The sequence below is a fragment of the Aedes albopictus genome, chromosome 2 (genome assembly GCF_035046485.1).
Source record: "Aedes albopictus strain Foshan chromosome 2, AalbF5, whole genome shotgun sequence".
Classification (NCBI taxonomy): Eukaryota; Metazoa; Arthropoda; class Insecta; order Diptera; family Culicidae; genus Aedes; species Aedes albopictus.
In genome coordinates this window covers 61,528,021-61,600,109 of record NC_085137.1, presented here as the reverse complement: position 1 = coordinate 61,600,109, position 72,089 = coordinate 61,528,021, and the positions used below count along the sequence as shown (strand labels likewise).

The 72,089-nt window shown below is 41.3% G+C and overlaps 1 protein-coding gene across 1 annotated transcript; it reads left to right on the top strand.

Annotated features, from left to right (window-relative positions):
• The first annotated feature begins 59,207 nt into the window (after positions 1-59,207).
• LOC134286058 (uncharacterized) lies at positions 59,208-64,450 on the top strand. The gene is made up of 2 exons (XM_062847623.1): positions 59,208-59,552; positions 59,723-64,450. Exons 1-2 carry the CDS (start codon positions 59,208-59,210, stop codon positions 64,448-64,450), a joined length of 5,073 nt encoding a protein of 1,690 aa, XP_062703607.1.
• Positions 64,451-72,089: the final 7,639 nt, after the last annotated feature.

The following is a 72,089-nucleotide window of genomic DNA, read 5'->3' as shown; positions in this document are numbered from 1 at the left end:
CATTCGACCTTTTGTCCATTCGACCTTTTGTCCATTCGACCTTTTGTCCATTCGACCTTTTGTCCATTCGACCTTTTGTCCATTCGACCTTTTGTCCATTCGACCTTTTGTCCATTCGACCTTTTGTCCATTCGACCTTTTGTCCATTCGACCTTTTGTCCATTCGACCTTTTGTCCATTCGACCTTTTGTCCATTCGACCTTTTGTCCATTCGACCTTTTGTCCATTCGACCTTTTGTCCATTCGACCTTTTGTCCATTCGACCTTTTGTCCATTCGACCTTTTGTCCATTCGACCTTTTGTCCATTCGACCTTTTGTCCATTCGACCTTTTGTCCATTCGACCTTTTGTCCATTCGACCTTTTGTACATTCGACCTTTTGTCCATTCGACCTTTTGTCCATTCGACCTTTTGTCCATTCGACCTTTTGTCCATTCGACCTTTTGTCTTTTCGACCTTTAGTCCATTCGACCTTTTGTCCTTCGACCTTTTGTCCATTCGACCTTTTGTTCATTCGACCTTTTGTCCATTTGACCTTTTGTCCATTCGACCTTTAGTCCATTCGACCTTTTGTCCATTCGACCTTTTGTCCATTCAACCTTTTGTCCATTCGACCTTTTGTCCATTCGACCTTTTGTCCATTCGACCTTTTGTCCATTCGACCTTTTGTCCATTCGACCTTTTGTCCATTCGACCTTTTGTCCATTCGACCTTTTGTCCATTCGACCTTTTGTCCATTCGACCTTTTGTCCATTCGACCTTTTGTCCATTCGACCTTTTGTCCATTCGACCTTTTGTCCATTCGACCTTTTGTCCATTCGACCTTTTGTCCATTCGACCTTTTGTCCATTCGACCTTTTGTCCATTCAACCTTTTGTCCATTCGACCTTTTGTCCATTCGACCTTTTGTCCATTCGACCTTTTGTCCATTCGACCTTTTGTCCATTCGACCTTTTGTCCATTCGACCTTTTGTCCATTCGACCTTTTGTCCATTCGACCTTTTGTCCATTCGACCTTTTGTCCATTCGACCTTTTGTCCATTCGACCTTTTGTCCATTCGACCTTTTGTCCATTCGACCTTTTGTCCATTCGACCTTTTGTCCATTCGACCTTTTGTCCATTCGACCTTTTGTCCATTCGACCTTTTGTCCATTCGACCTTTTGTCCATTCGACCTTTTGTCCATTCGACCTTTTGTCCATTCGACCTTTTGTCCATTCGACCTTTTGTCCATTCGACCTTTTGTCCATTCGACCTTTTGTCCATTCGACCTTTTGTCCATTCGACCTTTTGTCCATTCGACCTTTTGTCCATTCGACCTTTTGTCCATTCGACCTTTTGTCCATTCGACCTTTTGTCCATTCGACCTTTTGTCCATTCGACCTTTTGTCCATTCGACCTTTTGTCCATTCGACCTTTTGTCCATTCGACCTTTTGTCCATTCGACCTTTTGTCCTTCGACCTTTTGTCCTTCGACCATTTGTCCTTCGACCTTCTGTCCTAAAGCCATCCTAAATAAGGCTTTTAATGATTTTAGAAATAATAAAAACATCATTTGAACAATTCTCAGTGTAATGCTTAAACCAATCATCCGATATAGTTAGTTCAACCCTGAAGTTGAGGGTCAAGTTAAGCATAAACATTCTTGAATCCACCATGAGAATAAGTGAGCTGTCAAATCATCAACCATAAATATTGTTGATGTAAACATAATATGGTTGAATGAACTATATTTCTTGCTCTAATCAAATATTCAATTCTGTTTAATTCAAGCTTCCATTATTCTTCTACCTATTATATTATGCGTGATGCAATTTCAAAAAAAGATTATATAAAAGTCAGTGCACAAATATGCTTGTTTGGGACCGTGATATGACATAACTTTATATTTTTCTCCGTGTTTGCCGAAGACGAAATTATTCTATCTGCATTAACATGTCTAAAGGGTCTAACTCGTTTTGTAAACAAACATTGTTTCTGTCGCTGTAGGGCTCATCTCGATCCACCCACGCATCTGGGGGCCGTTATCAGAAAGATCAATCTTCGCTCTTTCTGATAACGGCCCCCAGATGCGTGGGTGGATCGAGATGAGCCCTACAGCGACAGAAACAATGTTTGTTTACAAAACGAGTTAGACCCTTTAGACATGTTGATGCAGCTATGTAGTCTGATTCTCGAGATACAGAGGTTTTGAATTTTTAGAACTCACTAGCGCCACCTAGCGGATAAACCTAGAACCAACAATTTCACTAACGGGTATGCCTTGATATTCTGATCAACTTTGCCGAAGACGGAATTCGTGCATATTTTCTGGTTCTCGGGTTAAATTTCATGGAAGATTTTCTGAAAGTGTTCTCTGAAAAAATGTAGACGAATTTCTGTAGAATAATTCTGAATACATGGACAAATGCATCTGCAAAGATCCCTACTAAAAAAAATTGAGATATTTTGAATGAAACTTTTGAATAAATTCATCGAACAATCTGTAAAGAAGTTATTGGGATAATCCTCAGAAGAAATGTCAGATCAATTACTGGGGTAATACAAGGAGGAAATCCTGCCGGAATCGCTGGACGTAATTCACAGGCAATCTCCATAGTATGCATGATTGTTAATTCTGCCGAGACTCCTCCAGGGATTTCTCTTAGAGTTTATGTAGGGATTTTCTCAATGATTTCTCCATGGATTTCTTCAGGGATTATTCAGGACGTCCTTTTTCTTCTTCTTGGCACTTTAAACATAAACATCCACTTGTTTATGAGGACTTCCACAGTATTGATCTGAGAGGCTTTTTTTCATTATTTTTCCACAGTTTCTAAATTCCTTCTTTATTCCTTCTTAGAGTTCATTTATTTTTTAATTACCTCAGGAATTCTCTCTGAAATGTTTCGCTCAGGAATTTTCTAGAGATTCGTTCAGGACCTTCTCCAGATATTTTTGACTGGATTTCTTCTGATCTTAATTTTGTTTTCAAGGATTCCCCAGGTATTCATTCAGGGATTGTTTCAAGAATTTATTCATTCTTCCTAGGATAGTTTGGGATATTTTCAAGAGCAATATCTAGATTTTTCTCAGCATTCCTGCAGAGGGATTCTTCCTGGGATTTCTTCAATGATTTTTTCCGGAAACGTTCATTTTTTTTTTCAGGAAAGATTATTTTTTAGATTCCTCCATGGATTTAATGTATCCCTCTCTTGAGAATTCTTAAGAGATTTTCTCGGGAATCGATCAGGCATGTTTATCAGGATTCCTCCATGGATCAATTCTTGTGAGAGATGAATCACCCTCGGGCTGAAAATCTCTTTAACAAACACACATTGAATATAGATCGCCATCGCGAAACAACCTTACAAATAGTATCATCCTAATATCTAGAATATTGGCCCAAACTAATTGAACTGTGAGTAATTTCATGCAAACAATTACTGTAGTTTACTTAAAGCCTAATCGGTGAAATTCATAGAATCTTTAGGGCAAATACATGCAAAACTGTCTGTCAACCAGAAGTAGCAAGTATGAGAAGAGTCACCGGAATTGTAAGAATAGTTTAATTATTTTTTTTATCTGTATTAACGAGATTTTTAGCCCTAGGCTAGTTCATCTCGGGACCCACGCTGTACTTCCCTTCCAAAGGAAGAACTCACATTTTGTGAGTTTTTCGGGAGTGGGATTCGATCCCAGGTCCTCAGCATAATAGTCAAGTGTTCTAACCATCACACCAGGTCCGCTCCACAGAATAGTTTATCATCTAAGTGATTAATTTGGTATTATTTTTTGTATTTCTAGCTTTAGAGAATCGTTCAATAAAGGAAGAACTGCTAAAAGAACCGTGATTTTCTCTGGGCTACTTCGACGTGACAACAAGCTAAGATATAACTTTTTTCTCGATCACAGATCTCTTTGCGCTCTTCGACAAAGTTTTTTCTGCACATTTTAGGCTGTATTTTAATGACAATTGAAAACAAGAACAATAGGTAGTGAGTACACTTTACGGCAAACCCAGCATTCAGTAGGTGGCTAAAGCCAGAAGGATACGGTGGGCAGGGCATGTTTCAAGAATGCCGGACAACAACCCTGCAAAGCTGGTGTTTGCAACTGATCCGGTTGGCACAAGAAGGCGTGGAGCGCAGAGAGCACGATGGGCGTGACCTGGCGAGCATTGGGCGCAACCGAGGATCGAGAGCGCCAGCCACAAACCGAGTATTGTGGCGTACTATTGTTGATCTTGCCCTAATGATGTTGAACAAATAAATGTATGTATGTAGGTAGTGAGTAAAGTGAGACGTCTGTTTGTATGTGGATTTAATTTGTCAAGATTTTGTTCTCTCACACATTTTTATCGCTTGCATTGATTTTATTTACTTTCGTAGTTCTGGCGAAGCATCAAACGCTAGTTGTGCAACCCTACTGGTAGTCTCTAATGTGGTATGAGCCTATTTTCTAGTTAACCGTTCCTCAGATTATTAAAAAAGCCGAGATGTGATGTGTCGCATGGTACATTTGATTACTTTCGATGCGGTACCGGAACAGATTCCGGAGCACTACCGGGTCTCCCAAGTATAGTCTGAGACTATGTTATTGCTATCGTTCATATGATTACCTAAAAACACGATTTGATTTATCATGGGGATAGATCACTTTTACATTCAATCACTTCCAGTGGGACACTCAGAACCGGTTTCGAAACACTACCAGTTGATGATGATTAACCTGGGCTTGTTAGGGGAATATCTGTAAATAAAAAGAAAATCGGGTTAAGTACGGTTCCTTTGAATTCCACTAAGAATTTGCATCCTTTGACAGATACGTATTTCGACCTCAACTGTAAGGTCGTCTTCAGTGTCTTGTACTTGACTCGACTGAGTCGACAGTCGAGTCACGTACAAGACACTGAAGACTAGTATGGGACACGCTTGTATGGAAAAAATAGATCCTCGCTCCAGTCGACTTTTTCGATCCCATTTAGGTCCCCTATGAACTGTACAAAATTTCAGCGCAATCGGTGAAACTATAATTTAGCGCAAGCGGCTCAAAGTTTTCATAGGATTTTCTATGGGAAAAGTTATACTTTCAAACAAAAATCCCAGAGGTCACCCCTTGTCTCCTTAATTCAAATCGATCAACGTTTCTTGTAGAAAAATCATTTATGAAACTTTCCTTCGAAGACCGCAAAACAATTGGATGCTTGTGGAAAAATATATTGATTTATTACTGATTAGTGATCCAACGAACGGCTTTTTGTTTTGTTTTATCAGCAGCACTGTAGCTGCTGCCTTGGCTGCTGCTGTTTCGGGGGGTGGTGATGCCACCCGCCACCCCATGCAGCAACGGCAGCAGCAGTGCTGCTGATAAAACAAAACAAAAAGCCGTTCGTTGGATCACTAATCGGTAATAAATCAATAACTTTTTCCACAAGCATCCAATTGTTTTGCGGTCTTCGAAGGAAAGTTTCATAAATGATTTTTCTACAAGAAACGTTAATCGATTTGAATTAAGGAGACAAGGGGCGACCTCTGGGATTTTTTGTTTGAAAGTGTAACTTTTCCCATAGTAAATCCTATGTAAACTTTGAACCGCTTGCGCTAAATTATAGTTTCACCGATTGCGCTGAAATTTTGTACAGTTCATATGGGAACTAAGTGGGATCGAAAAAGTCAACTGGAGCGAGAATTTGATGTTTGTCCCATACTACTGAAGACGTTCTTACAGCTGAGGTCGAAATACGTATCTGTCAAAGGATGCAAATTCTTAGTGGAAGTCAAAGGAACCGTACTTAACCCGATTTTCTTTTTATTCACTACCAGTTGTCTGAAATAAGCTATGTTCTTACGAATCGATCATCATGTTAACAAAAAAAAAACTGCTATTTGATGTACTGTCAAACACCGCGTTTTCATCACTCTTTAGTACGACACTTTTTAATTCGTACCCGGCTCATTCGACATTTGTCGAATTAAAAAATGATCAAATGTCACAGTGTAATACTCTGTAAATACGAATTATCCAATCCCGAGCAGAAGAGAATAACAACAGCATAACAAAATGCGTTATTTTGGCAAAAAAAACTGCATAATGGAATTAGTAATTTTCATGTTATTAACATAACATATTGAGTTATAAACTTGTCTGTCATAAGCGGCAAAATAACAAGTCACATAACAAAAATTTGTTCCTGAAAAATCAGTTTAATAACATGTTTTGTTAGTGGCAATAACAACTTAATAACAGTGAATTTGGGAAATATTTCAATAACAAATTTTGATATTAAAGAGTTATTGATAACATTCCGAAAGCAAAATTAGGGTAAAAACTAACTTTTTTTTACTCATTTTTGGGTAATTATTTTAAGTGTGTTATTCTATTTTTAGAAAAAAATGGGTCACATAAAAAAAAATTCGAATTCATTATAAAAACTTACAAACATGGACGGGATTTGAACCTCCAATCCTGCTATCGTAAATTTTCAGTCGCCTTTACCAATGAGGCTATCTACGTATTGCCAGTTTCCCCATTCCCCCATTTCATGTTTGCCAGTCGCAGGACAAAAATAGACAGAGATTTGAATGCAAGATCAAACAATGAACCTCTCTCTCTTACCAACAGCGCTATCGCGGTGCGCAGACATGGGTTCATTCAAATATTACGTAACGCTAAGGGGGGAGGGAGGGGGTCCAGCGCTGCGTTACGCTTCATACAAAATTTCAAAATTTTCCATACAAAAGTTGTTACGTGGGGGAGGGAGGGGGTCTAAAATTGACAAATTTTGCGTTACGTAATATTTGAATGAACCCCATGTGCACTGTAACACTAATAACAGTGGTGGCGTTCGCATGGCCCGTCGTCGGCTGTTTCGGAACAAAGAGAACGACGAAAAAGTTGCTAGTCGACTATTTATGATTGAGCTTCGTCATGGGGTGCATTTCGACAAAGATTCTTTCCAGACGGAGATGATTTTTTTTTTGTTTTGTTCGCGTTGTGAGAACGGCGAACGTACCTACGTGAGCGAAGGTAAAAGGTAATTATATCATATGCCGATATGATTACTTCTGCAGATGCTGTTTAGTTTTATTCTGTTTTAGATTATTTTTAGTAATGAAAAATGATATTTATGACATAATGTCAAACAATACATGATCGAATAATAATAGATCGAAAGAAAAAAGTTATAATAGACAAATGAAATCATCAATTGAGCAGAATTGTCTGTATAGTTGACATTTTTATTGATTAGAATTATTTAGTAGGTACCATATTTGCTATCTCCACTCTCACTTACATTCATTACTTCGTATTACATAGTCTGTTCGGTACTTTTTGACGTTATAATAAGAGGTTAGAATAGCAGTACTGTTAAAATGACATATAAATTCAACTAAGTTTACTATATGTTGAGATTAAAAAAAACTCATTTGCAGATGTATCACTTTTGAAGCTATAAGAATTGGGAATCGTAGAAAAGTGATAGGAATTTGGCACCGTAACGGGACTGGGATATTGAAAGAAGGAAATTAATACAAAGATAAACATATCAATAGCTATGATGCTATATTTACCCAAAACTCAAATTATAGCAATGAATAAAATAAAAAATACGGAAGAGTCTGATGAAATTTCTAGAAGTTGCAATGCCTTTATTTTTTACTTCATAATATGAAACAGCAGACAATAAAATAAAGAAGGTAAACAATGTAATGGTTGTATCTGCGATTAATTTTCTCCGATTTTGACAATATTGATCTCATTTGATCCAGATTAATTTTGTCCATCAAAAACAAATCCGACTGAACCGATCTGGTCATCGTGAGTTAAGAAAAAACCCGAATTGCCATACACGTGGAATTTTCCATAGACCAGCTGCAATTGGCTTCTTTAGTGGTGTTGAGATAATTCCATATTCACAATCTACATGCCAAACTGAGCCGAAATCCAAATTTTCATGAACTTTGGTGCCCGGGAACCTATTTAAAAATCGATTTAAAGTTTGTATGGGATCGATTTGTCGAATCACCCCTCGTCACATTTCGTACTGGGCGGAGCTGTCAAGCAGTTGCCCAGCTGTCAAAAGGTGATTTCAAAAAATCTTTTTGTAATTGAATTTAGGTATCAAAATAAAGTTTTAAAAATCTGAAAAAAATCATACTGGCTTAAAAAAACGTGCTCTTTCGAATAAAATCAAAAAATCAATATATTATTCTTAATTTAAAAACCCAATTGGTGATTGGTACAAATCAAGTACCTTACCAAGAAAAAAAATGTTAAATTTAAATTTATACGTTCAATATGTAGTCCGTCCAAAGTCTTACACCGTACATCAAACCGTTTTTAATTAGATTTTGTTTTAGATTTTATAGAGGCATTTTAAAATCTTCTCCTGTGTGGTAGGGATAGGATTTTTCAAAACACCATCGTTCTTCTTCTTCTTCATGCACCATCAAATCACCAATAGCATATCTGCCCAGCCTAGGCCAAAAGTATTGACTTCAAAGTAATCATTACGAAGCATAAATGTCAATTTCTTGATTTTGCTTTGGCTGACCAAGCCAAGGTTGACCGTAGCATTTCCATAATTCAAATCTCAATTTGTTCATCGAGCACATGTTCTGTTGTGCTGCACGTGGATGTCAAAGCGTTTTCAACAGTGTAATTACGAAGCATGTTTCACGAGAGACCATATCTTTTCAATACGCTAACTCCAACAACGCCGATATTAGAACAGAGGAGCTGAGAAGCAAAGGGGTGTAAGTTACAAAAACCCACTTGCGAGTAAATGAGCTTTGAAGTTTTTCATCCCATTCAAAATGTATGGAGTTTCAATATCAACCCAATTTTCTCTGATTTACTGTAATTTTTCTAATCATCATAGAAATAATCTTTATAAAGTTCCTGTGAGCTTGAAATCTGAAGATTTTTTGATATGTTCAGCTCAAACTCGACAAAACGGTCACTTACACCTCTTTGCATCTGGGCCCCTCAATAAGGATATGTTCCAGAAAATTTGTACTTTTGGGAATACTGCGTAACCCAATCGTTCTATTCGCATAACCAATCAATAAAAAAAAGATTTCTTATTCAAACGAGTCGAAGTTCACTTAAATCGATTCAAAGTTGAAAAAATATGAGTACTTTTCAGTTTTGAGGGTAGCCGGATACACGCTTCCGGCATTCTACGCAATGAAAAACAAGCAAAACTGCAGCCCCTCAACAGCAATTGAATGTTTTTTTTTTTTTAATTTTTCAATTACATAGAATAAAGCTGTATCCTTATAAACATTTTCTGATCTTTTACCTGCTATCCATCGACCTTTTGCTCTACAAGCAATGAAAAAAACGAATACTTAATCAAATTTCTCATTTTTTGTAATATAGCTAAAAATTAAAATTATTTCATATTCTGATATAATTATGTTATTTTTGCAACTGATTATTTTGTTCAGTTGCAAAAATAACAAAGTTTTAACAGAGTTTGTTCTGATTTATTTGTAACAAAACTAGTTACAAAAGATTATAATATATTTTGTTATAATTTAGTTTGAAAAAGTTTGAAACAGTCCATGTCATAACAAAATTATGACATAATTTGTTAGTTATATCACATTAAGATACAATTATGATATATTCTTGTTATGTTCATCTAGTCGGGTATGGCCTCCACTTTAGCATCCTATTCTACATCATATATGACTTCGGGATGGCTGAGAATTCTATATATTTAGACCAACATGTGAGAATGCGAACTTCAGTTTCTCTCTTCCCTAATAGGTGTATTTTCAACTATTCATGTACCTATCTTTCAAATAGGTAGATCCGACTTCATCCTCTGGAACGATAGGGAAAACATGTGAAATACAAAATATTTCTGAAAAATCCCATTCAAAACCATCTACAATTTTGGATTCAGCTGTCTATATTAGCTTTGTTCAAACAAGTTTACTCCATAAGTTTGACATTTTTATCATTGAAATTCACATGTCAAAGGCGGAATCTGGAACCTCCCTTTGAAAACCTTAAAAACCTTCAATATCGTCTGCTATGTTCTCGTTCAGATGTATGCAGGGTACTGCGCCACTTGGGCAGTGGCTGGTATTTTGGGTACTTTTTAGCTACAACTCAGTCAATTTCAGAAATTTAGCAAAACCTCGCGCCGCCCAGCAGGGACTTTGTTTTGTACACATTACAGCACCTCCATGTCACGTAATATACCACACCTCTTATCAAATGTGATACCGTAAGCGTACTATACTTTGCGCTCCTAGGGCCTAACTTTGCGCACTTTTCAAAAAATCGTTAAACAGTTTTTCTGGTGCATTATGCAAACTTTTTCTCACGGAATACTAGCTAGTGATATGGGGCATGCACTTTGTCTCAGTTTGGATGTAATGATAAATGGAAGAGGAAGACAAATTGATGAGTGAATATGCAGTTGCTTTCCCTCAAATGCTGTAAATAACGTTGTAGAATGACGTAGGTTTTGTTTCAAAATTTGTTTTAGTTTAGATAGCAATACCATAAAGTATGTGTGCACTCTCAATAATACAATAATAACCAAACTTGTTCCACAACAGAATGTAATATTGAAATGTTATTAATGGGCTGCATACCAATTGCTTGGTCATAACAAAATAAGATTGTCCAACAAAACATGTTATGGAAACGTAATGCCTTGATAATTCAATAATAACAAAACAAGATATAAAAACAGGTTTTGTGATTTCGTAGTTATTAATTTGATATTCCCCTCTGCTCGGGATATTGTGCTCCTCGTGCAGCTGTTATTTCCGGAAGTTCGAATTTGGTGCTTTCCGACACCTAATCCATTCGGTGATCAACCGCAGTGAACTTTGGAAACCAACAATCGTAAAATTAACAAGCTATTATTCGTACCACCACAGTACTTGTAGGATTTTATTCAAAAATAAATCCTACAATCTAAACGAAAACTAAAATAGAGTTAGTTTCTCGAATTAAAAGTTTACCCAGGTAATTTAACTGAAATCATTGTCGAATTAGCGTGGTTTAATGGTATCACAAGCATGGGTTTGGTTCAATTTCACATTATATCACTTTCAGTTCACGATGTGGTTGTCCCTGATGTGGTCTTAGACTAGTTCCATGCAAATTGTTAATCAGTTTTCCTGAAAAGAATTAATGTGTCGCATGCATGGATGTGGTTCATTTGTGCATTTTGCCAGTTCCGGCGAGACACTCGAAACTGGTTCCGGAACACTATCGGTAGTCTTAAATGGGGCCTGAGGCTATTATCTAACTGATTGTTCTAGTTCTGGTTCTTCGTGTTATCGAAGAAGCCGTTATTTAATATGCTGCGTGCATGCATTTAGTTCCGTTCTACATTAGACCACTTCCGGCGGGACATCTGGAAGCGGTGTTGGCACACTATTGGTTTTCCAAAGTATGGTCTATGATTTTTTTTTCTTGTTAACTGTTCATCAGGTTACCTAAAAAGTCAATCAATGTGTCGCATTTGTGGGCTTGGTTCTCCTTTATATATGACCAGTTCCGATGGCGCACCCGTAATTGGTTGCGGAAAACAACCGGTTGTACCAAATATGGCCGGAAACTTTTTTTTGCCAAATCAAGGTACCTAAAAATCCGCGATTTGATATGTCACATGCATGGGTTTGGTTCACTTTTATATTTGGCCATTTCCGGCGGGACAACCGGAACCAGTGTCGGATCACTACCGGTTCAGATATGTTCTGAGAATATTTTCCTGCTTACTGTTCATCAGGATATCAAAAAAGCCACTATTTGATATGTCGCAAGTACAGGTTTGAGTATCAGTAGGTCGGCTGCAGAGGCACGTTTGGGTTGCTTTTATACTTTGCCACCACCGACGGGACATCTGGAACCGGTTCCGGTATGGTCCGAGAATGTTTTCCTACCTACTGTTCATCAGGTTATTGAAAAAGACGTGGTTTGGTGTGTCGCATGCATGGTTTTAGTTCATTTTTATATTTGGCCACTTCCGGTGGGACACCCGGAACCGGTTCCGGGACACTACCGGTTCAGATATGGTCTGAGACCATTTTTCTTCTTACTGTTCATCAAGTTCACGAAAATGCCGCAGTTTGATGTGTCGCATGGATGGGTTTGTAGCGTTTTCATATATGGCCCCTTCTTGGAGTACAGGTCCGGAACACCTAAATGGCCATAACTCTGGAACCGCTGGACCGATCCGAACCATTTTGAATTATATTAGGAAACAATGGGACTAGATTCCGCGTCGAATGAACCATCGATCATTAAAATCGGTTGAGGTTTACTGCCTAAAAGTGATGTGAGTTTATTTTGTACACACACATACACACATACGCATACACACACAGACATCATCTCAATTCGTCGGGCTGAGATGATTGGTGTATGTGACTCGACCCTCCGGGCCTCCTATGAAAAAAAAAGTCATTTTTGGAGTGAACATACTGCCTTTCCAGTACACTTAGTTTACAAGAATGGCAAAAATCTGAATCCTGAAACCTTCCAGTAAACCTTCAGGTATTCTTTCATCATGATTTTTTACTGATCAGTCCAGTGCCATGTCCCAGCACTCCGTCAGAAGCTTACATGAGTATTTCTTGAAGCCTCTTGATATTTTCTGGGAAATATGGATGCAGAGAAGAATAGCAAATTGATAACAACATAATCACATAGCCTGTTTTTATATCATAATTTATTATTTTGAACTTATCAAAACATATTCTTTTGATAACATGTTTTGTTGGTCAATCTTATTTTGTTAGGTTAAAGTTTTTAATCCACAAGATAACATTACAATAATATATTTTGTTGTAGAACAAGTTAAGTTTTTATTCGACTATGGAGAATGTACAAATATGTGATGAACAATAACACAATAATAACAAGTTCACAAATTTCCTGTTTTTAAATTGTAAATGATCTAACAAAACATGTTGTTGAATTAGTTTTCCAGGAACATTTTTTGTTATGATGTTTGTTATTTTGCCGCTTATAGCCGACAAGTTTATAACATAATATGTTATGCTAATAGCATAAGAATTACTGATTCCATTCTTCAGTTTTTAAGCCAAAATAACATATTTTATTATGATGTTGATATTTTCTTCTGCTCGGGATTATCTGGCAGCAATAATATAATTTTTGTGTAACAATGTGAAAGAATGTACTATAACATTGTCGAACATTCGAATTGCCTATCTCACATCGGATCTGAGTAACTGAATTTGAATGGTCAATGTTGCCAGTTGCAGAGATAATTTTGAATAACCAAATTTTTTAAATACAAGTACTCCAGGTAAATCTAAATGATTTGTTGATAATGCGTTACATTACTTCAAACTACAATATGGACATCAAAACCATCCCAATTGTAATGAATTTCATATTCAGACTTTTATTTACATTTCAGCAGTGAGCTTAAGCTTGAGCTTGATTGACCGCCCGTAGATGCTACTCCAGTATCACCAGACCACCTACACTCACACAAGGAACCAATGAGATTATCTGCCGGGAACTAGCAGGCATCTTCAGTGTGTGAGAGTTGGTAATCTTCTATTTTTAGGCAACAATGGCGCCTGCCACGTCAGGTTGCAGGCCAATGTAGGGAAGGGGAAGGAAGTGATGATTGCAATCGTTTGTATCCACATCAGACCGAAAATACCTCTGCGTCTGCACAAACTCATGCAGATGTCGGAGTATTGGTGGGATATGGTTGGCAAAAGGTTCACACATTGGTGCGTAGATGCCAGGCGTAAGGTGATTTACTGAACATTACATGTGTATATTTTGAAAACTATTCAAGATTTAGAGCAATGATTGATATGGACGTTATAATGTTATATTATATTTCTGGCATGAAAATGTGGACGCAAATGTGTTCGGCGTAAAATAATGCAGAAGAGAATAAGTCGGCAAGTTTCACATTTAACATAATCTAATTTTGTCGGATGATCCTTAAGGATTTAGTTCGATTTATCGAACAGTAATATGCTAGATCCTCCCGTTGAACTGCCACATGCTTATAGTATGATTCGTCAATAGCGGTAAAGACTGTTCAAGTCCAGGGCACTGATGAAAAACCTTCACCTCTACTGATTTCTTGTCGTTTAGATTCTCTTTCTGTCGCACATCGAACCCTCTGTAGCAGCCGCCGAAACACGATTTATATTCACGATTCTTAGATATTTTTTTCTGTTTTTGTTTGTTTATTTCACTTTGCTTGTGCCGTTGATCCTCTTTTCCGGCGCGGAGCAGTGACGACGTTGTAAACCGATGGCGGCAGTTCCTTCTTGTTTTTTTTTTCGCTTAACTTGGATTAGCTTGGCTCTTGTTGGGGTTTGCCTACTTGACTTCCAACAACATAGCGGATTCGGTTTCAAGTCGATTGTGGTTATTTATGGTATTTCTTACACCAAATGACTCAATATTGTTATTATTCATTGCGCTGAATTGAGGATGATCTGATGGTTGGTGTTGTTTTTTACAGGGATTCTCGTTCATCTTGGATATCACTGTCAAATTATTGCCAACGGATGCCACCTTCCGAAAAAAAAAGACTAATCGTTTCCAAATGCCACGACGAACGATTCACCTGTCGTGCCGGAATTGAATTATGATACCGAATTTTTCTCACAGCGTCGACCATTTCATGAGGATGTCCCATTTCTCTTATGCAAATCAGTAACCTCGACAGAAATATCATCAGCACCAAAACGGAAGCCACTGTTTTGGTGGATCGCGTAATATCCTCAAATCACGCACATATTAGCACGGTATTCCCCCTCCCCGAATGAGTAGTCAACTTTTCCTTTCGTTCCATAAAGACAGTCTTTGAACCTACACCCAACAGCAACAACTGGTTCCACAGTCCTCATCCCTCGATTTGCTCATCTCGGTGGCCTCCCTCTGGCAGCAAACGACTAACCGGGCTCAGCATGCGACAAAATCACGACGACGACGGCCAAGGCGACTGGGCACAGCACCCAGGAGGGAGAGCAACTTCAAACCACAGGGGTCCTAACCAGTGTTGCGAATACTCACTTGCAAGAGTGATACTCATTTGCTTCTATCTCAGTCCAGAAGCATGCTATCAAAAAATGATGTTAGAAGGGCTTTAAGATTGTAGTTTAATCTAAAAGTTTGCCGAATAAAGTAAAGGTCGCAGACGCATACCAAAGTTGTGAGAGAGCTGTGAGTACGAGGTGAGTAAAATTCGTGTAATTTATACTCACCGTGTACTCACAGCTCTCTCACGGTTTTGGCATGCGTCTGAGACCTTTACTTTATTCGGAAAACTTTTAGATTAAACTACAATCTAAAACCCCTTCAAACATCATTTTTTGATAGCATGCTTCTGGACTGAGATAGAAGCAAGTGAGTATAATTTTTTGCTAGTGAGTATTCGCAACACTGGTCCTAACTGTCGGGCTTCGGCCGCTGGAGAACCCAAGCAAGGGCGATCATCTACTTCAATTAAAATTAATAAATCATTTCTTCCTTGCTCCTCATGCTGTCGGACCGGCTCCGGATTCCTCCGGTCCGTTCACACATACAATTTGCGTTGTTGGACCGTATGTGAGTAGTGTGGGTATGCGATTATGTTTCGGATTTTTGCGAGGGTGCTGCTTTCCTCTGGAGTTTCAACAAACACGACGCAATCCGGTTTTGCCGCACGAGAGGAGGAGTAACTGTCGGATTGGATCATTAAACTCGTTCAAATATGGGCACAAACTGTATTTACGCTGGATCCAACGGTGAGCCGTAGGGCTAATTTGCGAAAGATTTCCACATTAATGGTACCAGACAGGGTCGGGGTTCATCCTTATGAAACGTTTGGCATGAAGACTTTCGTTTCGAAAACTTCATTAAGATAAATGTAACTGTAAGATGTGTTATGTTCTTCTATACTATGTCCTCTCCCCCTGACCCTGTGACCTTTGTGAATGAACCCTAGTTGGGACGTCACGTTTGGCAGATGAAGAAAGATACTGCCAAACGCAAATTCACCCTCCGCACCATTCGGATACTCCTGTGTTATTACATCAATGGGATTTATGCATTCATAAAAATTGAATTTCATAGCAACTATACGTCCTCCGTTTGAATCATTCATTAATCGTAACCTCTAACCATACCCGGCCCCTGTTGCCAATTTCATTCACTTTCCACCGCCCGCCCCGAAGCCGATTTGATCAAAGCCATCCGCACCGACACGACGACCCCAATCGAAAGAAGAAAGGTCCCACCACACCTCAAAACACCCACACCCACTTTCGACAGCCGCCTGCCGGAGGGTACACACCGATGTTTATGCTATTCCGTTTGAATATTCAATCGGATTAGTGATTTTATTTCCCTCTCGTCGTTGTCGTCTTCTTCGCCAACGCCATCGTTCGATGACGACGGGAAGCGGGCGCTATTCTTGGGTGTCGTTTGTGTCACTCTCTTTCTGTGTTGGTTGACTGGTTGTGCCGCGTCGCGACGTACTTCAAGGATGGGAAGGACTCGTCCTGCTGCTGGTATCTAGTTCAAGGACGACGCCACCATCGGGACCACCCCCATGCCACGTCTCGATGGATGCCGTGCCAAGCCACGGTTCAGCGTCTTTTGGAAGCCACCAAACAAGCCAACACAAAAAAACCAATGGCTCGGAACGACCACTCACTCGTTCGATCAACCATCCCGAATGGTAACTACCTTCTCCCGAGAAGAAATAAATAACCAGTGAACGACTACTAAAATCTACCACTTTGAAAGGTTGTCATCCGGCATACTTGCAATATGTCCTAGCAGGTGGGCGCTAAACTTGGGCTTGGGTACTTGCTTGGATACTGATAGATGACGGCATACAATTTGATAGAGTATATTATAGGCAGCGCTCAGTAGTGTGATAGCGCGAAAGTTCTCGCAATCCAATTTGCCGACTTTTTTGAAGATGGGCCACACGATACTTTCGATTCATTCCTCCGGTGACCTCTGCTGTACATAGTAGCCGTCTGCATTCCACTCGGTCCATGGCTGTTTGTCTCCAGTTCCGCACTCTGCGTAGGGTCTGCAGATCGCCCTTCACTTGGTCGACCCACCTAGCTCGCTGCGTTCCACGTCTTCTTGTACCGGTCGGATGACTCTTGAGAACCATTTTAGTCGGGTTGCTATCATCCGACATCCCGATGACGTGACCCGCCCACCGTAGCCTCTCGACTTTCGCGTTATGGACGATGGTTGGTTCTCTTAGCAGCTGATGCAGCTCGTGGTTCATTCGCCTTCTCCAAATCCCGTCTTCCATCTGCACTCCGCCGTAGGTGGTACGCAACACCTTCCGTTCGAAAACTCCAAGGACGCGTTGGTCCTCTGCATGTAGGGTCCATGTTTCGTGCCCATAGAGGATTACCGGTCTAATCAGCGTTTTGTAGATAGTTAACTTCGTGTTACGGTGAACTTTATTCGATCGTAGAGTTCTGCGGAGTCCACAGTAAGCACGATTTCCTGCCACAATGCCTGAATTTCTCTGCTGGTGTCGTTGTCGGCGGTTACCAGTGAGCCCAAGTACACGAATTCTTCAACCGCCTCGATTTTATCACCGTCGATATAAATAGTCGCCTTGATCAATCGTATTAGTTAATCCGGGAATCCGTATTCGTGCATAATCTGCCATGGCTGTTCTTGATCGATTGTGTCATACGCCGATTTGAAATCGATGAACAGGTGATGTGTGGGCACGTTGTATTCGCGGTATTCCTGCAACACCTGGCGGATGGCGAACATCTGGTGCGTTGTAGTGCGTTCACCCATGAATCCAGCCTGATATTGCCCCACGAACTCTCTTGCAATCGGTGATAGACGGCGGCATAAAATTTGAGAGATTACCTTGTGGGCAGTGCCCAGTAGTGTGATCGCACGATAGTTCCCGCAATCCAACTTATCGCCCTTTTTGTAGATGGGACACACGATACCTTCCATCCATTCCTCCGGTAATACTCCCAAATCTTGGTAATGACCCAGTGTAGTGCTCTCACCAGTGCTTCTCCTTCTTCTTCTTCTTTGTGGCTCGACGTTCGCATTGGAACTTGGCCTGCCTCTCTTCAACTTAGTGTTCTTAGAGCACTTCCACAGTTATTAATTGAAGGGCTTTCTTTGCCTGCCATTGCATGAATTTGTACATTGTGTGGCAAGTACAATGATACGCTATGCCCAGGGAGTCGAGAAAAGTTTTCCGACTGGAACGGGAATCGAACCCGCCGTCTCCGGATTGGCGATCCATAGCCTTAACCACTAGGCTAACTGGAGACTAACTCAGTGCTTCTCCACCGTGTTTTAGTAACTCGCTTGGTAGTTGATCTGCTCCAGCGGCTTTGTTGTTTTTCAACCATCTAACCTCCTCCTCAATCTCATGGTGGTCAGGGGCTGGAAATCTTTCGTCCTGCGCACGTACTTCTAGATCTGTTACCGTGCCACCTTTGGTGCTTGCAACGTCGCCATTGAGGTGCTCATTGTGATACTGCCGCCACCTCTCGACCACCTCACGCTCGCTCGTGAGAATATTCCCGTGATTATCTCGGCACATGTCGGCTTGTGGCACAAAACCTCTGCGCGAGCGGTTCAGCTTCTCGTAGAACTTTCGTGTGTCCTTAGCGCGGCACTGCTCTTCCATCGCTTCGCGATCTAGTTCTTCCTGCTGGCGCTTCTTCATCCGGAAGACTGAGTTCTGCCTGTTCCGCGCCTGTTTGTAACGTGCCTCATTCGCTCTCGTACGGTATTGCAGCATTCTCGCCCATGTTGCATTCTTCTCGTTATTCAACTGTTCACATTCGCCGTCGTACCAGTCGTTTCTGTGATTCGGAGTCGCGAAGCCTAGTGCTGTAGCCGAGGTACTACCTATGGCGGATCGGATGTCCCTCCAGCAGTGAAGAGAATTGTCAGACAAAAGAGGCACAAAACAAGCAACAAAGAAGGTGCGACGATTACTCTTTATCCCTACTGGTAACAGATAATGACATGATCTCTAATTTTTTTTGTTGCAGACAAAACGGAAGCTGAATTTGTTGTGTACTTTTCAACTCGTGAATAATCAATTATTGCTAACCCAAAGTCGAAACTGTTTGATGATAGAGCTTCACCAGAGTTGCAGTGTTTACCGACTCGAAGTTACCATTCGAAAATCGCAATGCAAGGCTTACAAATCTCTAAACTCGTGGTGTACGATGTTAATCCCATTATTTTCAAGTTGGGACAAACTTATGTCGCTTGGGTTTGTTTGTCGCAACAAATACAGGTTGCGACATTGTCATTATTGTTGCGCGATGGTTGAATTTTGATTCACTGCCCTCCAGCCATCTTCAAGTGTAGCTGCGCCAAGCTGCTCTTCCGTTGGTAGGGCCACTGCTAACTGCTGCGTAGTCTTGAGCCATTTCTACGTTACGCAGCTGCTCAATGTTGAGCCACGGAGTTCGACTTCGACGCGTGGTGATAACTGTCGGAAGTTTTGAGCGCATGCATACAGCGACTAAGTAGTGATCCGAATCTATATTCGCACTGCGGTATGTGCGGACGTTGGTTATATCTGAGAAGAATTTACCGTCGATTAGAACGTAGTCGATTTGGTTTTCTGTTTGATGGTCGGGTGATCTCCAGGTGGCTTTGTGGATATCTTTGCGGGGAAAGAAGGTGCTTCGGACAACCACGCCACGGGAGGCTGCAAAGTTTACGCATCGCTGGTCGTTATCATTCGATACGGCATGCAGGCTGTTTCGCCCGATTACCGGTCTGTACATTTCCTCCCTTCCTACCTGCGCGTTCATGTCGCCGACAACGATTTTCACGTCACGCGGCGAGCAACCATCGTATGTTTGCTCTAACTGCGCGTAGAACGCTTCTTTCTCGTCATCGGGTCTCCCTTCGTGTGGGCAGTAGACGTTGATGGTGCTGTAGTTGAAGAAACGGCCCTTAACTCTTAACATGCACATCCTTGCGTTGATCGGCTGCCACCCGATCACACGTTGTCGCATCTTGCCCAACACTATAAATCCTGTTCCCAGTTCATTATTGGTGGTGCCACAGCTTTGGTAGAAGGTAGCCGCTTGATGCCCGCTTTTCCCCACTTTCTGTCCAGTCCAACAAAGTTCCTACAACGACACGATGTCGAAGTTGCGGGGATGTAGTTCGTCGTAAATTATCCTGTCACATCCTGCGAAACCTAGTGACTTGCAATTCCATGTTCCATGTTTCCACTCGTAGTCCTTATTACGTCGCGTGAGTCTTTGCCGATTGTATCGAGTCGTATTTTCTTCTATGTTATTCGCAATGGGGATTTTTACGGGTGGCTTATTGGGCCTACGCCAACACTCCTGTCTCGCCGGAGGGCCATCGTGCCAGTTCTGTTTAACGTCCCAACCAACACTGGGACGACCACGCTGATGGGGCTACCACCTTGGATCTAGCTGGGCGTGGTGCAGCGTTTCTTATTCAGCCGCTGGATGCCAGAACAGACGCTGTTTGAGCCGCACCTCCTTGGTGAACAGACACTCGGATCGTACCTCCTCAATCTAGCTGAAGTCAGAAGGACAACAGTGCCCAGGCTGCACTACCAGCTAAGCACACAACTCTTAGCTGGCGTTCTTTGTCATTGCTTGACCCGTGGAAGCATGAAGCAGGAACTTGTGAGGACCAGAGCTATATTGGACGCTCTCCTTATCGACTCACCGTTTCGCAGCCCAGCAAAATTATGTGCTATCCACTTTCTGCTCGTAACCTACATTATAGTACAGAATACATTAGAAAATAACAATTTATGTGCATAACTAAATATCTCGAGAAACTCACGATTAATAAATCATTAATAATATCATATCCTTTCCTTCCCTTCTTTTCTTTTCCCTTCCTTTTACATGAGCAAAATAACAACTCCGAGTATTTCTATCACCACTGCCACATCTAATTAACGTCTCAACCAACACTGGAACGACCACGCTGATGGGGCTACCACCTTGGATCTAGCTGGGCGTGGTGCAGCGTTTCTTATTCAGCCGCTGGATGCCAGAACAGACGCTGTTTGAGCCGCACCTTCTTGGTGAACAAACGCTCGAATCGTACCTCCTCAATCTAGCTGAAGTCAGAAGGACAACAGTGCCCAGACTGCACTACCAGCTAAGCAGACAACTCTTAGCTGGCGGTCTTTGTCATCGCTTGACCCGTGGAAGCATGAGGTAGGAACTTGTGAGGACCAGAGCTATGTTGGACGCTCTCTTTATCGACTCACCGTTTTGCAACCCAAATGATGACGGGCTTGGTGGTCTAGTGGCTACCGCTTCTGATTCATATGCAGAAGATCGTGGGTTCAATCCCTGGCCCGTCCCTTTCATCCTACTTTGTATCTTTCTATCCACTTCCTCTCTCTCTTCTCTATATACACAACTCATGTATATTCATATGTTCATAGCCATCGCTAGAACCAGAAACGAATTGGAAAAAAGTCGTTTCCCTCCCTTCCAATTTCCACTCACAGCACAGTGTATATAACGCCTACAAGTTATGCAACCAAAGCGTGCTGTGCCGCTTGACCTTATTCACCTCATTAACCACACAATCTATCACCTTACGAACACTATACATAACCCCATATCCATGGATCGTGTCACCGACCCAACGGTGACTCCCAGATCTCCCATCCTTTCAGTCTAACAAATACCCCAGTCCGTGCTGGTTGTGGGGATGCAGAGGTGATCTCGGTCTTTAGTAGCAACAACCAGCACACTCTAACATTCCTTTCCCTTCCCAACTGACTATAAGGACGTGGCCGGCGCCGTTATTGATTCAAAATGTATGAGCTGCTAGAATTGCACTTTGAGAATAAGTGGAGTTTCCCAGCCCTTATTCATTTGGATCTCAGTGCAATTGGTACCAGCTCAGATCAATCACGGAGTAGCAACCATTGACATGTATAGTCAGATTTGATCGTTTTTTTTTTGATCGTTTTGATCGTGATTAATAAATGCGAACTACACTTAATCGTTAACTAAGTTCTGAAAAATATCGTTTCAAATATATCCGATTATAATAATTTTACAAATTTATCAAACTGAGTATGGTTTACAGTTTTACTGTTTGCCTGTGCATTTGTGCCAAATCATTGCTGTCATTTTGGCCTCTCATTGTTCGGCGCTATTTGATACAGTACCTTCTCGCAACCGGGTGACCGTTTATCCGTGTACCGGCATAAGCAGGGTATAGCTTGTTCTGGCTAACAGTCTACAGAGTCCCTTTCAGGGTTCTAGCGCATCCTTCTCAGCATTCCGAACATTTTTTTAGAATCTCTCTCAGGATTCTAGATGAATTTCTCTTAATAATGTAGAAGATTCCCTCTCAGGATGCCTTACAATACTGCAGGAGGATTTCTCTCAGAATTCTGGAAGAATCCGCCAGGGAGATTTAGGGATATCCGTCAAAGCATTCTTGGGAGAATCCCGAGGAAAAACTTCTCTCAGGATTCTGAGGCAATACATGTTGGTAGAACCACCTGTAAATTTTGTTTGCATCATTCAGGAATGTGTACACTAGCAAACGGCAAAGCGATCGAACTCCAGCACCTCCGGTGGAAGGATCGCGGAAATCAAACAAAATTTAAATTAATCTTTAAATCCATGTACCAAGGCCTTTCGAAGATTGTTACGTCTGTTTGTCTGTGATTCTAGGGAATCTCTCTCTAGATTCTAAGGGAATTCATTTCAGGGTTTTGGGGTATTCCCTACCAAGGGTGATATTCCTTTCAGGATTATAAGTCATTTCTGGATGATCTGGGTCGATCCCTCTAAGGATTCTGGAAAACTCTCAGTTAGGATCCCACTCAGAATTCTGAGGAAATTTTTTCTTTGCATTCTCAGGAACTCCTCTCAGAGTTCTTGGAGAATCATACTCAGCATTCTCAAATCCCACACAGGATTATTCTAGTATCCTTCTCAGGATTCTGCGTAAGATCCTTTTAAGATTCTGGGGGAATATCACTAATACTCTTCCCAAGATTCTTTGAAAATTCTGTTTTCTGGGGTAATACCATCAGGATTCTGTGAAAATGTCTCTCAAGATTCTGGGAAATTTGTCCCATGATTCTGGAGAAATCCTTGGGATTCTGGGGCTACATTTTTCAAGTTACTAGGGCACTTTCTTGCAGAATTATCAATCATTGCAGAATCTTTGCGAGATTCTGGGTAGAGATCTCTAGAGAAATTGGGATTTTGAAGAATCCCGTGCATAGATTTAGTGATTCCTCTTAGGGTTCGGAAGAAATCCTTCTCAGCATTTTACGAAAATTCCAGTTGAATTCTGTTTTCTGTATTCTGGAACAGTTGCCCCCAGAAATCCCTTTCAGGATTCTGGGAGAATCCTTCTTAGTAATCAGGGAAAATCCCTTGATTATAGGAAAATTCTGTTGAGATACTGATGAAATAATTTAAAGTATTTTAGAGGAATCACTCTCAGAGTTCAGGAACAATCCCTTTCAGGAATTCAGGGGTGTCCTTTTAAAGGTTCTGGGCAATGTCTTTCAGTAATATGCGATAATTTTTCTGTTATATGAGGGAATACCTCTCAGAATTCCAGATAATCCTTCTCAGGATGCTGGAGATGTCCATGTCTAGAAGTATTCGTAATCCCTTCTAGGGAGAATCCTCATCAGATTTTCGGAAAAATCCCTCTTAGGTTTCTAGATATATTTCTCCCAAGAATCTGGAAGAACCTTTCTAATGATCCCTCTCAGGATTCTGGAGGAATCACTCGTAGAATTCTAGAGAATACCTTTCGGGATTATGGCATACTTATTCGCAGCATTCTAAAGGATTCCACTCAGAATTTTAGGGGAAGTCTGGGAGAATACTTAAAAGGATTTTGGAGGAAATCCTCTCAAGTTTCTGAGGGAATCCTTTCTTCCAGAATTCTATGAGAGTATATCTCAGTTTCTTTGGCAAACTCGCCCAGTATTTTGAGGGAACCTTTCTCAGAATTCTGGAATCCTACCTAGGATTCTAAGCTACGCTTTTCGGGATTCTGGGTCATTTCTTTTAAGTTTCTTGGAGAATTCATCTTAGAATTCCGAAAATCTTTTTTTGTTTTGTGGGAATCTCTCTCACAATTCTAGATTAATTTATCTCAAGTATGTGAAAGAAATGCTCTTGGAATTGCTCTCATGATTTTGGGAGGATTCATCTTAGGATTCTAGGATAATCTTATTTACGAATCTGGAACATTTCGAAGGAATCCCAAGGGAAAGCTTCTCTTAGGATTCAGAGACTATCTATCACAGAATTCTGGAAAAATTCCTCTCGGGACTCTGAGACAATCCATCTTATAGATATGGAGTTATCTCAGGATTCTAGAACAATCTTAATAGAATTCAGAGTGAAGAGTCTTGTTTTCTTTTCTAGATAATGTCGCGGTTATTTATTTCAGTACTATATGGGAATACTTCTCAGAGTTCTGGGAATTTTCGATTCAAAAATACTAAATTTCATTTTTGTTTTTCAGAATGCACTTTTTTAACGTTATATTCATTTTCGAATCAGAGTCGCGAAGTGTTCCAATATTTTGATATTGAATTTAATTAGACAAATAATGTAGCAAACGAATTATTTTATAGTTTTGTAATATTTTATAATATCGAATCGATGTGAAAACATCGATTCAAAGCATTCGACTAAATCGGTGAATCTATTCTGCTGATCCGATTCCATTCGATTCACAAAAATCGACGTCTCAGCCAGATTTGCCCAATGCTGCGGTGTCGACCGTACCTGTCTTCGGAGGATGAAGGGAGTGGCATGGATCACTTTGAAAACTGGCTATGCGCCTACATGCTACCTTGGTGGACACCCCAAGCGAATCATCGATGGTCGTTGCTGCAGGCTACTCAACTAATCTTACGAAGGGTGCGATGTGTACTAGCCCCTCTCTGAAGCAAAGTTTCCTTTGTGGTTCCGGAGAGACGAAGGGTTTGGCGACCAAGGGAATATTTAGTGGGTCGAGGAAATGGTAGTCCTGGCTTCTACTGTGGTTGTAGAAGACAGTCCTTACCCCCACACTATCTGGACCTCACTGTTCAGGTGTCTGTTGAGCAGATTATCCCCTCATTGCTCGCATCCCCCCAATAGCTTTGATAAGATTTTATTCTCAAGAGACTCAGATGGGACAGGACGATGTTTAGTGAACGTGGTGCGAATGAAGCAGTTGAGGAAAGCTGATTACCTATTCTGTTGTACTACATAAATTAAACAAAAACCTTAAAAGGAATCAATATCATTTTGAAAACAAGATTCACCTTTTTTTTTTTCAAAAACAATATCCCACCTAAACCAAGTGCCAGAACTTGATATCGTGTTCTTATATTTCTCCACTCAGATTTTGGTGAGCTACGACAAGGTAAGGCAAACCATGTTGTGCTCCACATTTCTCACTGTTAACTACCAGCGCTTGACAATCGATGAATTTGATTGGTGCAAGGGGAGTTTGGCAAGGAGGTTGAAACGTTTGCCGCCGTAGGGCAAAACCAGGAAAAAATGTTCCGTCCGTGAGTGTTCTGTGGAAAGGAACAAAAATGCGGGACCTCAGTCTCAGCCAGCCTAGGCTGGGAAGAACGAAGCGCACAATCGACAGACAGACGTAGATAGACAGACAGACGGACGAGCAGATGAGCGATCCGAACGGATGGTCGACCAATCAGACAGACAAGTGGCTGAATTCGCGTAGGATTCGAAGCTGGAGTGCAGCCTGGCTGTAGCCGCCGCATCGACTGACTGAGAGCATACCGACTGGCTGAGAGCGGCGTGTGTGTGCTCAGAAATCTATAATTTTATGATCATTGTCAAAATTTATTGGCTTAATCGAGTTCTCAGCTTCAAGCTGGATTGCAAATCATGTGAGAGGATTTATAAATTATAGATCTTGGAGTTTTTTTTGTATGTATGTCTTCGTCTTACTTATATGAAACATTGAGGTTCAGAAGAAGTTATCTGTGAACATTATATGAATTCAATGGAATTCATTTCATTTCATTTCATTTCATTTTATTTTCAAGTTATTTTAGCATTACAAATGTGATATAATTTCCTTAACTGAGATTTGAACTTCCTTATTCTATATTCAAAAATTTACTGATAGCATGGGAAGAACTAAACATTGGAAATCAAAAACTATTGAAAAACCCTTCCGAAATTGGAATTCAATGGAATTCAATTCGGTAGAATTCGATACATTGTCGATCTTAGAATGGTACGAAAAAGGTGAAATTAGACTAGCTTATTTCATGGGTAAGGAGTTCCTCATAAATTTTCAAAAAAAATTGAGAAGACATATCCATGATGATGAAGTGTGATGATAATATTGCATGCTTTCCATTTTTTCTTCGACATGGTAAAACAGCAAAAGGGAACAGAAATAGATCTTTCGTTGGTATGAGTAACCTTTTATATTTGATTAGATTTCAGAAAAAGCAACGCTATTGTGTAAGCTTGTTCAAAAGAACTATAATTTCCAAAACGTGGTTCACAACTTTTCGCTTTTTATCAATCCCAAGAAGTTACTTTAGCTAAAGTTTGCTTGAGAGTAGTTTGATCCACTCTTGTACAGCACACATGTTTGTTGCGATCCCATTTAAATAAGAATATTGAACTCTTATATGAAACCGCTGCTTCTATACGCCAATGAAACGTGGTGCGTATCAATGAAGTACACTACAACTGGAAGCATTAATTATAAGCATCAACTTTCATGGTTCTTCACCTTGTAACCGTTGTTGATTCCTCTAAACAACATCAGATGACCATGACCAGGTATGGTTTATCCAACCAATTACTGATATGAACAAACCCAGAGAAATTTTGACCCGGCAATGGCGTCACAAGCGAAATAATTTTCCATTTAACCAACTGCACATTTCAATTACCAATCCCACTAATGGTACGCTAATCAAACCACCGACCGTCAATCAAAGGCAAATATAACTCAACTACCGCACCGAAGTTAACTGTACCTAGTATCGTACTGCCCCATCACCATCACCACTCTCTGTGTGCTCTACTTTCGCCGTTCTGTCTCGAGCGGGACCGACCTGATCAATGGGCAACCAACGATGCACAAAACTTGAAACTCATCCTCGTTAAGTTAATTATCCAAAGCGGACGAACTCTGTGAGTTCACCTACATGCGATGTGCACGCACACACCGAGCAACGACGACGATGACGGTGACGGAGATAGCTACCGAGATGACTTTCAGATAGAGTCGGTTTCCTCGTCGCGACATTATAGACAATTGGGCCCTCGTCGAAGCCGGAGGAGGAGACGAAACCGGGGCGGGTGATCACAGCCAAGGCTGAATCGCTTAGCACCTATTCTCCTAAGGGGACAGGGACGGGCGGGAAGGCCACCACACAAAACTTGGTTGTAATAGTTTTCGCTCTCAATAAAACTCCAACGTAATGATCACTAATGAGAAAATCAATTATCTGCCGGTTTGCCGGGTGGCGTCTTTCCGCTTCTCCACTCTTTCGACTGATGGGAAGGAATTTCTTGCTAGAGGCTTGGAAAGTACAGATGGAGGACGAAAATTATGCTGAAGTGAGTGTCGTTCAATTGAGAAGCGGTTGGAATCGATATTCAAATCAGATGGCTTCGTGTCTAGAAGCATAGTTTCTATTTATTTTTCTAGTCGAACTTTTTTGGCTCATTTCAACGAAAGAAAGACCTTCAACATCACTTGGATTAGGTTTGGATTGGATCTAAATTGGATTTGGATTGGATTTGGATTGGATTTGGATTGGATTTGGATTGGATTTGGATTGGATTGGATTTGGATTGGATTTGGATTGGATTTGGATTGGATTTGGATTGGATTTGGATTGGATTTGGATTGGATTTGGATTGGATTTGGATTGGATTTGGATTGGATTTGGATTGGATTTGGATTGGATTTGGATTGGATTTGGATTGGATTTGGATTGGATTTGGATTGGATTTGGATTGGATTTGCATTGGATTTGGATTGGATTTGGATTGCATTTGGATTGCATTTGGATTGCATTTGGATTGCATTTGGATTGGATTTGGATTGGATTTGGATTGGATTTGGATTGGATTTGGATTTGGATTTGGATTGGATTTGGATTGGATTGGATTTGGATTGGATTTGGATTGGATTTGGATTGGATTTGGATTGGATTTGGATTGGATTTGGATTGGATTTGGATTGGATTTGGATTGGATTTGGATTGGATTTGGATTGGATTTGGATTGGATTTGGATTGGATTTGGATTGGATTTGGATTGGATTTGGATTGGATTTGGATTGGCTTTGGATTAGTGTCTAATAATTCAATGAACAGCGTGCAACCAGGTATCTAACTTCTTAAAACAAACCGGCGATGCCGCAACCGAAGGTGATAAATGATGATTAGAGAGTTCAGCGAGCGTGTGTGAATGTTCCTTTCGAAGAATGGAAATCCAATCCACTCTGTTTCATTGTCATCGTCGTCGTCGCATGCCGGAGTCCAGATCTGCATTTGATGCCAACGATTGCGGGTGCCTTAATTTGGAATCACCATGGATGTCTCGTAGATCTTCTAAAAATACCGAACCACGGCTTGGAGACTACAGCCCCCATCGGAACCGTTACCGTTCTGTTTCGTCGACGTCCTCGATATCAGCTTACACCGTGTCATCAGTCTTCCTTGTCTCTGGAAACGTTTGCTCAAAAGTAGGTGGAAAAAATTCACGTCTTGTTGCTCCAACCTGGAACGCGCGCGGGAATCCAACGACGACGATGCGACGCGGCGACGACGTGATTGGGATCTAAAAGTCCTCCGTCCGACTGAAGTCTCGTCGCGTTTGGTGGCTCTGCTGCTGCGGCTTCTATCTACCCATCATCGGTGGTATCGTTTGGCGTTCGGCATTCGGCGTTGTTGGTCGGTCCAGGAGAGGCGAAAGCGAAAGCGAAAAAAAATCTCCAATAATTTACATACTGATCCCGACAATAAATAACAAACAACAGTTGGTCCAAGATGTCATCTCTCCTTCGCACCATACCGGTTGCAACGCTGCGCTGGTTGGTTGCGTCTTCAGGGATTGCATTCTGTCGTCGATCGCTTCGCAAGGTGAGATTGAAACCGAAGACCTTCCGCACCGCGCGCGCGTACCCTACAGGCAGGCAGGCGGCTGTCAGCACATCAGCATTACGACAATCGATTTGACGCGGATTCAATTGCATTACTGCTGTCGTTGCATATATTGCCGAGTTTGCTGCATTGTATGACAGTCGGGACGAGAGGTTGTTCCCAGCTTTTGTGAAGAGTGTTTCTTCATCTTCAGTTGTTGAGGGATAAAACGTGAAGATTTGACGATGCATTGTCGTTTAGCTACCGTCATCAGTTGTCGCGGTTAGCGCAGAGTGGTATCGTCTTACTACAGTATGTGGAATTGTTTCACACTTCTTCAATATAGGGTTTATATCTATTTCCCGTCTAACTAAGCAACGACCAATAATCATCGATTTTATTCGTGCACCTGGCGTAATGTCTCATGGACAATTTGGTATCAATAACTAATTTATAAGGGGGTAGAAGCTCAGGTAAAATATTATCTCCTGGGCGCCCATTGAAAACACCACCCCCGGCGAAGATTGGCGCTCGAGCCTAGCTATTTAGCACCGTAGTTGAAGGAAATGCCAAAGCAGAACCCCGAGCTTCCGGGAAGGTAAGCCCAGCTCCCTGGGTTAGTGAGTTGGTGTCAGGCCCTGCGAACTATCCGTGAAAAAGACTAGCACCGAAGAATCATCAAGAGAAGAATGCGAACCGATACCAATGGCGACGACCACAGCGACGAAAAGGGACTTGCGATTAGAAGCTCGGTACATGGAACTACAGATCTCTCAACTTCATTGGGAGCACTCGCATACTCGCCGATATACTGAAGGACCGCGGGTTCGGAATCGTAGCGCTGCAGGAGGTGTGTTGGACAGGATCTATAGTGCGAACGTTTAGAGGTAGGGTGGGGCGGGGCAAGATGGGTCGCATAAGGATGGATCACCATAACTTCGTAAATACAAATCGGATTGGTTTGCATACGTCCGCTACTCTTTAATACACTAGTTAGCTATGCTAAAAGTCGATAAAAAGTTCATTAAATACAAAATATGATGTTAAACAAGCAGTTTTAAAAATTGATCGATTTTGTGCCGTGAAAAAATTGCGGGGCAAGATGGGTCACCTTTTAAGTAAAAACATTTTCTCAACGAGAAACGTCAAAATATAAGATTTGTTCCGCATTCAAATATGCTCCATATCCATACTGAGTAAACAAGAGCTACTAGTAAACATTTTATAAATTTATTTGGAATATAAAAAACTTTTCGATTTGAGTGGTCCTGAGGCGACTTGAAAATCGATGTTTTTACTAAAAAATTATCATAATGTTATGTTATAATTTTGAGCGTTCATTCCGCTTGATTGAAGTCATTTATGAGATAGTCTTGTAATAAATAAAATAAATAACTTTTGAATGCTCCAAAATTACGTTCAAAATTGAAGGTGACCCATCTTGCCCCGCGGCCGTTTATATGGAGAATATATGGAATGTATCGCATAAGAAAAATGGCAAACAACCATTTTATTTTTTATTTCCAATGAGAGTGTATAATTTTTCAATCAATGCCCCAAACTTTTGTATATTCATGCTCGTCATCTAACAAAATTATTAACATAATCAAAACATGAGTAATGCGCCCGAAAACGGCACTGACCCATCTTGCCCCGCGACCCATCTTGCCCCGCCCCACCCTAATCATACTATCTACCAGAGTTTCGGAAACACACGTGAGCTGGGAACAGCTTTTATAGTGATGGACGACATGCAGAGGCACTCGATCGGTTGGTGGCCGAATTTCCAGAGAAATTTCTGGAGGAATTCCTGGAGAAATTGTTTGAGGAGTTCTTGGATAAATTCTCAGAGGAATTCCTGGAGAAATTCCCACAGGAACTCGTGGAGGAATTCCCAGAAGAAATCTAAACAATTTCCGGAATAATTTCTGGAATAATTTTCAGAGGAAATCCTGCAATAATTTCCAGATGAATTTCCGGAATAATTTCCAGGAGGAATTTCCAGAAGAATTCCTGCAGGAATTGCTGGGGGAATTTCCAGAGGAAAACCTGGAGACATTTCCAGAGGGATTCCTGGAGGAAATACTAAAGGAATTCCTTGAGGAATTTCCAGACGAGTTGTTGGAGAGATTTTCAGTGGAATTCCTGGAAGAATTCCCAGAGAAATTCCTGGAGATTTTTTCAGAGGAATTTTCAGAAGAATCCCTGAAAAAATTCCCAGAGGTATTCCTGGAGAAATTCCCAGAGGAATTACTGGAGAAATTTCCAGATGAATTCCTGGAGAAATTCCCAGTGAAACTCCTGGGTTCAACTTCCAGGTGAATTTCTAGAGGAATTCGTGAAGGAATCCCAGAGGAATTCCTGGAGGAATCCCCAGAGGAATTCCTGGAGGAATCCCCCGAGGAATTCCTGGAGAAATTCTCAAAGAAATTCCTGGAAGAATTCCTAGAGAAATTCCTGGTAGAATTCCCAGAGGAATTTCGGAAGAATTCCCAGGAGAACTCCTGGAGGAATTTCGTGAGGACTCCTGGAATAATTTCCAGAGGATTTCGTGGAGAAATTTCCAGAGGATTTTTTGGAGAAATTTCCAAAGGATTTCACTGATGAAATCCAAACAATTTCCGGGTGAGTTTCTGGAATAACTGTCAGAAAAAGTCCTGCAATAATATCCAAAAGAATTTCCGGAATAATTTCCAGGAGGAATAGTCAGATGAATTCCTGCAGGAATTGGTGGGGTAATTACCAGAGGAATTTTTGGATAAATTACCATAAGAATTCCTTGAAGAATTCCCGGACGAAGTCCTGGAGGAATTTCCTGAGCAATTAATGAAGGAATTCTCAAAGGGATTGCTGAAGGAATTCGCAGAGGAATTTCTGGAGAAATTCCAAAAGGAATTTCCTGAGGAATTCCTGGAGGAATTTCCACAGAAATTTCCAGTTTCTAGAAGGAATTTCCTGATGAATTGCTGGAGAGTAGTGTAATTTCCATCAAAATATCATGCGTAATCTACGAATTCAAGAGCAACTCTACAAAATTACAAATCTTCATGCCTTTAATTTCATTTAACCCAAAAACCTGCTACTGGTGTCCCACAGTGAAGGCAACCCACCATCTAGTCATAAAACCCGTCCAATTTATGATGGGAAGAACAACATACTGTCATAAAATTGATCTAAAATTCAAGATAATCACTCGTCGCTGGTGTTCAGTTCAGGCACGCTGGATGTGTGTGGCCCAATAACAACAACATATGTTCGAACCCACTTATTTGACGGCAACCACCGAAAGCTCCGATGATGGGAAGACACCTTTCGTCCGCGTGTAGGTAGGTTAGGGTAGGGTATTCGATCGTTAGAAAAGGGCGTCGTTTCGATCACACTCTCCTTCCCATATATATATATATATTTTTTTTTTGACGAACTGTTCAATCAGCTGCGAGCACCGGCACATCAGAGCTGTGGTTTTCCGCACTCAGCACCGCACCGTCATCGTAGAGAAGCAGGTGAACCCGAGAAAGCGACAACCGAGGCCAGAACACAAATTGAAGTTAATGCAGAATGATTACGGCAATTATCTGGCCTCCTCTGAAGAGTACACACAGACACGGGCGCAGACACGCACGTGGTTGCTCACGCATGGCGCGCCGGTGGGGACACATATTAATCATTGCTGCTGTTGCTGTTGCTGTTGTTGGTTATGGCGGGTTGACTGAAGGGGGGGACACATGATTGAGCTCTATTAGCTGCATGAAGGGGGGTAACACTTTCCCCTCTCGGTGAATTCACTACTGTAAGGGCGCTTAATGCATGTATTTTTAAGCAGCTGTTTTCGTATGAATAATGCACAGGTCGAAATGGACGGTACATGCTCGTGGGTTGTGTATTTTGGCTGACGAGGTTCATCACAAGAGTTCAATAACAGCAGCAGTTTATACGTTTGTTTCTGGGTAGTCGAAAAATGTCTTACAGTTCTTTGAATTTAGGATCACCAAATGTGATTTTCGGGTCTTCAAATAGCTTCCTGTGCTTTCTGTAGCAATATTAATAGAATGGATGGTAGAAATCTGTTAAAAGAATTCTCTCTTCTGGAAGAAATCCTAAGAGGAATTTCTTGAAGACTCCCGGAATGAAACCTGGAGGCAATCAAGACTCCGCAGAAATATCTAATCACGAGAAAGATTCCTGTGGGGATCTCTGGAGAAGTCATTGGAGGAAACTCAGCAGGAATCCCCTGCAGTAATCCCAGAAAGAATCTAAAAACCGCAGGAGAAACCTCGGTAAGAATGTCCGGAAAAATTTCAAAGGAATTCTAGGATGAAGCCTGGAGTTAATCCTCGTAGAACCCATCGAAACATTTCGGGAAGCGTCTGTGGATGAATTAGAACAGAAATCTAGAGGAATTCTTGAAGGAATACGTGGAGCAATTTCTATGTGGAAACCCTTAAAAATCCTGAGAAAATCTGGAAATAAATTCACGAGAAGAAATGTTTCATGATTTTTCAAATGAAATAATCATAGATTGCCTTGTTTTTTTTTTTTTTAATTTCTTTGTATTTGTGAATTTTAACTTACCGTCGATGGGGGTGACAATGGGTCTGGGGGGTGAGATTGGGTCAAAACGGAGAAATATAAAATTAGAAATAGCTTATCAACTATCGCTAATTTATATTGAAAACTTTATATTATTTCAAAGAGAAAATGATTTTACACGTCATGATGCAGATTAAAATGTTTTGCAATAATCGTTTTTTGTTAAATTTGTGGCTAAACTTATATGATGAAGCTACTAGTAAATCACTCTGAAAAAATTTCTCCTTCGGAATGTTTAACACAAGTACCTAACCATAAATTTTCTTATAAGTGGTTAGCTGTAGGTATTACCTGGTTGATGCAATGAAAAAAACGGGCTGTCGTTGCTCTTTTTATATTAAAAGTCAATATTTTCGACCCTATGTCTAAATATTAAGAATGGGGTGAGATTGGGTCAAGCAAATTATCGAGTGCACATAAACTTAACTAAAAATTCAACTAGTTTTCCTGTCCCCATTTGACGTTAGAGTGGTGCCATGTTACCGTATCTTCATAAGAGCACGTTTGTTTTCGAAAATAGTGTCATATTAGGATCATTCATAAAATACATAGAAAATACTGAAGAACGAAGAATAAGTCTATCGTTTTGCTAGGACTCAAAAAAAAATTATTCAAAAATCTTTTTAAATGTTATTGCGGGAGAGGTTCTAATAATGTGAAATGTTGTGTAACATAATATTTGATCGACCCTCTATCTTGAGATGGAGTGATTTGCTTTGGCTATATAGAGGCCAAAGATCATGTACGTAAGAGTTTATAACGGAGGGTTTGGTTAAACATGTCTTATGCAGTATACTAAAAATATATTTTTTAATCAATCTTTCAATGCGCCCCTCCTTCATTGCAATCCCCCCTCCTCTCATGGAGGTTGAAACTTTAAATGAGGATGATTATGGTGGCTAAAAATGGCGATACAACATGCAAACGTTATTTTATCAAATTTCAACCATTTTTTCGGATGTATTAGCCCTTTTAGGCGGATTAACCATCTTTTAAAATTACCTAAGTCTTAATTCGTAATGATTACATCGTATTTCAAGTACCTTTACTAGATATGATCAATAAAATTAACTTATATTTTTGAATAAGCGATTTTGAATACTTTGACCCATTCTCACCCCCTCTAAGGGGTGAGATTGGGTCAATTTTCAATCATTTGTAGTTTAGTATGCAATTCATTTAATGTGATACTTTCTTGCTAAACTATCATAACCACATAGAAGAGTATACATACCAAATAAAAAGTTATTCTGACTTCAATTGCATTTGTAATTTAACAAACAATCTTTGAGTATCCTTTTTTGACCCATTCTCACCCCCAACGACGGTATTGCTAATTCTTCAAAAGATTGCCTTGGTGTTCGCGACGTTTAATCAGTTTAACCCTCTAATACCCAACCCCGCCTTTAGACGGGGTATAGTTTGAGCATTTTTGTAATTTTTGTTTCGAGGGAATATTTTTGGCTGATATTTAGGACTGTTTTGTATATCTTAAAATGGTTTTTGGTGTATTTTAAAGCGTATTTACATTTTTCAAAAATTATTGAAAAATTGATGTTTTGGTCACCTTTTAGAAGTCATTGTTTATTTTGTATTGAATCGCTACAATTAACATATTTCAAATTTTTCCCATACCATTCTATCCTTGTTTAATAGTTTAAGGGGATCGAATACACTCCAAAATTATTTTCCTTAAAATAACACGGAAAATAAAATTTTATATGGAAAAAATTTAAAATAAAAATATTTCAACAATAATCATAAAATCTTAAAATGTTTTCATCCCAAAAAATCCGTACCCCAAATAGGCTTCCAGGAAACATATAAAAGTGCGGGGATGTTCAAAAATAAAAATTAGAAAAATCAAAAACTGAAATTCACGAAATCGAGAATTAAAAGAATCATCTTCCAAAACATGTTTAAATCGATTTTAGATGACGAAAAATTATATTTAGATCAAAATCAAAAATTTGGGTATTAGAGGGTTAATCAGTTTACGCTAAGTACTAAGTTAAGCTAAGTTAAGCTAAGCTAAGTTAAGTGAATCCTCCTATTAGGGGGATTAACTAAACAGCGAAAAATGATTAAACTGATTAAAGGTCGCGATCACCAAGGCAATCTTTGATTATTTCATTTGCAAAATCATGAAACATTTTGAATAAGCAGACAATCATGGCTTACGCAGCAATTTAATCTGTTTAGTGAATCCTCCTATTATGTTTTTTCCGGGATTATCCGTAATTCAGAGAAATAGAAAACTTCATTTGTAAGCAAGTAATGTGGTGTGAATAAGCATTTTTCAATTGATCGATTTATCTGCTTGAACAATATTCACTTGTAGATTTGGGGAACTCGAAACCTAAGGAAACGAATTCACTATTGCAGGCTGTGCACATTTTTTTATATAAATGTTCAATAGCGTTTGGAATAGTCAGCACAAAACTTTCTCTTACAGGCAGCTGGGTGCATTACCATTTTAAATTTCTGGAAAACTCTGGGCGAAGTTCTTGACATTTTTTTTTTTGAATGAATTCCTGGAGAAATGCAATGATTTAAATACAGGAGCATTTTCTGAAAAAAAAAACCTGAAGGGAGCTTGGGATGTTTTTTTAGATAAAAAAAAATGTGGGAATACCGAAGAAACATCTGGACAATCATTAAAATCTCCTCAAAATTCTCGCGGAAATCGTAAAAAATGTAGAATAAATTCTGAAGAAATATCAGAATGAACTTCAGTAAGATACCATGTATAAATTTCTAGAGTTATCCTTGAATAACATCCAAGAGGAATATCTCAGAAAATAACTGAAGGAATACGCTCAAGATTTCTTGAAGCAATGTATGTTTGCATTTCTTCAGAAATCTCTGGAGGCTTTCTTGCTTAAATTGCTGAAAGAAGCTTGCAAAAATCTGTAAAGAAACCATACAAATGTCTTTGATACATGCAGCAAAGTTAAGTCAGAGATGACCATGTGTCTTTTTCTTTATTTCGAGAAAATCGACTTTAAAGTTTTCAACTTCGTAAATTTTGAGTGTCTCAACAAATTTTCGTGAATTCTTTAAATAAATCTTAATTGCTATTCATCAAAACCTCACTCTGTACTGATCGCGAAAAAACGTAAAAATTAAGCTGAAAACCGAGCAGGTGCTAAGAAATTGATTGAACTTGGTCCACTCTGACTGAATGATTTTTGACAAGCGTACAACCAACTAGGTACATTACACACTCAAGTTTTTAGATATTTGATAAAAATTAGTGCAGAGGAAGGACGATAATCAACGGGAGCAGGTCATTAGGCCGAAAGCCGTTAGGCCGAACGCCGTTAGGCCGAATTCCGTTAGGACGAAAGGATCGTTAGGCCGAAAGGGTCGTTAGGGTGAATAGGTTGTCATTATATGTGTCTACTGATTTTATCGTTTTATATTGCACAAAACGAAATAAACATGAGAAAAGTCGACATCGTTGGGGAACTGTGGGGGAAATCAATTTGGGAGGCGAAGTAGAAAAGGCTTATAAAACAGCATCTCGAAAAAGCTTAGCTTTAATCAGAATCAAAGAGTTATGATGAAGGGGCACAACCAAAGCTATCTACAGGATAAAGATGTTCAATAAGTAACATTGTCAACATAATTATACTACATACTTGCAAATGAATGTAATACAAATCAAAAAAAGCTATTATACCTAACCTAAAAGCATCAACATCATCGTGCTTATCATACTATTATGAGCAGGATACAAAAAATACAATAGCGCAAAGGCAACCAGTTCAATATAGTAAAACAGAACATATTTAGGCGCTGTACAAAGTGTAAGTGCAGCTGCCAATTGGAATCACTTACGTAGTGCCCAAGTGGACAAATAAAGCTGTAAGCATAAGTGATTAAGAATAGATAAAGAATTTCAGCTATTGAATTTATCATCGGGGATTTGTCCTTCTTTTAAACATTGGATGTTATTTATAGTTTTAATGTTCTACTCACTATGAGCATTACAGCAATAAATTTTTTTATCGGAGCTTTATGCTTCTTTTGAAAATAGGCTGTTCTTTCCAGTTTAACTATTCTACTCATTATACGTATTTCAGCCATAAACTTTTTCATAAGAGTATTCCCTTCTTCTGTACATAGGGTATTCTTCTAGCCTAACTTTTGTAGTCATTATAAACATTGCAGCTATTAAATTTTTCTTCGGAATTTTTCCCTTCTTTTAAAAATAGGCTGTTCTTTTTTCATTATAAAGATTACAGCCATTAACTTTTTCATCAGAGTTCCTTCATCTTATGAACATAGGCTGTTTTACTCATATATGTATAATAGCTATCAACTTTTTCATCTGAAATTTTACTTCTTCTAAACTGTTTCACGGCGGTAGTCTACTGCTGCTCTTTCTAGTTTAAAAGTTTTACTCATTATGAGGATTACAGCCCTTAACAGAGCTTTTCCTTCTTCTGAACATAGGGTGTTTTTTCGTAATATTTTTATACTCACCATAAGCATAAGCTAACAACTTTTTCATCGAAAACATATGCTGTTCTTTCTAAGTTTTAGAGAACTCGATTCAGTTGCACTTAATCTTGTTAATCATGTTTGTACTGGAACGCTGAATTTGTTCCCGGTGTAACTATAATTTAATTTAGACTTTAAATCACGAAAAACTATTAGTGTATTTATTTAATTAACCATTCAAAGCCAAAAAAAAATTCAAAACCGAAGACCGTTTCCCTCAAACATTAAGCAGTTTTTCACCATCGAGTTGCCTAAGCAAACCGTTTAACCTTACAACCCTTTTGGCCTAGTGACCAGTTCGGCCTAACGATATTCGACCTAACGGCATTCGGCCTAACGGGGTAGAACCCAGGAGTGTTGAATATGTGAACCGAAAGTTTGTAATTTGATTTTTTTGTTATTGCGCAGAAGATAACATTTTTCAATTTTTATGTTCCGTCAGAGTGAACCAAGTACAACAGTTCAATATCTCATGAATGTTTGTCATTAAATTACCTTTTCATTTGACAAGAGCGTGTTACAGCTAACCAATTTTTGAACGTATTTAAATAGTTCGATAGGTTTTTAGAATATTTTAGTTACACAGTTCACAACATTATATTCAGATGACTGGCGTTTTTCAAATATTCGTTCAGTCAGAGTGAGCTAAGTACGATTCTTAAATAGGGGGCTGTCCATAAACCACGTGGTCATTGGGGGGGGGGGGATCGGCCGATGACCATTTAGTATGGACGAATAAAAAATTTTGTATGGACTCATGACCACGCGGGGGGGGGGGGGATCTGAGAAGTCCCAAAAAAATGACCACGTGGTTTATGGACAGCCCCTAACTGGTTAAATATACTTCTCCATCGAACCGGTAATGGTACATTCCAAGAGGGAGCCCACCAGCTTACAAACAAACATATTTCGATATGGATAGGTTTACGAATAAAAGATAATTTCAGCTTGTTTTTCTAAGAGACATATGGTCCACTCTGTCTGCACGTAAAATGCCGCAATATGCTTCAACACAATGATCTGGTAAAATACGATGGTTAACAGGATAAAAAGGATTTTTACGTGTTAATTTGTTTATCAATCATAAAAAAATGCGTTGAGAGTCGTCCGATTCGGAAACATATTTTGTTGGATAATGAATTATTTTGATTATCGGATATTAGCCAAAACATACTTTTTCGATTCTCATGATATCAAGCACATCTGACTACACACTAGCGTGGCTCAAAATACCACATGTCAAAAAGTTCGATGGGCCCCCTTCTTATTTCGTTCTATATGACGCCACGATGTTCTGGTCAAATTTTCAGCTAAATCCGTTAACATTAGGACGGTGCTAAACTCATTTGAAGTTTGTATGGGAGTTTATATGGGAAAACATCGTTTTAAGCATTTTTCTCATGAGGGGCACTATTTTTACTTAAAACACATAACCGATTGTATAGAACTATAGTCTCACATGTGTTGAAAAACTTTGTCGAAGACCGCAAAGTCATCCGAAGCTTGTAAGAAAAGATATTACACGCAGACCATCTGGTGGTGCTTAACATTTAACATGTAAAGGAATAACAATAGCAATAAAATCTCATTGAATGGGCCCGTACTCGTAGTTAACCCGTCGCAACGCGACACACACCGAGAGCTACAGGTTTTCCCTCATTAATCATCTTCAACAACGGCGAACGACACGACCACGCAAATTGTCATAAAGCTGCAGAAAGACTACGACAGCCGGCTGGCCTCCGCTCGCAGCCGTATGCTGTGATCGATGGCCACCAGCGTGTAAACGCTTGACGAATCGATCACTGTCCCATTCATCCGTCGTCGCAACGTCGTCGTCCCCATACCATGGGGCGGTGTCAAGCCGTTCCTTGATCGCTGCTCGAAGAAACACACGTTGCTGAACTGGTGGTGTTTGATGTATTGAACTTGATGAGTATGGCTTTGCGCTAGGAACGATTTGCAATTCTACGATGATCATATCGATCACAGCGGGAGTTCCGCTCGCAGTCATGAACGTAGTATTTGCTATTCATGAATGGAGCAAAAACTTGCTTAGAACGGGATCTTCTGTTGCATATTCACTAGCTCGGCACTGATGTCGCAGCATGTAACTTATGGAAAACCGTTATGCGGTACGTTAAGGCAAAGGATATTTGTACCGTGTCCGACGTCCCACGAGTTCCATAGTAAACAAGAAATTGATAATTTCAAACTGACGAAGATCAAACCGTGTTCAGCGTGTACGATTGTCGATCACCTTTGATGTAGCATAGCACGGTGTGCCAAAAACCGTTATTATCAAACAAAAATGTCCACCAATTTGGCACCCGTCATTCGAAAGATATACTATCCTAGTATCTACACTGAAAATTTGAAAATCTTTCATCGAGGGAAATTGAAGTTTTTGCCATTTGAGCATATTGCGTTATTTATATAGAATTTTCATATATGAGTAAATATGGGCATATCGTGGTTCTACGGCTATTTATGATTTCAACAAATATATGTACATTAGTTTTTCAAATACTTATCAACATGTATGATATCCAAGCATAGTTTCTGCAAAGTTGACAACATTTTGTTGGAGGAATCACAAGTTACAGTAATTTGAATAGTTTACTCTGTTATCCCAACATATTTCCCTAATATGTTACCTATAATTCAGTTACTTACATATAAGTTTCAAACCCGTATACGTCATTAAAACATTTTTTTAGCAATTTGTATTGAATATACGTGATTGTTGGGCATATATGCGATAAATTAGAAACCATTATATTGCTGGGTTTGACAGTACCGCTGGCTTAAGAGTTTAAGACATTTATAAAATAATTTGAAAAAATGTTAGGAAGAAAATCTACCACATGTTTAAAATATTTTCTAGTCTATTATAAAAGAGTAAAAATGTGTATTTAACATGGATAACCGATCTTTAAAAAAAAATCCATCGAATAATTGGAGTTATAGCTTATGGTATTGGTTATCAACTTCAATTTATCAAAAATTAAGTGAGATTATGAGATTATCATATTTACACCCTTAAACAACTGTCATGAGGTGTTTGAAATTGTAACAACAACAATATATATATTAGCATGGGTAGAAATAGACATTACACTCCTGCACACTTTTTGAGTTCCATTTTGGCCCCATATCAACTGTGCAAAATTTCAGCACGATCGCAGAAACTATATTTTAGCGTCAGCCGTTTTAAGTTTTTATACAATTAACTATGGGAAAAATCACCTTTTAAAAGAAAAATCGCCACAGGTGGCCCCTTAATCCCTAAAAATTAGATTGATGAATGATATCTGTAGAAAATATGACGAGTAATCAACTCTCTGAACACCGCAAATCGATCTAAGGCATGTGGGAAAAGATATTGACTGAAAACCGAATAGCATGGCAATAATGCCGTCTAACATCCAAGGATTAACAATAAATAATAATATATCGTCATTTTATTGATCGGGTAAAGCTTTATGTTTTTTTAACGAACATTACATCGCTTTGCGGTCTTCGGAGGTCTAAATTCTCGTGAATTTTTCTTCAGAGATCACATCACTCATTTTTAGGGATCAAGGGGCGATTTTCTTTCCTAAATAGTATGAACATTAAAAAAGACGGGCACTAAAATATAGTTCTTTGATTGAGCTGAAATTCTGCACAGTTGATATGAGGGCAAAATGGCACTCAAAAAGTATACAGGAACGAGAGTTTTCCCATTTTTTCTCATATAACCAGCTAATACATATGGAACAATACATATAATCCTGTGTTTGACATTTAGGTTGAAAATTGCATAAACAATTTATATTCATTTTCCTATACTTCAAAATGATTAGCTATTGTGCTTCTTGTCGTATCTAATTCAAAGTTATCTTTTTGTTCAGTAAACGGAATATAATACTTTTTTTAAACTTCCGATCATTAGAAACCGTGCATTTACATAGCATTTCAAGTACAATTTAATAACGCATAATAAATCACAATAATAACACATAATAAATCTATTAGACTTTATAAAAAATCACTTATTTATACATAAAATCGTACGTATATAAACGTACGCAGGGATGTCTTATCATTGATGAAATTTCAGTCGTTGAATAGCTCAGATTCAGCTCGTAAAAAGATACTCGAAAGATACACTTTTCAAATTTATTTTACAAACGTTTTAAGCTCCCATACCTTTGTGATTGTCAAACTCATCAATAGAGTGGTTCCAACTTATCGCAAATTGGATTAAAAATCACGCATATTAAATACTAATTTCTGAAAAGGTTAACATTTTTGCTCTGTTGACATATACGGGTTTGATAGTCGCATGGAAATAATTGGATTATAACGATAATAAGTAAAATTTAGGAAAATAGAGTAAATTATTCAAATAACTGTTACTTGAGAGAAATCTCAAAGGAAGGAATTTAACAAAAATTTTGCCAAAATATCATACACGTTGGATAGTATTTGAAAAACTATTGTTTATTTGGGTTGAAATTATAAATGGTCGTAGAACTACGATATGTGCATATTTTTTACTCATATAAGAAAATCCTATAGAAATAACGCAATATGCTCAAATGGCAAAAACTTCAATTTCCCTCGATGAAAGATTTTCAAATTTTCAGAGAAGATACTAGGATAGTATATCTTTCGAATGATGGGTGCCAAATTGGTGGACATTTTTATTTGTTAATAACGGTTTTTGGCACACCGTGATAGCGTTGCGACAGCAAAGGCGCACGCACGCTGCCAACCGTGCGTGGGTGTAGATTTCCCATTCCGGATGAAGTGTACCATTCGGAAATCGATCCCAAAAGGCGTAAATTAATTAACGAGCAACATCTGTTCGAACGACGAACAAGAGAGCGGTTTTCTTTTGTTGATCTCTACGGTTCCATGGAAGCGGTTCCCGAACGTATTTGAACCAAAACATGGGAATCTGGTATATATGTACAGATTTTACAAGGTTTGATGAAATTCTTAGCTCGCGTCATTCATTTAATTTATTTAGTTCAACATCATCAAATTCATGATAACACTGAATCAACAATTAGCCGGAGTGTTCGATTCACCGTATACTGAGCACGTATTAGATTGAGAATCGCTGCTCTGTAGCCCATTTATCTTAACACGTGATGGGATTGTATGTAAAGCTGCATCAAACCAGTTGTTCGGAATTGTAGGGGATTACACAACCTTTTCGTAGCAGCCTATTTTCAGCAGCTCAAACTGTAATTTAGTATAGTTTCAATTAACAGCCCATGTCCAAATCCCAATTACAAATTTTGTTCTGTACTTACAGAGATAGTTTTACCGCTACACCTCTTACGACGAGTGATTTAAATCGTGTCAGTCCCAACACTAGCCTATTCAAATTACCATAGTTTAGTTTACACAAACTTTGTCGTAATTATAGTCGTTATTGCCATCTACTTACTTAACGAATTTTAGCAGTTCAGCCTAGTTTAGTGGAACCTTATTTGTTGTGGAGGAAATTTGCTTGACAGTCTAACCTATGTTCAAAACGAGTACAATTAAATTCATGTTTTTTTCCATTAATTCATCTCAATTACCGCACTATGCACATCAATTTTAAAGCACTTTAATTGACGGCAACAGCCTACTCAAGCTCACCCCACTAGAATATCGAAATAGACTTTAAATTTATAATTTCAATTTCACCACGAAATATCACACTCCAACTGCTCAATCTAAGTTTTGTTTTTGTTTTATCTTTCATTTGTCTCCCTATTCTACCTATCTCTTCGATCAGCATCAAAGACCACCTTGCGATAGAACCGACAACTGCACTAACAGTGCGGCCAGCTCGATAGGTTTCTTCACACCAGTACAGCGAGCCACATTAGTACCTTTGCATGGGTACCCAAACAACAGCCAAGAAACGACTCGGAGTAATAGCGCATTTGAAGACCCACAAAAGATGCCATGATTGAAACACGTTGTTCGATTCTTCTAACATGCGCTATGTTTAGGGCGATCGAGTTTAATCGTTTGGACGTGACCACATCTCTTACCATAGAATCATTCTCTCTACATAAAGAACAGACAATGCCAATAGGCAAAACACCAAACCACACATGGACCCGCGCTCAACCAAATGATCACACGCGAGGTGTTTATGGTCTTTCTTCCCGGTCGTCCGTCACACGGGGCGAGGCATTTGGACGGCCAAGCACGCACCGTGGCCATTCGTCTTGCACTAATTTAATTTAGTCGTAAACTCTTTTTCCCGCGCACGCAGCTTCACAAATGGCCGGGTTTGATTGGACACACACGGAGGCGTTTATGTCCTTGTTGATGGTGAATGCTGGAGATTCTCCCGGTTGGTCCGAACGCCTCGCATGTTTAGTCCAGGGAGTCATAGATCTCCCAAGATGATTTAATGATCTTGCGTTGATCGTAAATCTTGTGTCTATTTCGTCGACAAAAGCGACCACCACCGCGGTGTAGTCGTCGTCGTCGTCATCGTCGTTGTGGCCACAAAATCAGTACGCGGTGCTGGTCATGGTTCAACTAGTCACGAATCTAAAGCTATATTTAATTGGGGATATGAACAGTTGGCTAGCATTTTTAAGAACTGGACAAAATATGGGATTTGATACACTTAATAGTGTATCTGCCAAAGATTGTCCTCTCATTAATAGAACAATAAAGAATAATAGAACATAAATAGAACATCCACATAGAATCAACATGTGAGTGGAGCCTAAGGATGACATACCATCCTCAATACATGTGTATTTTTGAAAGTTCTAAGTTTCATAAAGTCAAGAACGACATCCGTTGCTATAAGAGAATGAAATCCTCTCTACTTCTCCACAATTATCTCGGGAAGACATTGCTGTTAATGGAAGGGGATGATGTGTTACATAATCTGGATTCTTTTATTTACTGTATTGAGCGGCACATTACGCTTACATACATACATTTATTTGCACAACATCACATTCAAAATAAGACAGTGGCTGCCATGCCACTCTTCATCCTAGGTCACGCGTAATGTTCGCCAAGTCACGCTCCATCTGATCCGCCCATCGTGCTCTCGCGCTCCACGTCTTCTTGTGCCAACCGGATCAGTTGCAAACACTAGCTTTGCAGGGTTGTTGTCCGGCATTCTTGCACTTCCGGCTTTGGCCACCTCCTGGATGCAGGGTTTGCCGTAAACTGCAGCGAGCTCGTGGTTTATTCTTCTCCGGCACACACCATTTCCCCGCACACCACCGAAAATCGACCTTAGCACGCGTCGCTCAAAAACTCCGAGTGCTTGCAGGCAGGCCCTCCTCGAGCTTGGGCCATGTCCGTAGCGGACCATCGGTCATTTAGCGTTTTGTACGTAGTGCATTAGGTGCATGGGTGTCTTAAATCCTCCTCTTGGCCTACCTGAGCGTTTAGGTCTCCTATGATGATCTTGACGTCATGTTTTGGGCAGATATCGTGCTTGCGTTCGAGTTGCGTATATAATGCGTCTTTGCCATCAGTGCTTCCAGAGTGAGGGCTGTGCACGTTTATTATTACCTCGAAACGTTCATGCATCATGGATTCTGTCCAACACACCTCCAGCAGCGCTACATCGGCGAGCATTCGGGTGCCGCTAATGAAGTAGAGAGATCAGCAGTTTCGACGTACACTCAAACCTTAATTTAGGTCGAATCCATTTAGGTAAAATCTATTTAGGTCCCTCCATTTAGGTAACATTACCTAAATGGAATCTGATTGTGTTCAGAGCAGTTAGAGTGTTTTAGCGATAAGGTTGGTTTAAGGGAAATGAGCCTCTGAAACTCGCCAAAAATCGTCTGAAGCTGCAATGCACCTGAGACCTGCAACCCAAAAAAAAAAACCCTTTTATTTTTTAACACCTGTTAATGACCCGTAGAAAACAATCAGAGCCAAGATTGCGCATAAGAACACATAGCAACGGGATCCAACGGGTTTTACGTTGTACCATGAGGTCTCATGGCCGTTTAAGGGGTTCTCAGAGTCGTCTCAGAGTCGTCTCAGGGGGTTTCAGGGAGTCCAAAGGGTACTTCAGGGGGTCTCATGGGAGTTTCGGAGGGCTCAAAGGGTTCCACGGGGTTTAGGGGTGCTTTAAAGGGTCTCAGAAGGTTTCAGGAAAGTTTCAGGGGATCTTTCTTCCTGGAAGTTTAAAGCTGGTCTCAGAAGTGATTAAGCAGGCCTCAAGGGTACTTCAGGAGGGTCTCATGGCTATTCCAAGGAGTATCAAAGAGGTTCGCTGCAGCATCAAGGGAGTTCCAGGCAGCCTCAGGGCCATTTCAGGGGTCTATTGGGGTTCCAGAGGTCACAAGAGGTTTCAGAAGCGTTTCAGGTGTTGTAAAGGGGTATTTGAAGGGATGCTTCGGGATTTTCAGGCGATGCCAGGAGATTTCGGGGGCATTTCAAAGGAAATTTCGACGACTTCGGAGACTCAGCAAGAGGGGTGAATTAGTGAACATTCGATATGATTTGGAGGGCATTCTTAGCCTATTGGATGTAGCAGCCAAAGAAAAAAAATAGAAAACCAGCTTAATATGATTATCCGGTGAGTTCGATCATTGTTGTTCTCTTTTAAATTTGAACATGACATATCTTCACTAGAGGCCAACTGGAAAGTGCTGCTTGCTCATGGAATAAAAAAGATGATGGATGGGTCCCAAAATCATAGAAATAGGCTCTGATATCACGTATTTTATCTACTTATGACTTTTGCTTGCATCGTTTTATTTATCTAATTAAAAGCATTTAGGTCCGACGATGACGGAATCATAAAAGTATTTTTTGATTCCATGAATTTTATGCATGTTTCTACCTTACCAAACCATAATTTTATGAGTCTGGTGGTAAAGCATCAAGATCTGCATCCAGGTTTATGAAAATTATTCTCGGCTTCCCAGCTTATTTAATCATGGCTTCATGATTATACTTTCCACTTTTGATCGCCGAAAGCCAAAACAATAACGGGTGCATAGCGATATGGTGAAATGAATCATAAAATCATAAATTATAATCATGGTGTATATTTATAACATAAAATCATAAAAATATCGGGAAATTATGAGTCATATTCATGTTCTTGGGAATGGATTTTTTTTCGTGTAATCTGTTTGAAATACCCTTGAAACCCCTTGAGCTAATTTTACTAGGCTCCTGAGACCCACCTCTTAAGAGCTCTATTTGTAGACCCATTGAAGTGTCCCTGCTACCCCCGTTGGATGATTGAAACATCGATGAAATACCAGCAATCCCATTATAATATTACAACGCCAATAAAACGAAACGTCCAGAAGACTCCAGAAATTCCATGAAATAACCCCTTCATACGCCTCTGATTCTCAGAAAAACTTTTTTAAATAGCTGGAGCAATTCCAGATGGATGACACAAGCCTGGTTCCAATCCTGCACAATATCGGGTTGAATTTCCTGGAGCTTCTGGGTGTCAAGACATCAAGAAATGTAGACAATCTATTTAGGGGGCGTCCATAAATGACGTAGCTTTTTTTGAGCGATTTTTAATACCCCCCTCCCCCCTCGTAGCATTTCGGCACAAATTCAGATACCCCCCTATAAATTACGTAGCTTGTTAAACACCCCCCCCCCCTTCAACAAAATTTTCATGTAAAAAAAACTCAAACTTAGCTCTGATTTCAATTTTAACTTGTATGCTAATATAATATTATGAAAAAACAACAATAGCAAGAAAACATTGCCGACTGCCAGGTTCAGATCGCCGACATCAAGATCATAGATGCAACCAGTGGAGATTGTAATCAAAGCTAATGACTCAATAAACCACCCATCGTTCTGCTTGATGTCGAAGAACCGGAAATTTATGCTCTCAATACCATATTAGCCTAGAAGCTCTTCCGAAGATATTAGTTTGTTCACTAATAAATCTATTAAGAATATCAAATTGATTTTATTTGTATAAAATTCACCACGACATTCGAAGGACCCTGCAGGAGTTTCTTCTAAAATTCTTACAGCAGTTCATTTTGGAATTCTTAGAGAAGTTTATTTTGGGATTCCCATTTTTGAGAATGTCTCCCTTTTTAGTTCCTTCAGCACTTTCTTCTGGGATTTCTCCATGTTTTTTTTTTGGGATTCCATTAGAGAATTTCTCCTTATTGTATTCCTTCAGGGATTCCTTCAAAAATCCCTCCAATAATCCATTCCGGAGTTCCTTCTTAGATTCCTCCAAAAGCTCCTTCTGAGATTTCTCCAGGAGTTTTCTAAGGTTTTTCTAAAAGTTTATCCATGGTTTCCTTTCCTTCAGGAGTTCTTTCAAGTTTTTTTTCTCCCCTCTTCCACCAGCAGTTTCTTTAGACATCTCTACAGGAATTTTAACCGGATTTTTTTTTAGATTCCGTCAGAACTTCTTTTTGTGTTTCCTAAAAAAGTTCCTTTCGGCATTCCTCCAGGAGTTCCTTCTTGGCTTCTTTCTGGAATTCACTCAGATATACATTCCAAGATCTCGGCAGGTAACCCCTCCGATATTCTTTCAAAACTCTCTCAGGAGTTGCTTCCGGGATTCCTCCAGATGTTCCTTTGAGGATTCTTCCTGGATACTGGAGGAAGTTGCTTCTGGAATTCCTCCAGGATTTTCTTTCTTAGATATCACCAGGAGTTATATCCAGATAATCTTTTGAGATTCCCCAAAAGTTATTTTCGGGATTGCTTGAGGAATTCCTAACGGGATTCTTTCAGTTATTTCTTCCGTGCTTTCTTCAGAAATTAAGCCAGGAGTTCCTTCTGACAATCTACAAATATCTCCATCTAAGATTCTTCCAGAAGTTTATTCAAGGTTTCTCCGAAAGCTTCATCTAAATTGCTCCAAGTACTTCTAACGGAATTTCTTTTCTATTTCCTTTCATGATTGTTGCAGGAGTTCCTTCTGAAATTCTTATGAAAGTTCCTGCAAGGATTCCTTCTGAGATTCCTCCAGAACCTTTCGAAATGTTTTCAGAAGTTTTTTTTTCTGGAATTCCCAGTAGGAATTCCTGTGGAAATGTTATTTTTCTCCTGTTCGGGAAACCTACGAAGAACACAATGAGAAATTCATTACAAAGTTGCTAGAGGAGTTCCTTAAGAAATTGTTGGATGAATTCTTCGAGGAAGTCCTGTAGAAACTATATAAGGAACTCCTGGAATCTTGCCGTAATGCCAAAAGTTTAGAAAAATTTTCCTTTGTAACTTTAGCGGCGTGCAGTGCCCTCTATAGCCAGCAGCAGACTATTGGTCTTGTGAAGCATATGAGCGAAATTGGTTTTTGTCTGCAAACACAATATATCATTCTTGACGCAGGATTTCAAAACCACTTTTTCAGATACAGTTGTTGCGTCCGATAGCTGCATGTGTTATGAAATGAAGTCGGCATTTATTTCCATTATTTGTTATTTACATTGATGTGAATGAAAAAAAATCATGCATTTTTTTAATTACTGTATGATAATACTGAATACAAGTAAAAAGTTTATTAATTATGAAATATTTTTTTCAATAGGCCTAGTAGAAAGCTACGTAGCATATCATAAGCCCCTACCCCCCTATCGTCACACTTCGTCACAAAATCACAAACACCCCCCACCCCCCCAAAAAAACTACGTCATTTATGGACGACCCCTTAAACAATATTTGAAATGTTTTGCCTATAAAGGAAAGGCTATATGTTCACTCCAAAAACGAATTTTTGATAGAAGGCTCGGAGGGTCAAGTCACATATACCAATCAACTCAGCTCGACGAATAGAGGTGATGTCTGTGTGTGTGTGTGTGTATGTGTGTGTGTATGTGTGTACAAATAAACTCACATCACTTTTTGGCAGTAAACCTCAACCGATTTTAATGACCGACGGTTCATTCGACGCGGAATCTGGTCCCATTGTTTCCTATTGAAAATGGTTCAGATCGGTCCAGCCGTTCCGGAGTTATGGCCATTTACGTGTTCCGGACCAGTACCCTTGGAAGGAGCCATACATAAAAATGTAACAAACACATACATGCGACACATCAAACTGCGGCATTTTGGATAACCTGATGAACAGTCAGCAAGAAAACAGTCTTAGACCATATCTGAACCGGTAGTGTTTCGGAACCGGTTCCGGGAGTCCCACCGGAAGTGGCCAAATATAAAAGAGAACCAAATACATGCATGCGATACATCAAATTGCGGCATTTTGGATAACCTGATGAACAGTCAGCAAGAAAACAGTCTCAGACCATATCTGAACCGGTAGTGTTCCAGAACCGGTTCCGGGAGTCCCGCCGGAAGTGGCCAAATATAAAAGTGAACCAAATCCATGCATGCGATACATCAAATTGCGGCATTTTGGATAACCTGATGAACAGTCAGCAAGAAAATAGTCTCAGATCATATCTGAACCGGTAGTGTTCCGGAACCGGTTCCGGGAGTCCCGCCGGAAGTGGCCAAAACTAAAAGTGAACCAAATCCATGCATGCGACACATCAAATTGCGGCATTTTGGATAACCTGATGAACAGTCAGCAAGAAAACAGTCTCAGACCATATCTGAACCGGTTCCGGGAGTCCCGCCGGAAGTGGCCAAATATAGAAGTGAACCAAATCCATGCATGCGACACATCAAATTGCGGCATTTTGGATAACCTGATGATAACCAGCAAGAAAACAGTCTCAGACCATATCTGAACCGGTAGTGTTCCGGAACCGGTTCCGGGAGTCCCGCAGGAAGTGGACAAATATAAAAGTGAACCAAATCCATGCATGCGATATATAAAAGCGCGACTTTTTTGATAACCCAATGAAAGGTTGGCATAAAAAAGACTCAGACCATATCTGAACCGGCAGTGTATCGGAACCGGTTCCGGATGTCCCGCTGGAAGTGGTCATATATAAAAGTGATCCAAACCCATGCATGCGGCACATCTAACTACGGCATTTTCGATAACCTGATGAACAGTTAGCAAGAAAACAGTCTCAGACCTTATATGAACCGATAGTGTTTCAGAACCGGTTCCGGGTGTTCCGCCGGAAGTGGCCGTATATAAAAGTTGACAACACTCTTGCATGCGGCAAATCAAATCACGGCTTTTTCGAAAACTTGATAACCGGTTATTTAGGAAGTAGGCTAAATATAAAATTGAACCAATTGATGGCTTTTTTGATAACCTAATAAACTTTAGCAAGCAAATAGGCTCAGACTATTTAAGAAACTATCGGTAGTGTTTCGTAACCGGTTCCGGGCCGGAAGTGACACCAAACCCATGCATGCGATACCTCAGATCACGGCTTTTTAGGTAACATGATGAACAGTTGCAAGAAAATAGACGCAAGCCCTATCAGTGTGTTACGGAACTGATTACGGGTGTCCCGCCAGAAATGATCAAATGTAAAAGAGAACCAATACATGTGACATATCGATGACTTATTCAGTAACAAGATAAACGGTTAACCAACAAATAATCTCAGACCATATTTGGGAGAACCGGAAGTGTTCCAGAACTGGTGACAAGACGAGTAACGCGTCAGAAGTGGTAAAATATAGAAAGGAACTAAACCATACCGGCGTTTTTGATAATCTGATGAACGGTCAACAAGAAAACAGGCTCAGGCCTCAGTAGTTCGGAATCGGTTGCGGGTGTGATTTGATAAAAGTGAACCAAAACCATGCATGCGATACATAAAATCGCGGCATTTTTAAAAATTTGTCGAACGGTTAGCAAGAAAATAGCCTCAAATCACATCAATTTCCGGCTTTTCAGGTCACGTGATGAACAGTTGACTAAAACATAGTCTAAGACTATATCTTAGACAACCGGAATCAGTTCCAGGTGTCCCGTCGGAAGTAGTCAAACGTAAAATTTAACCAAACCCATGCAAGCTGCACATCAAATAGCGAAATTATAAAGGTTAACAAAATAAATGTCAAAGCGATAAATCAAATTGTGGCTTTTTTGATAGCATGTAAACGTTGGGTAAGATTATAAATGAAGAAATGATCAAAGTCTTCATATATGCGAGAGAACGAAATCGTGACCAAAGCGACCTCTTCAAATCACACCATTTCAGATTCCTGCGGTGTAAATGTATAGTAGGATGGATCAACGTTTTATATAAAAATATAATTTAATCGCATCAACCTTATACAGTTTTTCAATCTCCAATCTCCTTATGCTTTGAAAATTACTGCTGACAATTTGGGTGCGACTGGTTGAACCCTCACTCTTCTCATTGCGATTGAAATTTTAATGGAAAATCTACATTTTCTGCATTTTCTTCGTAGGAAGGTCAAATTTTACATGAATCGTGTTACCAATGATAATAAAATATAGCCTAAAGTGTGCTGAAATAAACATTGGCGAAGATCACAAAGTGATCTGTGATTGTGAATAAAGTTAACCTTCTTCAAACATAGCTGACGCTCATCCCGCTGCCGTAGTGGATAGAATGGGGTCACAATGACCCCAATACACGACTAGGGTTAAGGTGGTCAAGCAGTCAACTGAGAGGTCTGATCTTTTCCTGCTCTGTTTTGTTGTTGAACATAACATCGGAATATGTATCATCAATAAGTTTCGAAAATCGATGATGGCTTTGTTAAAATTGTTGCTAGTGTGATGTGTTTTCAGGATTCAGGAACATTTTGGCTAACGTCGAAGAAAAGTTTATGAATACATATTCGACGAGAAAGGCTCTATCACCACTAGGTGGATTTAATCTGGGTTTTTTAACTTTGCTTCATATATTCAAGAAATGTGGAAATTCGCCAGCCAGGATTTGAAACGATTGAAATTAAGCCACTTTTCCGGTGGAACAGGGTAGCGAAGATCCAGGAAAGTGCTCATTGTGACCCGTACTCTTCGAAATATTCTTCAATGGCTTCGTTTTGTAAATTCATGAAGGTTGGTGCGTCGAAACGCATTTATCGGCATCAATTAAGATACGTATCATCACCCAAAAAAACTATGATACTCTATAATAATTCCAGTACTATGAGACAATTCCTGGTAATTGCAATTGATTTTTTTTTGAAAATTGGTTCAAAAACGGCAAAGACATTTCTAAGTCATTTTACTATGTAAAAAATGAATCAAGGATGGGTTAGTGTATTTAGAACAGTAACCGGCCATGTGGCTAAATGGGTCATTTGGCCGAATGCCGTTCGGCCGAAGTAAAATCAAAGGAATTTAAAAGAACTGTTTCAACATGCTAACTGTTAATATGATCATCAGAAATATTACCTTCTTCAGAGATTTGTTGGCGTTAAAACTGCCATTATTTTATTAGAGCTTTATCCTACCTTGAAACACAGGCTTTCCTCTCGCGTTATACTGATGTGGGGAACAGTGGCATTATCGCTTGAGTTCATAATTTATTTTCGGACCATAGGGCGTTCGGCCCTGAATTTTTTACTGAACCCTGCCTACATCTCTATCTCTCTTCTTGGCGTAACGTCCTCATTGGGACAAAGCCTGCTTCTCAGCTTAGTGTTCTATGAGCACTTCCACAGTTATTAACTGAGAGCTTCCTCTGCCAATGACCATTTTGCATGCGTTTATCGTGTGGCAGGCACGAAGATACTCTATGCCCAAGGAAGTCAAGGAAATTTCCTTTACGAAAAGATCATGGACCGACTGGGAATCGAACCCGTCACCCTCAGCATGGTCATGCTGAATACCCGTGCGTTTACCGCCTCGGCTATATGGGCCCTCGCCTACATATGATATGTTAAATGAACGATGAGAAAAAATTGTTAAATTGTTTTTTTTTTAATTGAAAAAAAAAAAAATACATTTCTTCGTATATTTTTGGAAATTTTGTTAAAATTCAAGAAGATCGTCCCTAAAACTCGCCAATATCTTGGATTCCTCAATCAGATGCAAAACCTGCATTCAGATGATCGAATGGTATTTTATTAGCTTTTTATTTTTGGAAAAAGATTTCAAATTGGTTAAACAAAACGCAGATATTTTTTAATTTTAGTAATTCCGTATTTTAAAAAGTTGTAAATCTCGAGATTCAGCTAAAATTCAAAAACTGTTCTACTAAAAAATTTTTGAAGGTCGGTTTCGAAAGCAGCGTTAAATTGTGGTTCAAAAATGTTGGTCGTTGACAGAAGTTCACTGCTTTAATTTTATTTTGTAAACTAGTGTAACAAAGTTAATCTATTACTTTCATTATTATGATATTATTTTGTTCTCATCATTTTTATAAGATTTTTTCAGGTTCTCCTACTGTGAGGAGACTTGGGCTCTCTTGCACTGGAGTGCATTCTGAAGGGCATCGGGAACCGCAGAACTGTAGTTTGCCGTTTGAGTGGATTATGAATGGAGCTACCGGCCCCCAAAACTATGACACACGATACGAGCAGCGGACAGTTTGCAAACGATGATAATGGCGTGATGAGGGTGCGGGTGTTCGGGGTTGGACGAAGGTGCCAGTGTGGAACAAGAAAGAATGTCGAAATTTTACGACTTTAAGATTTGTGCTGAAGCAAAAAAGTCGTGACGGAGCCATGGAACGGGTTGGTTGACTGCTTGCTCACGAATAGGCCACCGTGCGGCAGATACCGCATATTCATCGACCGGCCGGTGGAGTAGGGATGGTCAGGTGGCATTTGCCAAACACGAACGCGATATGCTTAATGAATACTAAAATTTTTAATTGCCGTCTACTTAATTTGCTTAGTTAGATTATTTGTGTTGGCGTTAGGCGTTTTATGGCTGATGTCGAAGCGTGGGGACATGAGAAAGGTGTTCTGTCCAGTGTGCAGTTTGGGGTATTTATGCCATGCAGAAGCTTGCTGAGCTGTAAATCATTTTCCCATTAAATTCATATTTATTATTTGAGGTTAATAAAATTTGGATAATAAGGTTGGTTTTAAACATGTTTGAAGTATGAAATTGAATATGACTCAAATGCACTATTCACTGGTTTCTTGCAGTATGCATTGCGCGGATCATCACGCCACACATCAGAAGCCATGATACTTGTGCATTACTTTATTGACGCCGTTAGAGATCTTTTGAAAACAAATTCAGTTTGAGACAAAGGTCTAAAACCTAATTTTAACCCTTTTGTTTCGATTAAAGGGTGATACGGTCAAAATTTGGTCACATATTTTTATTCATAACTTTAGACTGCGTACACCAAAACAGCTGATTTTTGGACCAGTAATGCTTCATTATATGTAGCTTATACCATAAAATTTTCATCAAAATCGATTGAGTATTGGTTGATATATAGACAAAACCATCGACCTACCTTTTTAAAATTTTGTACAAAGGCGCTCCATAGTAAATTTCGGAAATTTAAGGTCAATAAAGCACAATTTTGATTATAGAACTACCAATACTGCTCCGATTTTTATCAAAATTTTACAGTATAGTACTATTATGAAAATACGTTCTTAGTAAAATTTTGAGCCATTTTGTATGAATACTTTCAAAGTTGTAGCAGTTTGAATATGAAAAAAACTGACCGGGTGCCACTTAAGCAAATATAACTTTGTAACGGCTGGATCAAATTGAATGAAATTTTTACACAACATTTTGATATGCATACTTCGCATACAGAAAAATTTTCATTGAAATCGGTTAAGTATCTCTGGCTCTATAAATAAAACAGTAAAAATGTGTGAATCCTCTTTGCACAAAATTTTAAAACTGCGGATCTCAGGGTTCAACAATATCTCCGCAAATACTAGACCGATTTTGATGAAAATTTTATGGTACAAGCTACATATAATGTACCATTACTGATCCAAAAATCAGCTGTTTTGGTGTACGCAATCTAAAGTTATGAAAAAAATTGTGTGACCAAAATTTGACTTGACTTGACAAAATTTGACAAAATTTGACCACCTAAACAAATATAACTTTGTAACGGCTAAATCAAATTGAATGAAATTTTTATACAACATTTTGATATGTATACTTTACACACAGAAAAATTTTCATTGAAATTGGTTCAGTATTTCTGGTTCTATAAAAAAAAGAGTAAAAATGTGTTCTTATTTTTTAATCCTCTTTGTACAAAATTTTAAAATTGCAGTTTTCAGGATTCACAATATCTCCGCAAATACTAAACCGATTTTGATAAAAATTTTATGGTATAAGCTACATATAATGTACCATTACTGGTCAAAAAATCAGCTGTTTTGGTGTACGCAGTCTCAAGTTATGAAACAAATTGTGTGACCAAATTTTGACCGTATCACCCTTTATTTCGCTTGTTTTGATTCATTCCATTGGGCTGAAAATCTCTATAATAATTGTATAATAAAAATAATAATTTTTATTGAATTTCCACCATCTGGACTTGTATTTCACAATTCCAGCATAAGAAATAAACATCCCTACCACAGTATTCAAATGCGTACGATGGCGGTATCATAGCATAGAACGCCACCCGTAAAAAAGAAGCGTGAATACACTCATACAAATCCAAAACTCAATTGAATTCTATCCACTGGCAGGGGACGTCCGCAGGGACTCAACGAACCTCGTCGGTCCGTCAGAAGAAACACCGAAAAGAAGCGGGAGGAAACCCCGGACCCGTCCGCGGGAAGGGGGAACAATAAAACGCTCATTCGGATAATAACCGGGTCATAAATCATCTGCAGGTGAATATAAATTTCCCTTTCCGTCTATGCACGAAACAGACACACATATACGGGTAGCTCCGAAAACAAGCCTTTCGGCCGCTCTTCTAAGGCTGTCCCTTTTGGTCCATGCACCGTGCGCCGGTTAACTCTCCAGCTGAATAGAACATCGGGACCGACTGAATGGGTCTGTCAAAAAAAATCCGATAGACCCACTTGGACTGGGTTGGCTATTATTACACCATCGACCAAGGGACGGACGGCACTAGGAGCACTACTGAGAGAGTTGTGGACGTGGACGAGGACCGGAACAGGATTTAACCGGGCACCAGCTGCGGTTTTTAGAGCGAAATTTTTCAGCTGGTCACGAAGAATGGGATTTTTAAAACTGGAAATATTTTGGATGGACGGTTTCGGACATCTGAATTAAATTAGGGGTCATTCATAAAATATGTAAATTTTATAGGAGGAAGGTGAGAGATCTCACCAAAGTGTATCGGTCTACAAATCTACTAAATATTGTATATACGAAATCCATTGAATCGGAGGATAAGATCGGCTATGTACAATGATAGCTGATCTACGCAGGTTTTGAACGCAGTTTATGAACAACCTCGTAATAAGCCTCTTCGTGGTGTAGTGTTATTTTTATGATGTCTTTGTCACAAGACAATCTACAAATCGTCACGAAAAGAGTGTTAGCATACTTACATATAGCCTCTCCACTAGTGTCGGCTTTATTGTTATGGCGATGATACCCAACGAATTATGTATTCAACACGTATCGAGGCTTTCGATGTGTTTTTTCTCCTCTCACCCTTTTGTGTCGACGATCAAAGAAACGCGCGCGACTTTCCTGCATTTGGACTCTGTTAATACGGCGAAGAACACTGAACTCGTCTTCTGCCGGTGAGGTGGCAGGTGAGAGTGGCGAATGGGGTATTCTTTAGCTCATTGGCTGAACATCAGGTAGGAACTTCTGAGGACCACAACAATGCTGAACGCTCTTTCCAGGTGTCCGACGCAGTATTTTACAGCTCGTTTTTAAAGTCCTGCTTATCAATCTTGTATTTCTGTGTTTGTTAACGTATAATTTCAAAACAATAAATTAATCAATGATGTTTAAACAAAATGTTAAAAGAAAAAAAACTGTAATTAATCCACCTAGCGGTGATGGTATCTTTCTCGTGCCTTCAAAAACCCATTTCAATAAAACTCAAATGACATGTTGATGAATATCGCAGTTTCATACCTTTAACAACAACCCGTAGGCACGAGGATTGTTTGGCCTTAAGTTCTTTAAAAAACCGCAATATTGAATTTTAGCCGCCATTTTGGATTTAAACCCGCCATCTTGAGAATTCTGGTCACCATTTTTGGACTCTGGACATTCTCTATACTACATATACCCATTGTTGGAGCCACCCTAGAGCTAAGTAGAAATTTATCTCCCAATTTCAATATTTCTCTGATACTCAGATGTCAAGGTCATAATAGCCAGATATCAGTCTTCCTTATCACTAGCCTTCGGCTAGTAAGAGAAATCCGATTTTGATCTACGTTCGGATAGGCCTTTTAGATTCTCTTTCTACTAAATTTCCATATAATGCTATATGCAAACCAGAATCGAATCAGTTGAAATAAACCGCAGAACAGAACACATCTCTGTAACGTATTTCGTTCGCCCGCAATAAACTTCGTTCCGCAGTAGTCCGTCCCAAGTAAAACGTGTCGTGTCGGTTTGAGCGCAGTGAAAGAACGATCCCAAACACTCCGTCGGTCTCCCAAACTCCGCCGCGGTTACATTTTTGGTCCTTCGAGCCGGATCAACCGTTTAATGCCTCTCGAAAAAACGGTAATCGATTCGGACAATTCGATTCGCGGTTCGGTGTACTATCGAGGAGTGAACATATACCGCACGTCACGTGACGTCGTACAGTGATTACAAGTGACTATTGCAAGTGAGATTGCGAAGATTGCCTGCCCCTGAGCAGCATAATTACAGTGCGCGTAAGATCGATCGTTAATTAACATCGATCTCGTTAGTGTCGTTCGAGGATAAGCTGCGATTCCCGAGGTGCTGCAATCCAACGTGCTTCCAGCGTGGTCCCCATTGTGCGAGCAAACCACGCCGGTTTGGCTTGGGTCTGCATTGTGCTGCACCGGACAATAGGACGTCGGTCAACGACGTCAGATCACCACGCTACTGTGAGTAGAAGGGTTCTTTGGTTGACGAATTGATATTTTATTTGCGTTGCTTTCATCCTGGGTGAGCGGTTTTTGGTTGGTAGCTAGGTGCTCTGGCTTTCAAATTTGTCGGTGGTTTCGTTTTGAGCATAGGTGAGGAGTTGAGCGATTGATTTCGATCGTCCGGGTGTGGAAAATGTCGCCGAGTTTGAGGACACTTTCCCACCAAGAGCGGTTCTACTTGGACACCATGGCCAATTTGAAGCATTTTGTGGATAATTTTACGGCTGAGCGCGATAGAGGACAGCTCGAAGGATGGAAGCAACGAGCGGAGGCTTTGTACAGTGACTTTCAGGGCAATCGATTAAAAATTGAGCTGTATGGCGATGAAAGCGATAGGCTCGAAACGGATGAAGAAGGCATGAGAGTTACGGAAGAAGCCAATCGCGTCATTCGACAGGGGTTCGAAAACGATTTTGTACGGGTCCACAGTTTTCTCACTAGAGAACTTCGCAAATTTACCGCAGGAACGCAAGCAATTGTAAGTTATCGTATCTTGTTGCTTCCCTTTCCAAAGACGCTAAAAGGGTTATCGAATCCGTTGAGCACACTGCTGCTAATTATTCTGTCGCTTGGACCTTGTTGGAAAGGCGATTCGACAACAAGAAATAAGTCGTGAAAACCTACATTGATTCCCTATTCGCGATCGAGCCTATGAAGAGAGAGTGTTACGAGTCTCTTATGCACCTGGTTGATGATTTCGAGCGAAACCTGTGCATGATAGACAAGATGGGCATTCCAACGAAGGGATGGAGTGTGTTGCTTGCACACATGGTCTGTAGCCGACTAGATCCGTCCACATTTAAGCAGTGGGAAGCTCACCACCGATCAACAGAGGTTCCCAAATACGAAGATCTAATCCAGTTTCTTCGTACTCATCTTACGGTGCTGCAATCGCTGCCACCGTCGAAGTCTCGCTCGTTCAAACCCGCTAAACCGGAATCGTTCCGGTCACACGAATCCAAAATAAATACAGTCCACACCGTTACTACAGTTAGTTCGTCAGCTGGTGCGTGCCCGTTCTGTTCGAAACCGTCCCACTCTCCCTTCAAGTGCGAAGTGTTCCAGAAGTTGTCAGTCGCCCAACGTTTCGAGCAGGTCAAGAAGAAAAACCTCTGCATCAACTGTTTCTCCTCCTCCCACCTACTTAGAAATTGCTCTTCCAGTGCATGCAGAGTATGTAGCCAGAAGCACCACACCATGCTCCACCAACAATCGCAAGATCGTTCGTCCACCCCGACAAAACCACCCACTTCCGCTGTCAGTTCGCAATCGTCGTCGTCACCCTCGGGCAGTCAACCGTGCCCATCGAACCAACCCTCACACTCTCGAACTCCGCTGTCAGCGGAAGCACAATCGCCATCAGCCAACGCCTCTACTCTCGTCTCCACCACTCTCGTCGGAAGTTCCCGTACTGTTCCTGCCACTGTGTTGCTGCAGACTGCTGTCATCAAGATCTTCGACAATCACGGACACCATCATTGGGCCCGAGCGCTCTTAGACTCCGCTTCTCAACTCAGCCTGGTTACTGAAAATCTCGTCCAGAAACTCCAGTTACCTCGCCACTCCGATCGCCAAGAAATCGGAGGTGTGGGTAATTCTATCGTCGTTTCATACCACGCTGTTCTCGTTCGAATGGGATCTCGCTGCTCGGATTTCCTCGCTGATGCTCGGTGTCACGTCCTGAAGAAGATTACCAGAGAGCTGCCGGTCAGATGCGTCGACACTTCGCCATGGAACATCCCCTCGAATCTCACCTTAGCTGACCCTCAGTTCCATGAACCCGGACCCATCGATCTCCTGATAGGAATGGAGATGTACTACGACCTGCTGCTTGAAGGTTTCATCAAACTGGGACCTGAAAGGCCGATCCTGCAGAACACCGTCCTTGGCTGGGTAGCATCCGGGAAGGTCGGTTCCAATCAAGCATCCGAAGGTACTCCAAAGCTCGCTCATGTCACCAGTGTAGATTCTCTCGACGAACAGCTTTCTCGTTTCTCGGAAATCGAATCCTGCTGGACCAACAGCACTCATTCGGTGGAGGAATCCAAGTGTGAAGAGCACTTCTCCGCCACTGTCTTTCGCGACCAATCGGGTCGCTTTGTAGTCACCCTTCCCAAGCGCCCACTGGTTCTCAACCAATTAGGAAACTCGAAAGAGATTGCTGCTCGAAGATTCCTCGCTCTCGAACGTTGGCTGCTAGCCAATCCCAAGTTGATGACCTCGTACTCAGCCTTCATCGATGAATACCACCAGCTAAACCACATGCGGGAAGTGTGCGACGATGCAGCTTTGGCGAACTGTACGTCGTACTATCTACCGCACCACGGCGTTGAAAAGGCTGACAGTACCACCACGAAATTGCGGGTAGTATTCGATGCTTCCTGCCCCACAGATAGCGGAATCTCCTTGAACCAAGCGCTGATGGTTGGCCCAGTCATCCAAGACGACCTGCTGGCAATCATTTTGCGCTTTCGGATGCACCGATTTGTCATTATTGCGGACATCGAAAAAATGTTCCGCCAAATCCGTATAAACCCTACGGACTACCCTTTGCAGCGAATCCTGTGGCGTGATTCTCCCTCGCAACCTCTTCGCACCTTTGAACTCACAACAGTGACGTATGGCACCGCATCCGCCCCCTATTTGGCAACGAAGTGCCTTCAGCAGTTGTCCAAGGATGGTTCCGAAGAATTTCCTCTCGCTTCGTTGATCCTAGCCAAGGATTTCTACATGGACGACATGCTGACCGGTGTTGACGACGAGGACGAAGGTGAAGAAACCTGTCAGCAGCTTCTGCAGTTGCTGAATTCTGCCGGTATGAGCTTGCGGAAATGGACGTCGAATTCGCCAGCGATTCTCTCAAAAATACCGTCAGAACTTCGCGATGAACGAACCACACTTTCGCTGGAATCTCCTTCTGCTTCGATCAAGACGCTAGGGTTGCAATGGCAGCCAACGGATGACGAATTCCTTTATTCCGTTCCCACGTGGTCTCAGGATGGACCAATATCTCGACGAATCGTTCTATCGGACACGGCGCGACTCTACGACCCTCTTGGATTGATCGGGCCGGTCGTAGTGCTCGCCAAACTCTTCGTTCAAACACTCTGGCGCTCCTCCAAGAACTGGGACGACCCGTTAGGCGAATCCGAGCAACAGCATTGGTTGGAGTTTCGTAACAGTCTAGACGGATTAGCTACAATCAACATTCCAAGATGGGCGGCGCCTGCCTCGGTACTCGTATCAATTGAAGTGCATGGGTTCTGCGACGCCTCTGAGAAGGCATACGGAGCCTGCCTCTATTTGAGAACCGTTTCGACTGACGGATCGATCGCCGTTCACCTGCTAGCCGCCAAATCCAAGGTGGCACCCCTCGGCGACTCGAAGAAGCAGAAGCGCATCTGTTTGCCTAGGTTGGAACTCTCGTCGGCACTTCTGCTAAGTCACCTCTATCACAAGGTCCAAAGCAGTACAGCGCTGAATGCCAAATCGATCTTTTGGACAGACTCGATGATCACCTTGCACTGGTTGCGTTCGACACCTTCGCGGTGGAAAACTTTCATTGCGAATCGAGTGTCTGAAGTGCAGCATCTCACCACCAGCGGCATTTGGGCGCATGTTCCTGGCATCGAAAATCCTGCGGATATAATTTCCCGCGGCATGTATCCTGCACAGCTGCAAGAAACCGCATCGTGGTGGAATGGCCCGCCATGGTTAAGCCAACTGTCAAGGTTCTGGCCGCCCTTAACTCCGCAACCCTCCGTCGACATACCGCCTGAACTCCTAGAAGAAAGAGCAGTATCGCTTCCGGTGCAGGTGCACCCTCCAAACGAAATCTTCTCCATCCGATCGTCATTTCCAGCGGTCGTTCGTATCGTTGCTCTTCTTCGTCGCTTCTACCATAACAGCAAGCCTTGCAATCGCTCTAACCGGCGGACCGGGTTCCTCCAGACGTCGGAGCTCGCGGAAGCCACCGACAACCTAGTTCGACTAGCGCAACACGAAACCTTTGCCAAGGACCTCGCAGCTGTAGCAAAACACGGTCAGGTTGATTCAAACTCTGATCTACGTACTCTCGCCCCAATTCTCGTCGACGGCATCCTCCGACTTCGTGGCCGGCTCAGGAATGCGGCCATCTCCGAATGCCGAAAGCATCCCATTATCCTTCCCGCACGACATCCTCTAACAACGTCTATCGTATCGTACTACCACCTCAAGAATCTACACGCCGGACCTCAGCTATTTGCGTCATGCGTCCGGGAGAAGTTTTGGCCACTTCGCCTGCGAGATCTAGCCAGAAGTGTAGTCCACTCCTGCGTAAGTTGCTTTCGCCGCCGCCCTCGCAATCTCGAGCAGCTCATGGGAGATTTGCCGCCAGAGAGAGTTACTCCGACGTTGCCCTTCATCAATACCGGGGTAGACCTCTGTGGACCGTTCCAGTACCGTAAAACCAGGAAGGCACCTCCCATAAAGTGTTTCGTTGCCATCTTCGTGTGCCTTGTAACCAAGGCAGTTCATGTAGAGCTAGTCTACGACCTCTTCACTGCGGCGTTCATAGCAGCGTTGCATCGGTTTATTGCTCGAAGAGAAAAGCCGAGCCTCATAGAGTGCGACAATGCCACAAACTTCAGAGGAGCAGCGCGGGAGTTGAAGGAACTGGCCAAGCAGTTTCGCTCTCAGCAACACCAAGGTGAAGTAGTCGACCGCTGCGCAGATGAAGGCATCATCTTCAAGTTCATTCCGCCACGCAGCCCAAACTTTGGCGGGTTGTGGGAAGCGGCTGTGAAGTCCTTCAAACAGCACTTTCGTCAGACCGTCGGGAACTCCGTTCTCTCTCAGGACGAATTCGTCACTCTGTTGACCCGCATCGAAGCGTGTCTAAATTCGCGGCCTTTGACCCCACTCTCGACCGATCCGAACGACTTGGAGGTGTCAACACCAGGCCACTTCCTCGTGCACCGTCCGCTTACCTGCTTTCCCGAACCCGACCTCTCCGAGGTACCCCGAACCAGACTAGATCGCTACCAAGAAAACCAAGAGCTCCTCCGGCGAATCTGGAAGCGGTGGTCAACCGACTACCTCTCTGGCCTCCACCCGCGCACTAGGTGGACTCGCGTGCGGGACAACGTCGCTGAAGGAACGATGGTTCTCCTGAAAGAAGACGACCTTCCGCCCCTGAAGTGGAAGTACGGAAGGATCTCCAACATTTTTCGTGGGGACAATGGCAACATCCGGGTCGTAGACGTCCGGACAGCCGATGGAGAATATCGACGTGGAATCGCCAAGATCTGCGTGCTTCCCATTCGTCAACCCACAACCGAACCAGCTGGCACAGCTGGGACCTACCCTGACGAATCACCGATCGCAGTACACTAGTGCTGCGCAACGATCGGAGGCCTTAGGGCCTCCGTACCCTGTATAACGAATTTTCAAAAAATTAATGGAATGTTTGTACTCCGGCATGTGCTGCGGCTTCGATGACTGCTCCGATGGGTAACCATTGAGTACGCCCAACCCGATGACTGCGAGATGAACCACGAAACAACCCAATCTACCCTCGAGTGCGCCGCAACGAAATAACTCCCGATGACGTCACACCAACCAACAAGATATCGTCCGAAGCGAACAATACCACCACCACCGATGGTCGTTGACCCAGACGACGTTCGAGGTGTTTACCAACATCGAGGTCGCTGACCTGCGGTGTGTAGAAGCAGCGGAACCAAAACAGACCGGCGAGTCTCCCGAGTTGCGACGAGAAACCTCGAAGACGATTGAGGTCAACGAGCAGCCCTCTCTCAGCATCCGCATCAGGAAAGTCGGTTGAAAGGTCCGACCTTTCAACAGGGGCCGGCATATGTTGGAGCCACCCTAGAGCTAAGTAGAAATTTATCTCCCAATTTCAATATTTCTCTGATACTCTCTGTACTAAATTTAAGTGATAGCACTATCGATCACTGTTATTCCAATGTCAAGGTCATAATAGCCAGATATCAGTCTTCCTTATCACTAGCCTTCGGCTAGTAAGAGAAATCCGATTTTGATCTACGTTCGGATAGGCCTTTTAGATTCTCTTTCTACTGAATTTCCATATAATGCTATATGCAAACCAGAATCGAATCAGTTGAAATAAACCGCAGAACAGAACACATCTCTGTAACGTATTTCGTTCGCCCGCAATAAACTTCGTTCCGCAGTAGTCCGTCCCAAGTAAAACGTGTCGTGTCGGTTTGAGCGCAGTGAAAGAACGATCCCAAACACTCCGTCGGTCTCCCAAACTCCGCCGCGGTTACACCCATATTTCATGGTTTAAAGCCTAAAACTCCAGTAAACAATCACCACCTTGAAGATGGAACCACCATCTTGGAGTTTAGACCGCCATTCTTTATATTCTGGTCTTTATTTTTGGACTCCGGATATATGCCCCATGCCTAATATACTCATGCCAAATATACTCATATTGAATGGTTTAAGAGCCTGAAACTCCATGAAAGCCGCCATCTTCAATTTGGAGCAGCCAGCTTGGATTTTACGCCGCCATTTTGGATATTATGGTCGCCGTTTTTGGACTCCGGACATCTTTCTTATACAAAATATTCCCATATTGCCTGGTTTTAGAGCCTAACACTCCATTAAACAGCCGCCATCTTGAATTTGGAGCCGCCATCTTTGGAGTCCAGACATCTTTTCCATACCAAATATACACCATATTACGTGGTTTTAGAGCCTAAAACTCTATTAAACAGCCGCCCTATTGATTTTGGAGCTGCCATCTTCAATATTGGTACGGGAAAGGTATGCTGCATATTTCAGATCCCATTGTGATCCACTAGCCTCTGCCCAGCAACTCCTATCCCTACCTCATCGTGGTACCGGCCGGAAACTAAAACCTTAGGGAAAATCGAATAACCATCCCCGGTGGGAGCTTTGGTCGTAGACTGACAGGGAAGGGGAGTGGGGGTATGCTTCGGCAAACCTGAGCGTCTGTTCTCCAGGAGGAGCGGCTCACAACAGCGTCTGATCCCCATGTTAGGGACGGCTGATCTACGTCCGAGTGCCAAAGAAGGACTCTAAGCTCAACTGTGCACTATGGTCTCCCGGAAAGTAGGGGGTTGGTGTGAGGCCCTACAAGCCAGTCGTAAAAAACTATTGTAACGGAAAATCAGCAACAGAATAATACGAACCGAGATCAACGGCAACGACCCCAGTGAACAAAAAGGACTTGCGATTGGAAACTTGGTACGTGGAAGTGCCGATCTCTAAACTTCATTGGGAGCACCCGCATACTCGCCGATCTACTGAAGGACCGCGGGTTCGGCATCTTAGCGCTGCAGGAGGTGTGTTGGACAGGATGTATGGTGCGAACGTTTAGAGGTAATCATACCATCTACCAGAGTTGCGGCAACACACGTGAGCTGGGAACAGCTTTTATAGTGATGGGCGACATGCAGAGGCGCGTGATCGGTTGGTGGCCGATCGACGAAAGAATGTGCAGGTTGAGGATCAAGGGCCGATTCTTCAACATTAGCATAATAAACGTGCACAGCCCTCACTCCGGAAGCACTGATGATGACAAAGACGCATTTTACGCGCAGCTCGAACGCGAGTACGACCGCTGCCCAAACCACGACGTCAAGATCATCATAGGGGATCTAAACGCTCAGGTAGGCCAGGAGGAGGAATTCAGACCGACGATTGGAAAGTTCAGCGCCCACCAGCTGACGAACGAAAATGGCCTACGCCTCATCGATTTCGCCGCCTCCAAGAACATGGCCATTCGTAGCACCTTCTTCCAGCACAGCATCCCGTATCGTTACACCTGGAGATCACCACAACAAACGGAATCGCAAATCGACCACGTTCTGATTGATGGACGGCACTTCTCCAACATTATCGACGTCAGGACCTGTCGTGGCGCCAACATCGACTCCGACCACTATGTGGTGATGGTCAAACTGCGCTCAAAACTCTCCGTCATCAACAATGTACGGTACCGGCGACCACCACGGTACAACCTAGAGCGACTGAAACAACCGGATATCACCTCAGCATACGCGCAGAATTTCGAGGCCGCGTTACCAGACAAGGGCGAGCTTGATGTAGCTCTACAGGACTGCTGGAGTACAGTAAAAGCACCCATCAACGACGCAGCCGAGAGCACCATCGTACGTGGAACGGAATCGACGAAACGAATGGTTCGACGAAAAGTACAGAACGGTTTTGGAGGAGAAGAACGCAGCGAGGGCGGTGATGCTGCAGCAAGGGACTCGATAGAACGTGGAACGATACAAACAGAAGCGGAAAAAGCAGACCCGCCTCTTTCGGGAGAAAAGCGCCGCCTGGAAGAAGCGGAGTGCGAAGAAATGGAACTGCTGGCTGTGTCGTTCCCAAGAAACACGGAAGATCTATCAGAAGCTCAACGCATGCTGCAACGGCTTCGTGCCGCGCGCTGAAATATGCAGGGATAGAGATGGAGGCCTCTTGACGGACGGACGTGCGGTGATCGAAAGGTGAAATGGCGTGGAGAACGTAGGCACGGGAGACCACGGCAACGGAGGAAACGACGACGCCAGTGCAGCGGACGATGGAAATGAACCTACTCCTACGCTGAGGGAAGTTAAGGATGCCATTCACCAGCTCAAAACCAACAAAGCAGCAGGTAGGGATGGTAGCGCAGCTGAACTCGTCAAGATGGGCCCAGAAATGTTGGCCACAAGTCTACATCGGCTGATAGTCAGAATCTGGGAAACCGAACAGCTACCGGAGGAGTGGAAGGAAGGGATAATCTGCTCCAATCACAAGAAAGGCGAACATTTGGAATGTGAGAACGTCAGGGCGATCACTATTTTGAATGCTGCCTACAAAGTGCTATCCCAGATCATCTTCCGTCGTCTGTCACCTAAAACAAATGAGTTCGTGGAAAGTTATCAAGCTGGCTTCATCGACGGCCGGTCGACAACGGACCAGATCTTCGCCGTACGGCAAATCCTCCAGAAATGCCGTGAATGCCAGGTCCCAACGCATCACCAGTTCATCGACTTCAAAGCGGCATACGACAGTATCGACCGCGCAGAGCTATGGAGAATCATGGACGAAAACGGCTTTCCTGGGAAGCTGACTAGACTGATTAAAGCAACGATGGACGGTGTGCAAAACTGCGTTAGGGTTTCGGTTGAACTATCCAGTTCATTCGAATCTCGTCGGGGACTGCGACAAGGTGATGGACTCTCATGCCTACTATTCAACATCGCTCTGGTAGGTGTGATGCGACAAGCCGGGCTCAACAGCCGGGGAACGATTTTCACAATTTGTGTGCTTTGCGGACGACATGGACATTATTGCCAGAACATTTGGAACGGTGGCAGAGCTGTGTACCCGCCTGAAACGCGAAGCAGCAATGGCCGGACTGGTGGTGAATACCTCAAACACAAAGTACATGCTAGTAGGTGGAACCGAACACAACCGGATCCGTCTGGGTAGTAATGTTACGATAGACGGGATACTTTCGAGGTGGTAGAGGGATTCGTCTACCTTGGATCCTTACTGACGGCTGACAACAACGTGAGCCGTGTAATTCGAAGGCGCATCATCAGCGGAAGTCGTGCCTACTACGGGCTCCAGAAGAAGCTGCGGCCTGAAAAGATTCACCCACACACACCAAATGCACCATGTATAATACGCTAATAAGACCGGTGGTCCTCAACGGACACGAGACATGGACCATGCTCGAGGAGGACCTGCAAGCACTCGGAGTTTTCGAGTGACGCGTGCTACCCAGACAAGCTGAAATCGCATAAGGATGTATGCTGTACATCGTATAAAGTACTATCTTTACTCACTATCGCATATATATACGGCTGAGGGATATTTTTCATCACATATTATGTTATTTTTTGAACTTATTGCGATGTATCTGGTAAAATCATATAAGAGTGCAAATTAACTTTTATAATGTATAAACATCGTTGTAGACGATATTCTAATGTTTTATTGTGACGAACTTTACTTATTTGCAAAAGAGTTCGAGCGGGCTCGCAAAATGTCAATTGAATTCGCAAAACTGCGCACTGCGATGATTATACGACTTTGCTTGGTATTTTTCTTATTATGTCAGTTAAACTCGCATTGGTGTACAAACTAAATCGCATAAAAGTAAAAATAAACTCGGTAAAATGTGCATACAGACTCGCATAAACTAGAATCGTTAACGTTGGTATATTGCGATGAGATATGAGATAACAATGACAGAGGTGCTTTTGGAGCGTTAACAGTCATCATTATGGTTACAAAACAAGTTACAAAGTCACCATTTTTGTTTTGTTGACCTGATAATTAACAATGGGTGGTACTAGCACGAGAGTGGAAACGATAAATCTGGAGCAACATTTGAAAAGGGCCCAAGAGGTCTTGTGTCTTTTTTCAAAAACGCTCCGTAGGGCATAACAGCAGCCCGCCCACGCAAATGAACACCGTTATCCGAAAGATGGATGTTCGCTCTATCTGATAACGGCCTTAGTTTGTGTGAATAAGCTGATGGGGGCTCAGGAGCAACATGTGAAGTCATTGTTTACCAATGCTTATATGCCCTTTTCAAATGTTGCTCCAGAAATGTGTGGGAAATCACGCTTCGTCATTTTGAGCTCCAGATAGCCTGTCGAACACGTACAGCGCAGGGAAACCAAGTGCATTCCAACGAACACTGAGGTGAGTTAGAATGTCATGACAATTGATCAGTGTGTTTCATAAGTGGTGTTTGGTGTTAAGTGTGAAGTGTGGCTCAAAAATCCAAAGGTTCTTAGTTCAATACTGAGGTGACAAGAATATTATTAAGACGCAGAAGATGCTATATTACGTCGCAATAGTGCACACCGTGCATCGCATAAGATATCGCCTAAAGTCATAGGGCGTTATAATTTTTCCGTCAATGCACGTATTGCGCCTCCACTTTTGTACGCATAAGGCACTTTTACTGCATCTTATGCGATATAAGTTTACTGCATAAAAGTACGTATAACATGAACATAAACTTACGTGCAAATTGGTTGTCTGGGTAAGGACAACCAACTGATCCGGTGAGCACAAGAAGGCGTGGAGCGCAGAGAGCACGATGGGCGGACCAGCTGGAGCGTGACCTGGCGAGAATTGAGCGCGACCGAGGGTGGAAAGCGGCAGCGAAAATTCGTTTTTTGAGTGAATATATAGCCTTTCAGTATTCAGAGAAAGGCAAAACATTAAAAATGCAAACCATTATTATTCCCTTCGAATTATTCCTCTATTTAGTTGTTATGTTTTATGACATTTTGAACTTCGGATTCTATAAAAACGAAAGAAAAAATGCATTATCCGAGCCCATTAGATGCGTAATAACATGGCAAATTGAATTTTGTTAAGAATGGTAGCCACTACTGCTAACACGGAAGAAGAACGCTGGCTGGGTGTTCGGCGGAAACGACTTTCCGTCCGTCTTGGACAGTGTGCCAGAGTTGATTTATCACTTCCCAACCGTTTTACACCTCACAAATTTTTGCCACTAAATTCAGTTGGCGTTATCTTTTCTGCCTTCATTACATCGTATCTTGTGAAGATCGGCTAACACCGCACCGGTCTGCTGCCTCTACTGTGATGAAGTACGGCGGCGACGTCCAGCCGTCATCGTTGCACGCCGAGTTGCACAATAATGGAATCAGATAAAATAGGCGTTTTGTGATGTGCTTCCTCGTTTATAGCTTTCTTTAATAATTTCGATACGCTGTATCGACCAGTTATTTTTAGAATTCTGAGAGCCAATTCCAGTTATCAGAACGATTAGTTCCAAGTATTGTTAATCATCGTAATATGAAACGTACATGAATAGAATAGAAAATTACAACTGTCCTCTGTCCAATAAACTATTCCTAGAACAGCAATTCCAGTGAACCTTCCAAACACACGCACTAATTAGATGTACGCCAATTACGGTTCACCTTTCCAACAAACCGCTAATCGCACCCATCTATCTCTCGGTGTGCAGCATGATTGCATTCCGGTTCCACCCCTGACCGGGAGGTAAATCACACCAAATTACACATGTCAAATTATCCATCATTAGCCAGGCCGGCACGCTGCGTGGAACCCCACCCCGCACAAATCAGCCAATTTGGTTCTCTCGCGCACCATCATTATTGGTGGATGGTGACGGATCGCCTTCTCCATCTTCGCTATTTTGGACGGTTGTGTGAGCACTCTCTCTCCCTTGCGGCGGAAAGGGTATTCGACCAACATCTATCTACCTTCACAACAAGCGTGTGAATATCACATAACAAATCGAACAATGGAAAGACAGCTGCTGCGCCTATCCGTCTGGCCGTAGTGATCTATTTCGGACAAATCCAAGTACGAAGTGAGATCAAGGATGCTCGTAAAAATTAATGAGCTTCTCTCCTTTCATGGATAAGGACAAATTAAACAGAAGCAATAGGACGACTAGAGCTGGAAACTGGTTCATCGACTGACGTATACGTTACGATTTGTGAGGAAGAGCTGTGGCGGAACAATTTTAAGACATTCTAAGAGAATAATTCTTGAAAATTTGAATTGGCATCTGATTTTTCCCTGCCGCTATTGAAACCTGTGGCACGGGTTCGAAACTCAAAAGTGGGTGAAGGAACGGTAGAGGCCTAATATCTGTTATAGCTTCCCAGTCAACACACGATCGCATTATGATGTTGCATCCCGAGCAGAGGGGAATATCAAATTAATAACTGCGAAATTACAAAACCTGTTTTTATATCTCGTTTTGTTATTATTGTATTATCAAGGCATTACGTTTCCATAACATGTTTTGTTGGACAATCTTATTTTGTTATGACCAAGCTATTGGTGTACAGCCATTAAATAACATTTCAATATTACATTTTGTTGTGGAACAAGTTTGGTGATTATTATATTATTGAGAGTGTACAAATACTTAATGCTATTACTATCAAAACTAAAACAAGTTTTAAAATAAATCCTACGTCATTCAACAACGTTATTT

Excerpts from the sequence above, each read along its gene's own strand:
- LOC134286058 (XM_062847623.1), top strand. The coding sequence starts at position 59,208 with ATGTCGCCGAGTTTGAGGACACTTTCCCACCAAGAGCGGTTCTACTTG. Across the intron at positions 59,553-59,722 it reads CCGCAGGAACGCAAGCAATT|CCTATGAAGAGAGAGTGTTA; the intron begins GTAAGTTATCGT and ends TTCGCGATCGAG.